The following is a 72,089-nucleotide window of genomic DNA, read 5'->3' as shown; positions in this document are numbered from 1 at the left end:
TTTTACACCTTTTCAGGCTCTTCATGTTTTTGAACACCGCTTCATGCTCCTCCGATATTTCAGACCGTTTCATGCTCATCTCATTTTTGACACCTTTTGAAGCTCTTCATATTTTTCACACGTTTTGAAGCTCGGCATATTTTTCACACCTTTTCAGTCTCTGCATGTTTTTGAACACCGCTTCATGCTGCTCCTATTTTTCACACCGTTTCATACTCCTCATATTTTTGACACGTTTTGAAGCTCTTCATATTTGTCACACCTTTTCAGGCTCTTCATGTTTTTGAACAACACTTCATGCTCCTCGTATTTTTCAGACCTTTTCATGCTCCTCATATTTTTGACACCTTTTGAAGCTCTTCCTTTTTTTCACACCTTTTCATGCTCCTCATATTTTTCACACCTTTTGAAGCTCTTTATATTTGTCACAACTCTTCAGGCTCTTCATGTTTTTCAACACCGCTTCATGCTCCTCGTATTTTTCAGACCGTTTCATGCTCCTCATATTTTTCACACATCTTGAAGCTCTTTATATTTGTCACACCTTTTCAGGCTCTTCATGTTTTTTAACACCGCTTCATGCTCCTCCTATTTTTGAGATCGTTTCAAGCTCCTCATATTTTTAACACCTTTTGAAGCTCTTCATATTTTTCACACCTTCTCAGGCGCTTCATGTATTTGAGCACAGATTCATGCGCCTCCTATCTTTCAGACCGTTTCATGCTCCTCATATTTTTGACACCTTTTGAGTCTCTTCATTTTTTTCACACCTTTTCAGGCTCTTCATGTTTTTCAACACCGTTTCATGCTCCTCCTATTTTTGAGACCGTTTCATGCTCCTCATATTTTTGACACCTTTTGAAGCTCTTCATATTTTTCACACCTTTTCATGCTCTTCATGTTTTTCACACCGTTTCATGCTCCTCCTATTTTTCAGACCGTTACATGCTCCTCATATTTTTCACACGTTTTGAAGCTCTTTATATTTGTCACACCTTTTCAGGCTCTTCTTGTTTTTGAACACCGCTTCATGCTCCTCCTATATTTCAGACTGTGTCATGCACGTCTTATTATTGACACCTTTTGAAGCTCTTCATATTTTTCACACCTTTTCAGGCTCTCCATGTTTTTCATCAGCAATTCATGCTCCTCCTATATTTGAGGCCGTTTCATGCTCCTCATATTTTTGACACCTTTTGAAGCTCTTCATATTTTTCACACCTTTTCAGGCTCATCATGTTTTTGCACACCGCTTCATGATTCTCATATTTTTCACATCGTTTCATGCTTCTCATATTTTTCACACCTTTTGATGCTCTTCATATATTTCACACCTTTTCAGGCTCTTTATGTTTTTGAACAGCACTTCATGCTCCTCGTATGTTTCAGACCGTTTCATGCTCCTCATATTTTTGACACATTTTGGTTCTCTCATATTTTTCACACCTTTTCAGACGCTTCATGCTTTTCAAAACCGCTTCATGCTCCTCCTATTTTTCAGACCAGTTCATGCTCCTCATATTTTTCACATCTTTTGATGCTCTTCATATTTTTCACACCTTTTCAGGCTCTTCTTTTTTTTAAACATCACTTCTTGCTCCTCCTATTTTTCAGACCGTTTCATGCTCCTCATATTTTTGACACATTTTGAAGATCTTCCTATTTCTCACACCTTTTCAGGCTCTTCATGTTTTTCAACACCGCTTCATGCGCCTCCTATCTTTCAGAACATTTCATGCTCATCTCATTTTTGACACCTTTTGAAGCTCTTCATATATTTCACACCTTTTGAAGCTCTTCATAATTTTCACACGTTTTCAGTCTCTTCATGTTTTTCAACAAGATTTCATGCTCCTCCTGTTTTTCAGACCATTTCAAGGTCTTCATATATTTCACACCATTTGAAGCTCTTCATATTTTTCACACCTTTTCAGGCTCTTCATGTTTTTCAACACCGCTTCATGCCCCTCCTATCTTTCAGACCATTTCATGCTCATCTCATTTTTGACATCTTTTGAAGCTCTTCGTATATTTCACACCTTTTGAAGCTCTTCATAATTTTCACACGTTTTCAGGCTCTTCATGTTTTCAACACGGCTTCATGATCCTCCTATTTTTCATACCGTTCATGCTCCTCATATTTTTGACACCTTTTGAAGTTCTTCCTATTTTTCACAACTCTTCATGCTCTTCCTGTTTTTCGACACCGCTTCATGCACCTCCTATTTCACAGCCTGTTTCATGCTCCTCATAATTTTGACAACTTTTGAAGCTCTTCATATTTTTCACACCTTTTCCCACTCTTCATGTTTGTTAAAACCGTTTCTTGCTCCTCCTATTTTTCAGACCGTTTCATGCTCCTCATATTTTTGACACCTTATGAAGCTCTTCATATTTTTCACTCCTTTTCAGATCTTCACGTTTTTCAACACCACTTCATGCTCCTTCTATTTTTCAGACCGTTTCATGCTCCTCATATTTTTGACACTTTTTGAAGCTCTTCATATTCTTCACAGCTTTTCATGCTCTTCATGTTTTTCAACACCGCTTCATGCTCCTCCTATTTTTCAGACCGTTTCATGCTCCTCATATTTTTGACACCTTTTGAAGCTCTTCATATTTTTCACACCTTTTTAGGCTCTACACATTTTTCAACACCACTTCATGCTCCTCCTATTTTTCAGACAGTTTCATGCTCCTAATATTTTTGACACCTTATGAAGCTCTTCATATTTTTCACACCTTTTCAGACTCTTCATGCTTTTCAAAACCGCTTCATGCTCCTCCTATTTTTCAGAACGGTTCATGCTCCTCATATTTTTCACATCTTTTGATGCTCTTCATATTTTTCACACCTTTTCAGGCTCTTCATGTTTTTAAACATCACTTCTTGCTCCTCCTATTTTTCAGACCGTTTCATGCTCCTCATATTTTTGACACATTTTGAAGATCTTCATATTTCTCACACCTTTTCAGGCTCTTCATGTTTTTCAACACCGCTTCATGCCCCTCCTATCTTCAGACCATTTCATGCTCATCTCATTTTTGACACCTTTTGAAGGTCTTCATATATTTCACACCTTTTGAAGCTCTTCATAATTTTCACACGTTTTCAGGCTCTTCATGTTTTTCAACACGGCTTCATGATCCTCCTATTTTTGACACCTTTTGAAGTTCTTCCTATTTTTCACAACTCTTCATGCTCTTCATGTTTTTCGACACCGCTTCATGCTCCTCCTATTTTTCCGCCTGTTTCATGCTCTTCATATTTTTGACACCTTTTGAAGCTCTTCATAATTTTGACACCTTTTCCCGCTCTTCATGTTTGTTAAAACCGTTTCTTGCTCCTCCTATTTTTCAGACCGATTCATGCTCCTCATATTTTTGACACGTTTTGAAGCTCTTCATATTCTTCACAGCTTTTCATGCTCTTCATGTTTTTCAACACCGCTTCATGCTCCTCCTATTTTTCAGACCGTTTCATGGTCCTCATACTTTTGACACCATTTGAAGCTCTTCATATATTTCACACCTTTTCAGGCTCTTCATGTTTTTCAATACCACTTCATGCTCCTCCTATTTTTCAGAGCGTTTCATGCTCCTCATATTTTTGACACCTTTTGAAGTTCCTCATATTTTTCACACCATATCAGGCTCTTCATGTTTTTGAATACCGTTTCATGCTCCTCCTATTTTTCAGACCGTTTCATGCTCCTCATATTTTTCACACCTTTTGAAGCTCTTCATATATTTCACACTTTTGAAGCTCTTCATATTTTTCACACCATTTCAGTCTCTTCATGTTTTTCAACACCAATTCATGTTCCTCCTAATATTCAGACCGTTTCATGCTCATTTCATTTTTGACACATTTTGAAGCTCTTCATATTTTTCACACCTTTTGAAGCTCTTCATATTTTTCACACCTTTTCAGACTCTTCTTGTTTTTCAACACCGCTTCATTCTCCTCCTATTTTTCAGACCGTCTCATGCTCCTCATATTTTTCACACCTTTTGAAGCTCTTCATATTTTGCACACCTTTTCAGGCTCTTCATGTTTTTCAACACCACTTCATTCTCCTTCTATTTTTCAGACCGTTTCATGCTCCTCATATTTTTGACACCTTTTCAATCTCTTCATATACTGCACATTTTTTCAGGCTCTTCATGTTTTTCACCAACAATTCATGCTCCTCCTATTTTTTAGGCCATTTCATGCTCATCTCATTTTTGACACCGTTTGAAGCTCTTCATATTTTTCACACCTTTTGAAGCTCTTCATATTTTTCACACCTTTTGAAGCTCTTCATATTTTTCACACGTTTTCAGGCTCTTCATGTTTTCAACACCGCTTCATGCACCTCCTATTTTTCAGACCGTTTCATGCCCCTCATATTTTTCACACCTTTTGAAGATCTTCATATATTTCACACCTTTTCAGGCTCTTCATGTTTTTGAACAAAACTTCATGCTTCTCCTATTTTTCAGACCGTTTCATGCTCCTCATGTACTTCACACCTTTTGAAGGTCTTCATATTTTTCACACCTTTTCAGGCTCTTCATGTTTTTCAACACCGCTTCACGCTCCTCCTATTTTTCAGACCGTTCATTCTCCTCATAAGTTTGAAACATTTTGAAGCTCTTCTTATTTTTCACACGTTTTCAGGCTCTTCATGGTTTTCAAGACCGCTTCATGCTCCTCCTAATTTTTCAGACCGTTTCATGCTCTTCATATTTTTCACAGCTTTTGAAGCTTTTACTATTTTTCACACCTTTTCAGGCTCTTCATGTTTTTGAACACCGCTTCATCCTCCTGCTATTTTTCAGACCGTTTCATGCTCCTCATATATTTGAAAACTTTTGAAGCTCTTCATATTTTTCACACCTTTTCAGGCTCTTCATATTTTTGAACACCGCTTCATGGTCCTCCTATTTTTCAGACCGTTTCATGCTCCTCATATTTTTGACAGCTTTTGAAGCTCTTCATATTTTTCTCACCTTTTCAGGCTCTTCATGTTTTTGAACAGCGATTCATGCTCCTCCTATTTTTCAGACCGCTTCATGCTCCTCCTATTTTTCAGACCGTTTCATGCTCCTCATATTTCTGACAATTTTGGAAGCTCTTCATATTTTTCACACCTTTTCAGGCTCTTCATGTTTTTGAACACCGCTTCATGCTCCTCCTATTTTTCAGACCGATCCATGCTCCTCATATTTTTGAAACCTTTTGAAGCTCTTCATATTTGTCACACCTTTTCAGGCTCTTCATGTTTTTGAACAACACTTCATGCTCCTCGTATTTTTCAGACCTTTTCATGCTCCTCATATTTTTGACACCTTTTGAAGCTCTTCCTTTTTTTCACACCTTTTCATGCTCTTCATGTTTTTCACACCGTTTCATGCTCCTCCTATTTTTCAGACCGTTTCATGCTCCTCGTATTTTTCACACCTTTTGAAGCTCTTTATATTTGTCACAACTTTTCAGGCTCTTCATGTTTTTCAACACCGCTTCATGCTCCTCGCGTTTTTCAGACCGTTTCATGCTCCTCATATTTTTCACACATCTTGAAGCTCTTTATATTTGTCACACCTTTTCAGGCTCTTCATGTTTTTTAACACCGCTTCATGCTCCTCCTATTTTTGAGATCGTTTCAAGCTCCTCATATTTTTAACACCTTTTGAAGCTCTTCATATTTTTCACACCTTCTCAGGCGCTTCATGTATTTGAGCACAGATTCATGCACCTCCTATTTTTCAGACCGTTTCATGCTCCTCATATTTTTGACACCTTTTGAGTCTCTTCATTTTTTTCACACCTTTTCAGGCTCTTCATGTTTTTCAACACCGCTTCATGCTCCTCCTATTTTTGAGACCGTTTCATGCTCCTCATATTTTTGACACATTTTGAAGATCTTCATATTTCTCACACCTTTTCAGGCTCTTCATGTTTTTCAACACTGCTTCATGCCCCTCCTATCTTTCAGACCATTTCATGCTCATCTCATTTTTGACACCTTTTGAAGCTCTTCATATATTTCACACCTTTTGAAGCTCTTCATAATTTTCACACGTTTTCAGGCTCTTCATGTTTTTCAACACGGCTTCATGATCCTCCTATTTTTGACACCTTTTGAAGTTCTTCCTATTTTTCACAACTCTTCATGCTCTTCATGTTTTTCGACACCGCTTCATGCTCCTCCTATTTTTCCGCCTGTTTCATGCTCTTCATATTTTTGACACCTTTTGAAGCTCTTCATAATTTTGACACCTTTTCCCGCTCTTCATGTTTGTTAAAACCGTTTCTTGCTCCTCCTATTTTTCAGACCGATTCATGCTCCTCATATTTTTGACACGTTTTGAAGCTCTTCATATTCTTCACAGCTTTTCATGCTCTTCATGTTTTTCAACACCGCTTCATGCTCCTCCTATTTTTCAGACCGTTTCATGGTCCTCATACTTTTGACACCATTTGAAGCTCTTCATATATTTCACACCTTTTCAGGCTCTTCATGTTTTTCAATACCACTTCATGCTCCTCCTATTTTTCAGAGCGTTTCATGCTCCTCATATTTTTGACACCTTTTGAAGTTCCTCATATTTTTCACACCATATCAGGCTCTTCATGTTTTTGAATACCGTTTCATGCTCCTCCTATTTTTCAGACCGTTTCATGCTCCTCATATTTTTCACACCTTTTGAAGCTCTTCATATATTTCACACTTTAGAAGCTCTTCATATTTTTCACACCATTTCAGTCTCTTCATGTTTTTCAACACCAATTCATGTTCCTCCTAATATTCAGACCGTTTCATGCTCATTTCATTTTTGACACATTTTGAAGCTCTTCATATTTTTCACACCTTTTGAAGCTCTTCATATTTTTCACACCTTTTCAGACTCTTCTTGTTTTTCAACACCGCTTCATTCTCCTCCTATTTTTCAGACCGTCTCATGCTCCTCATATTTTTCACACCTTTTGAAGCTCTTCATATTTTGCACACCTTTTCAGGCTCTTCATGTTTTTCAACACCACTTCATTCTCCTTCTATTTTTCAGACCGTTTCATGCTCCTCATATTTTTGACACCTTTTCAATCTCTTCATATACTGCACATTTTTTCAGGCTCTTCATGTTTTTCACCAACAATTCATGCTCCTCCTATTTTTTAGGCCATTTCATGCTCATCTCATTTTTGACACCGTTTGAAGCTCTTCATATTTTTCACACCTTTTGAAGCTCTTCATATTTTTCACACCTTTTGAAGCTCTTCATATTTTTCACACGTTTTCAGGCTCTTCATGTTTTCAACACCGCTTCATGCACCTCCTATTTTTCAGACCGTTTCATGCCCCTCATATTTTTCACACCTTTTGAAGATCTTCATATATTTCACACCTTTTCAGGCTCTTCATGTTTTTGAACAAAACTTCATGCTTCTCCTATTTTTCAGACCGTTTCATGCTCCTCATGTACTTCACACCTTTTGAAGGTCTTCATATTTTTCACACCTTTTCAGGCTCTTCATGTTTTTCAACACCGCTTCACGCTCCTCCTATTTTTCAGACCGTTCATTCTCCTCATAAGTTTGAAACATTTTGAAGCTCTTCTTATTTTTCACACGTTTTCAGGCTCTTCATGGTTTTCAAGACCGCTTCATGCTCCTCCTAATTTTTCAGACCGTTTCATGCTCTTCATATTTTTCACAGCTTTTGAAGCTTTTACTATTTTTCACACCTTTTCAGGCTCTTCATGTTTTTGAACACCGCTTCATCCTCCTGCTATTTTTCAGACCGTTTCATGCTCCTCATATATTTGAAAACTTTTGAAGCTCTTCATATTTTTCACACCTTTTCAGGCTCTTCATATTTTTGAACACCGCTTCATGGTCCTCCTATTTTTCAGACCGTTTCATGCTCCTCATATTTTTGACAGCTTTTGAAGCTCTTCATATTTTTCTCACCTTTTCAGGCTCTTCATGTTTTTGAACAGCGATTCATGCTCCTCCTATTTTTCAGACCGCTTCATGCTCCTCCTATTTTTCAGACCGTTTCATGCTCCTCATATTTCTGACAATTTTGGAAGCTCTTCATATTTTTCACACCTTTTCAGGCTCTTCATGTTTTTGAACACCGCTTCATGCTCCTCCTATTTTTCAGACCGATCCATGCTCCTCATATTTTTGAAACCTTTTGAAGCTCTTCATATTTGTCACACCTTTTCAGGCTCTTCATGTTTTTGAACAACACTTCATGCTCCTCGTATTTTTCAGACCTTTTCATGCTCCTCATATTTTTGACACCTTTTGAAGCTCTTCCTTTTTTTCACACCTTTTCATGCTCTTCATGTTTTTCACACCGTTTCATGCTCCTCCTATTTTTCAGACCGTTTCATGCTCCTCGTATTTTTCACACCTTTTGAAGCTCTTTATATTTGTCACAACTTTTCAGGCTCTTCATGTTTTTCAACACCGCTTCATGCTCCTCGCGTTTTTCAGACCGTTTCATGCTCCTCATATTTTTCACACATCTTGAAGCTCTTTATATTTGTCACACCTTTTCAGGCTCTTCATGTTTTTTAACATCGCTTCAGGCTCCTCCTATTTTTGAGATCGTTTCAAGCTCCTCATATTTTTAACACCTTTTGAAGCTCTTCATATTTTTCACACCTTCTCAGGCGCTTCATGTATTTGAGCACAGATTCATGCGCCCCCTATTTTTCAGACCGTTTCATGCTCCTCATATTTTTGACACCTTTTGAGTCTCTTCATTTTTTTCACACCTTTTCAGGCTCTTCATGTTTTTCAACACCGCTTCATGCTCCTCCTATTTTTGAGACCGTTTCATGCTCCTCATATTTTTGACACCTTTTGAAGCTCTTCATATTTTTCACACCTTTTCATGCTCTTCATGTTTTTCACACCGTTTCATGCTCCTCCTATTTTTCAGACCGTTACATGCTCCTCATATTTTTCACACGTTTTGAAGCTCTTTATATTTGTCACACCTTTTCAGGCTCTTCTTGTTTTTGAACACCGCTTCATGCTCCTCCTATATTTCAGACCGTTTCATGCTCCTCCTATTTTTCAGACTGTGTCATGCACGTCTTATTATTGACACCTTTTGAAGCTTTTCATATTTTTCACACCTTTTCAGGCTCTTCATGTTTTTCAACACCGCTTCATGCTCCTCCTATTTTTCAGACCGTTTCATGCTCCTCATGTATTTCACATCTTTTGAAGCTCTTCTTATTTTCCATACCTTTTAAGGCTCTTCATGTTTTTCAAAACCGCTTCATTCTCCTCCTATTTTTCAGACCGTTTCATGCTCCTCATATTTTGAAACCTTTTGAAGCTCTTCATATTTTTCACACCTTTTCAGGCTCTCCATGTTTTTCATCAGCAATTCATGCTCCTCCTATATTTGAGGCCGTTTCATGCTCCTCATATTTTTGACACCTTTTGAAGCTCTTCATATTTTTCACACCTTTTCAGGCTCATCATGTTTTTGCACACCGCTTCATGATTCTCATATTTTTCACATCGTTTCATGCTTCTCATATTTTTCACACCTTTTGATGCTCTTCATATATTTCACACCTTTTCAGGCTCTTTATGTTTTTGAACAGCACTTCATGCTCCTCGTATGTTTCAGACCGTTTCATGCTCCTCATATTTTTGACACATTTTGGTTCTCTCATATTTTTCACACCTTTTCAGATGCTTCATGCTTTTCAAAACCGCTTCATGCTCCTCTTATTTTTCAGACCAGTTCATGCTCCTCATATTTTTCACATCTTTTGATGCTCTTCATATTTTTCACACCTTTTCAGGCTCTTCTTTTTTTTAAACATCACTTCTTGCTCCTCCTATTTTTCAGACCGTTTCATGCTCCTCATATTTTTGACACATTTTGAAGATCTTCCTATTTCTCACACCTTTTCAGGCTCTTCATGTTTTTCAACACCGCTTCATGCGCCTCCTATCTTTCAGAACATTTCATGCTCATCTCATTTTTGACACCTTTTGAAGCTCTTCATATATTTCACACCTTTTGAAGCTCTTCATAATTTTCACACGTTTTCAGGCTCTTCATGTTTTTCAACAAGATTTCATGCTCCTCCTGTTTTTCAGACCATTTCAAGGTCTTCATATATTTCACACCATTTGAAGCTCTTCATATTTTTCACACCTTTTCAGGCTCTTCATGTTTTTCAACACCGCTTCATGCCCCTCCTATCTTTCAGACCATTTCATGCTCATCTCATTTTTGACATCTTTTGAAGCTCTTCGTATATTTCACACCTTTTGAAGCTCTTCATATTTTTCACACCTTTTCAGGCTCTTCATGATTTTGAACACCGCTTCATGATCCTCCTATTTTACAGACCGTTTCATGCTCTTCATATTTTTGACCCCTTTTGAAGCTCTTCATATTTTTCACATCTTTTCAGGCTCATCATATTTTTCAACACCATTTCATGCTGCTTCTATTTTTCAGGCCGTTTCATGCTCCTCATATTTTTCATACCTTTTGAAGCTCTTCATATTTTTCACAACTTTTCAGGCTCTTCATGTTTTTCAACACCATTTCATGCCACATCTATATTTCAGACAGTTTCATGCTCCTCATATTTTTCACACCTTTTGAAGCTCTTCATATTTTTCACAACTTTTCAGGCTCTTCATGTTTATGAACACCACTTCATGCTCCTCCTATTTTTCAGAGAGTTTCATGCTCCTCATGTATTTCACACCTTTTGAAGCTCTTCATATTTTTCACACCTTTTCAGGCTCTTCATGTTTTTCAACACCACTTCATGCTCCTGCTTTTTTGCAGACCGTTTCATGCTCCTCACAAATTTGACATCTTTTGAAGCTCTTCATATTTCTCACACCTTTTCAGACTCTTCATGTTTTTGAACACCACTTCATGCTCCTCCTATTTTTCAGACAATTTCATGCTCCTCATATTTTTCACACCTTTTCAGGCTCTTCATGTTTTTGAACAACGCTTCATGCTCCTCCTATTTTTCAGACCGTTTCATGCTCCTCATATTTTTCACACCTTTTGAAGCTCTTCATATTTTTCACAACTTTTCAGGCTCTTCATGTTTTTGAACACCTCATGCTCCTCCTATTTTTCAGACAATTTCATGCTCCTCATATTTTTCACACCTTTTCAGGCTCTTCATGTTTTGAACACAGCTTCATGCTCCTCCTATTCTTCAGACCGTTTCATGCTCCTCATATTTTTGACACCTTTTGAAACTCTTCATATTTTTCACACCTTTTCAGGCTCTTCATGTTTTTCAACACCGCTTCATGCTCCTCCTTTTTTCTGACTGTTTCATGCTCCTCATGTAATTCACACCTTTTGAAGCTCTTCATATATTTCACACCTTTTCAGGCTTTTCATTTTTTTCAACACCACTTCATGCTCCTCCTATTTAAGACCGTTTCATGCTCCTCATATTTTTGACACCTTTAGAAGCTCTTCATATTTTTCACACCTTTTCAGGCTCTTCATGTTTTTCAACACCGTTTCATGATCCTCCTATTTTACAGACCATTTCATGCTCTTCATATTTTTGACCCCTTTTGAAGCTCTTCATATTTTTCACAACTTTTCAGGCTCTTCATGTTTTTGAACACCACTTCATGCTGCTTCTATTTTTCAGGCCGTTTCCTGCTCCTCATATTTTACATACCTTTTGAAGCTCTTCATATTTTTCACACCTTTTCAGGCTCTTCATGTTTTTCAACACCATTTCATGCCGCATGTATTTTTCAGACCGTTTCATGCTCCTCATATTTTTCACACCTTTTGAAGCTCTTCATATTTTTCACAACTTTTCAGGCTCTTCATGTTTTTGAACACCACTTCATGCTCCTCCTATTTTTCAGAGAGTTTCATGCTCCTCATGTATTTCACACCTTTTGAAGCTCTTCATATTTATCACACCTTTTCAGGCTCTTCATGTTTTTCCACACCGTTTCATGCAGCTTCTATATTTCAGGCCGTTTCATGCTACTCATATTTTTCACACCTTTTGAAGCTCTTCATATTTTTCACACCTTTTCAGGCTCTTCATGTTTTTCCACACCACTTCATGCTTCTCCTATTTTTCAGCGCGTTTCATGCTCCTCATGTATTTCACCCCTTTTGAAGCTCTTCATATTTTTCACAACTTTTCAGGCTATTTATGATTTTCAACACCGCTTCATGCTCCTCCTATTTTTCAGACCTTTTCATGCTCATCTCATTTTGACACCTTTAGAAGCTCTTCATATTTTTCACACCTTTTCAGGCTCTTCATGTTTTTCAACACCGCTTCATGCTTCTCCTCTTTTTCAGACCGTTTCATGATCCTCATATTTTTGACACGTTTTGAAGCTCTTCATATTTTTCACACCTTTTCATGTTCTTCATGTTTTTCAACACAGCTTCATGCTCCCCCTATATTTCAGACCGTTTAATGCTCATCTCATTTTTGACACCTTTTGAAGCTCTTCATATTTATCACATCTTTTGAAGCTCTTCATATTTTTTACACCTTTTCAGGCTCTTCATGTTTTTGAACACCGCTTCATGCTCCTCCGATATTTCAGACCGTTTCATGCTCATCTCATTTTTGACACCTTTTGAAGCTCTTCATATTTTTCACACGTTTTGAAGCTCGGCATATTTTTCACACCTTTTCAGTCTCTGCATGTTTTTGAACACCGCTTCATGCTGCTCCTATTTTTCACACCGTTTCATACTCCTCATATTTTTGACACGTTTTGAAGCTCTTCATATTTGTCACACCTTTTCAGGCTCTTCATGTTTTTGAACAACACTTCATGCTCCTCGTATTTTTCAGACCTTTTCATGCTCCTCATATTTTTGACACCTTTTGAAGCTCTTCCTTTTTTTCACACCTTTTCATGCTCCTCATATTTTTCACACCTTTTGAAGCTCTTTATATTTGTCACAACTCTTCAGGCTCTTCATGTTTTTCAACACCGCTTCATGCTCCTCGTATTTTTCAGACCGTTTCATGCTCCTCATATTTTTCACACATCTTGAAGCTCTTTATATTTGTCACACCTTTTCAGGCTCTTCATGTTTTTTAACACCGCTTCATGCTCCTCCTATTTTTGAGATCGTTTCAAGCTCCTCATATTTTTAACACCTTTTGAAGCTCTTCATATTTTTCACACCTTCTCAGGCGCTTCATGTATTTGAGCACAGATTCATGCGCCTCCTATCTTTCAGACCGTTTCATGCTCCTCATATTTTTGACACCTTTTGAGTCTCTTCATTTTTTTCACACCTTTTCAGGCTCTTCATGTTTTTCAACACCGTTTCATGCTCCTCCTATTTTTGAGACCGTTTCATGCTCCTCATATTTTTGACACCTTTTGAAGCTCTTCATATTTTTCACACCTTTTCATGCTCTTCATGTTTTTCACACCGTTTCATGCTCCTCCTATTTTTCAGACCGTTACATGCTCCTCATATTTTTCACACGTTTTGAAGCTCTTTATATTTGTCACACCTTTTCAGGCTCTTCTTGTTTTTGAACACCGCTTCATGCTCCTCCTATATTTCAGACTGTGTCATGCACGTCTTATTATTGACACCTTTTGAAGCTCTTCATATTTTTCACACCTTTTCAGGCTCTCCATGTTTTTCATCAGCAATTCATGCTCCTCCTATATTTGAGGCCGTTTCATGCTCCTCATATTTTTGACACCTTTTGAAGCTCTTCATATTTTTCACACCTTTTCAGGCTCATCATGTTTTTGCACACCGCTTCATGATTCTCATATTTTTCACATCGTTTCATGCTTCTCATATTTTTCACACCTTTTGATGCTCTTCATATATTTCACACCTTTTCAGGCTCTTTATGTTTTTGAACAGCACTTCATGCTCCTCGTATGTTTCAGACCGTTTCATGCTCCTCATATTTTTGACACATTTTGGTTCTCTCATATTTTTCACACCTTTTCAGACGCTTCATGCTTTTCAAAACCGCTTCATGCTCCTCCTATTTTTCAGACCAGTTCATGCTCCTCATATTTTTCACATCTTTTGATGCTCTTCATATTTTTCACACCTTTTCAGGCTCTTCTTTTTTTTAAACATCACTTCTTGCTCCTCCTATTTTTCAGACCGTTTCATGCTCCTCATATTTTTGACACATTTTGAAGATCTTCCTATTTCTCACACCTTTTCAGGCTCTTCATGTTTTTCAACACCGCTTCATGCGCCTCCTATCTTTCAGAACATTTCATGCTCATCTCATTTTTGACACCTTTTGAAGCTCTTCATATATTTCACACCTTTTGAAGCTCTTCATAATTTTCACACGTTTTCAGTCTCTTCATGTTTTTCAACAAGATTTCATGCTCCTCCTGTTTTTCAGACCATTTCAAGGTCTTCATATATTTCACACCATTTGAAGCTCTTCATATTTTTCACACCTTTTCAGGCTCTTCATGTTTTTCAACACCGCTTCATGCCCCTCCTATCTTTCAGACCATTTCATGCTCATCTCATTTTTGACATCTTTTGAAGCTCTTCGTATATTTCACACCTTTTGAAGCTCTTCATAATTTTCACACGTTTTCAGGCTCTTCATGTTTTCAACACGGCTTCATGATCCTCCTATTTTTCATACCGTTCATGCTCCTCATATTTTTGACACCTTTTGAAGTTCTTCCTATTTTTCACAACTCTTCATGCTCTTCCTGTTTTTCGACACCGCTTCATGCACCTCCTATTTCACAGCCTGTTTCATGCTCCTCATAATTTTGACAACTTTTGAAGCTCTTCATATTTTTCACACCTTTTCCCACTCTTCATGTTTGTTAAAACCGTTTCTTGCTCCTCCTATTTTTCAGACCGTTTCATGCTCCTCATATTTTTGACACCTTATGAAGCTCTTCATATTTTTCACTCCTTTTCAGATCTTCACGTTTTTCAACACCACTTCATGCTCCTTCTATTTTTCAGACCGTTTCATGCTCCTCATATTTTTGACACTTTTTGAAGCTCTTCATATTCTTCACAGCTTTTCATGCTCTTCATGTTTTTCAACACCGCTTCATGCTCCTCCTATTTTTCAGACCGTTTCATGCTCCTCATATTTTTGACACCTTTTGAAGCTCTTCATATTTTTCACACCTTTTTAGGCTCTACACATTTTTCAACACCACTTCATGCTCCTCCTATTTTTCAGACAGTTTCATGCTCCTAATATTTTTGACACCTTATGAAGCTCTTCATATTTTTCACACCTTTTCAGACTCTTCATGCTTTTCAAAACCGCTTCATGCTCCTCCTATTTTTCAGAACGGTTCATGCTCCTCATATTTTTCACATCTTTTGATGCTCTTCATATTTTTCACACCTTTTCAGGCTCTTCATGTTTTTAAACATCACTTCTTGCTCCTCCTATTTTTCAGACCGTTTCATGCTCCTCATATTTTTGACACATTTTGAAGATCTTCATATTTCTCACACCTTTTCAGGCTCTTCATGTTTTTCAACACCGCTTCATGCCCCTCCTATCTTCAGACCATTTCATGCTCATCTCATTTTTGACACCTTTTGAAGGTCTTCATATATTTCACACCTTTTGAAGCTCTTCATAATTTTCACACGTTTTCAGGCTCTTCATGTTTTTCAACACGGCTTCATGATCCTCCTATTTTTGACACCTTTTGAAGTTCTTCCTATTTTTCACAACTCTTCATGCTCTTCATGTTTTTCGACACCGCTTCATGCTCCTCCTATTTTTCCGCCTGTTTCATGCTCTTCATATTTTTGACACCTTTTGAAGCTCTTCATAATTTTGACACCTTTTCCCGCTCTTCATGTTTGTTAAAACCGTTTCTTGCTCCTCCTATTTTTCAGACCGATTCATGCTCCTCATATTTTTGACACGTTTTGAAGCTCTTCATATTCTTCACAGCTTTTCATGCTCTTCATGTTTTTCAACACCGCTTCATGCTCCTCCTATTTTTCAGACCGTTTCATGGTCCTCATACTTTTGACACCATTTGAAGCTCTTCATATATTTCACACCTTTTCAGGCTCTTCATGTTTTTCAATACCACTTCATGCTCCTCCTATTTTTCAGAGCGTTTCATGCTCCTCATATTTTTGACACCTTTTGAAGTTCCTCATATTTTTCACACCATATCAGGCTCTTCATGTTTTTGAATACCGTTTCATGCTCCTCCTATATTTGAGGCCGTTTCATGCTCCTCATATTTTTCACACCTTTTGAAGCTCTTCATATATTTCACACTTTTGAAGCTCTTCATATTTTTCACACCATTTCAGTCTCTTCATGTTTTTCAACACCAATTCATTTCCTCCTAATATTCAGACCGTTTCATGCTCATTTCATTTTTGACACATTTTGAAGCTCTTCATATTTTTCACACCTTTTGAAGCTCTTCATATTTTTCACACCTTTTCAGACTCTTCTTGTTTTTCAACACCGCTTCATTCTCCTCCTATTTTTCAGACCGTCTCTTGCTCCTCATATTTTTCACACCTTTTGAAGCTCTTCATATTTTGCACACCTTTTCAGGCTCTTCATGTTTTTCAACACCACTTCATTCTCCTTCTATTTTTCAGACCGTTTCATGCTCCTCATATTTTTGACACCTTTTCAATCTCTTCATATACTGCACATTTTTTCAGGCTCTTCATGTTTTTCACCAACAATTCATGCTCCTCCTATTTTTTAGGCCATTTCATGCTCATCTCATTTTTGACACCGTTTGAAGCTCTTCATATTTTTCACACCTTTTGAAGCTCTTCATATTTTTCACACCTTTTGAAGCTCTTCATATTTTTCACACGTTTTCAGGCTCTTCATGTTTTCAACACCGCTTCATGCACCTCCTATTTTTCAGACCGTTTCATGCCCCTCATATTTTTCACACCTTTTGAAGATCTTCATATATTTCACACCTTTTCAGGCTCTTCATGTTTTTGAACAAAACTTCATGCTTCTCCTATTTTTCAGACCGTTTCATGCTCCTCATGTACTTCACACCTTTTGAAGGTCTTCATATTTTTCACACCTTTTCAGGCTCTTCATGTTTTTCAACACCGCTTCACGCTCCTCCTATTTTTCAGACCGTTCATTCTCCTCATAAGTTTGAAACATTTTGAAGCTCTTCTTATTTTTCACACGTTTTCAGGCTCTTCATGGTTTTCAAGACCGCTTCATGCTCCTCCTAATTTTTCAGACCGTTTCATGCTCTTCATATTTTTCACAGCTTTTGAAGCTTTTACTATTTTTCACACCTTTTCAGGCTCTTCATGTTTTTGAACACCGCTTCATCCTCCTGCTATTTTTCAGACCGTTTCATGCTCCTCATATATTTGAAAACTTTTGAAGCTCTTCATATTTTTCACACCTTTTCAGGCTCTTCATATTTTTGAACACCGCTTCATGGTCCTCCTATTTTTCAGACCGTTTCATGCTCCTCATATTTTTGACAGCTTTTGAAGCTCTTCATATTTTTCTCACCTTTTCAGGCTCTTCATGTTTTTGAACAGCGATTCATGCTCCTCCTATTTTTCAGACCGCTTCATGCTCCTCCTATTTTTCAGACCGTTTCATGCTCCTCATATTTCTGACAATTTTGGAAGCTCTTCATATTTTTCACACCTTTTCAGGCTCTTCATGTTTTTGAACACCGCTTCATGCTCCTCCTATTTTTCAGACCGATCCATGCTCCTCATATTTTTGAAACCTTTTGAAGCTCTTCATATTTGTCACACCTTTTCAGGCTCTTCATGTTTTTGAACAACACTTCATGCTCCTCGTATTTTTCAGACCTTTTCATGCTCCTCATATTTTTGACACCTTTTGAAGCTCTTCCTTTTTTTCACACCTTTTCATGCTCTTCATGTTTTTCACACCGTTTCATGCTCCTCCTATTTTTCAGACCGTTTCATGCTCCTCGTATTTTTCACACCTTTTGAAGCTCTTTATATTTGTCACAACTTTTCAGGCTCTTCATGTTTTTCAACACCGCTTCATGCTCCTCTCGTTTTTCAGACCGTTTCATGCTCCTCATATTTTTCACACATCTTGAAGCTCTTTATATTTGTCACACCTTTTCAGGCTCTTCATGTTTTTTAACACCGCTTCATGCTCCTCCTATTTTTGAGATCGTTTCAAGCTCCTCATATTTTTAACACCTTTTGAAGCTCTTCATATTTTTCACACCTTCTCAGGCGCTTCATGTATTTGAGCACAGATTCATGCGCCTCCTATTTTTCAGACCGTTTCATGCTCCTCATATTTTTGACACCTTTTGAGTCTCTTCATTTTTTTCACACCTTTTCAGGCTCTTCATGTTTTTCAACACCGCTTCATGCTCCTCCTATTTTTGAGACCGTTTCATGCTCCTCATATTTTTGACACATTTTGAAGATCTTCATATTTCTCACACCTTTTCAGGCTCTTCATGTTTTTCAACACTGCTTCATGCCCCTCCTATCTTTCAGACCATTTCATGCTCATCTCATTTTTGACACCTTTTGAAGCTCTTCATATATTTCACACCTTTTGAAGCTCTTCATAATTTTCACACGTTTTCAGGCTCTTCATGTTTTTCAACACGGCTTCATGATCCTCCTATTTTTGACACCTTTTGAAGTTCTTCCTATTTTTCACAACTCTTCATGCTCTTCATGTTTTTCGACACCGCTTCATGCTCCTCCTATTTTTCCGCCTGTTTCATGCTCTTCATATTTTTGACACCTTTTGAAGCTCTTCATAATTTTGACACCTTTTCCCGCTCTTCATGTTTGTTAAAACCGTTTCTTGCTCCTCCTATTTTTCAGACCAATTCATGCTCCTCATATTTTTGACACGTTTTGAAGCTCTTCATATTCTTCACAGCTTTTCATGCTCTTCATGTTTTTCAACACCGCTTCATGCTCCTCCTATTTTTCAGACCGTTTCATGGTCCTCATACTTTTGACACCATTTGAAGCTCTTCATATATTTCACACCTTTTCAGGCTCTTCATGTTTTTCAATACCACTTCATGCTCCTCCTATTTTTCAGAGCGTTTCATGCTCCTCATATTTTTGACACCTTTTGAAGTTCCTCATATTTTTCACACCATATCAGGCTCTTCATGTTTTTGAATACCGTTTCATGCTCCTCCTATTTTTCAGACCGTTTCATGCTCCTCATATTTTTGACACCTTTTGAAGCTCTTCATATATTTCACACTTTTGAAGCTCTTCATATTTTTCACACCATTTCAGTCTCTTCATGTTTTTCAACACCAATTCATGTTCCTCCTAATATTCAGACCGTTTCATGCTCATTTCATTTTTGACACATTTTGAAGCTCTTCATATTTTTCACACCTTTTGAAGCTCTTCATATTTTTCACACCTTTTCAGACTCTTCTTGTTTTTCAACACCGCTTCATTCTCCTCCTATTTTTCAGACCGTCTCATGCTCCTCATATTTTTCACACCTTTTGAAGCTCTTCATATTTTGCACACCTTTTCAGGCTCTTCATGTTTTTCAACACCACTTCATTCTCCTTCTATTTTTCAGACCGTTTCATGCTCCTCATATTTTTGACACCTTTTCAATCTCTTCATATACTACACATTTTTTCAGGCTCTTCATGTTTTTCACCAACAATTCATGCTCCTCCTATTTTTTAGGCCATTTCATGCTCATCTCATTTTTGACACCGTTTGAAGCTCTTCATATTTTTCACACCTTTTGAAGCTCTTCATATTTTTCACACCTTTTGAAGCTCTTCATATTTTTCACACGTTTTCAGGCTCTTCATGTTTTCAACACCGCTTCATGCACCTCCTATTTTTCAGACCGTTTCATGCCCCTCATATTTTTCACACCTTTTGAAGGTCTTCATATTTTTCACACCTTTTCAGGCTCTTCATGTTTTTCAACACCGCTTCACGCTCCTCCTATTTTTCAGACCGTTCATTCTCCTCATAAGTTTGAAACATTTTGAAGCTCTTCTTATTTTTCACACGTTTTCAGGCTCTTCATGGTTTTCAAGACCGCTTCATGCTCCTCCTAATTTTTCAGACCGTTTCATGCTCTTCATATTTTTCACAGCTTTTGAAGCTTTTACTATTTTTCACACCTTTTCAGGCTCTTCATGTTTTTGAACACCGCTTCATCCTCCTGCTATTTTTCAGACCGTTTCATGCTCCTCATATATTTGAAAACTTTTGAAGCTCTTCATATTTTTCACACCTTTTCAGGCTCTTCATATTTTTGAACACCGCTTCATGGTCCTCCTATTTTTCAGACCGTTTCATGCTCCTCATATTTTTGACAGCTTTTGAAGCTCTTCATATTTTTCTCACCTTTTCAGGCTCTTCATGTTTTTGAACAGCGATTCATGCTCCTCCTATTTTTCAGACCGCTTCATGCTCCTCCTATTTTTCAGACCGTTTCATGCTCCTCATATTTCTGACAATTTTGGAAGCTCTTCATATTTTTCACACCTTTTCAGGCTCTTCATGTTTTTGAACACCGCTTCATGCTCCTCCTATTTTTCAGACCGATCCATGCTCCTCATATTTTTGAAACCTTTTGAAGCTCTTCATATTTGTCACACCTTTTCAGGCTCTTCATGTTTTTGAACAACACTTCATGCTCCTCGTATTTTTCAGACCTTTTCATGCTCCTCATATTTTTGACACCTTTTGAAGCTCTTCCTTTTTTTCACACCTTTTCATGCTCTTCATGTTTTTCACACCGTTTCATGCTCCTCCTATTTTTCAGACCGTTTCATGCTCCTCGTATTTTTCACACCTTTTGAAGCTCTTTATATTTGTCACAACTTTTCAGGCTCTTCATGTTTTTCAACACCGCTTCATGCTCCTCGCGTTTTTCAGACCGTTTCATGCTCCTCATATTTTTCACACATCTTGAAGCTCTTTATATTTGTCACACCTTTTCAGGCTCTTCATGTTTTTTAACACCGCTTCATGCTCCTCCTATTTTTGAGATCGTTTCAAGCTCCTCATATTTTTAACACCTTTTGAAGCTCTTCATATTTTTCACACCTTCTCAGGCGCTTCATGTATTTGAGCACAGATTCATGCGCCCCCTATTTTTCAGACCGTTTCATGCTCCTCATATTTTTGACACCTTTTGAGTCTCTTCATTTTTTTCACACCTTTTCAGGCTCTTCATGTTTTTCAACACCGCTTCATGCTCCTCCTATTTTTGAGACCGTTTCATGCTCCTCATATTTTTGACACCTTTTGAAGCTCTTCATATTTTTCACACCTTTTCATGCTCTTCATGTTTTTCACACCGTTTCATGCTCCTCCTATTTTTCAGACCGTTACATGCTCCTCATATTTTTCACACGTTTTGAAGCTCTTTATATTTGTCACACCTTTTCAGGCTCTTCTTGTTTTTGAACACCGCTTCATGCTCCTCCTATATTTCAGACCGTTTCATGCTCCTCCTATTTTTCAGACTGTGTCATGCACGTCTTATTATTGACACCCTTTGAAGCTTTTCATATTTTTCACACCTTTTCAGGCTCTTCATGTTTTTCAACACCGCTTCATGCTCCTCCTATTTTTCAGACCGTTTCATGCTCCCCATGTCTTTCACATCTTTTGAAGCTCTTCTTATTTTCCATACCTTTTAAGGCTCTTCATGTTTTTCAAAACCGCTTCATTCTCCTCCTATTTTTCAGACCGTTTCATGCTCCTCATATTTTTGAAACCTTTTGAAGCTCTTCATATTTTTCACACCTTTTCAGGCTCTCCATGTTTTTCATCAGCAATTCATGCTCCTCCTATATTTGAGGCCGTTTCATGCTCCTCATATTTTTGACACCTTTTGAAGCTCCTCATATTTTTCACACCTTTTCAGGCTCATCATGTTTTTGCACACCGCTTCATGATCCTCATATTTTTCACATCGTTTCATGCTCCTCATATTTTTCACACCTTTTGATGCTCTTCATATATTTCACACCTTTTCAGGCTCTTTATGTTTTTGAACACCACTTCATGCTCCTCGTATGTTTCAGACCGTTTCATGCTCCTCATATTTTTGACACGTTTTGGGGCTCTCATATTTTTCACACCTTTTCAGACTCTTCATGCTTTTCAAAACCGCTTCATGCTCCTCCTATTTTTCAGACCAGTTCATGCTCCTCATATTTTTCACATCTTTTGATGCTCTTCATATTTTTCACACCTTTTCAGGCTCTTCTTTTTTTTAAACATCACTTCTTGCTCCTCCTATTTTTCAGACCGTTTCATGCTCCTCATATTTTTGACACATTTTGAAGATCTTCCTATTTCTCACACCTTTTCATGCTCTTCATGTTTTTCAACACCGCTTCATGCCCCTCCTATCTTTCAGACCATTTCATGCTCATCTCATTTTTGACACCTTTTGAAGCTCTTCATATATTTCACACCTTTTGAAGCTCTTCATAATTTTCACACGTTTTCAGGCTCTTCATGTTTTTCAACACGGCTTCATGATCCTCCTATTTTTCATACCGTTCATGCTCCTCATATTTTTGACACCTTTTGAAGTTCTTCCTATTTTCACAACTCTTCATGCTCTTCATGTTTTTCGACACCGCTTCATGCTCCTCCTATTTTTCCGCCTGTTTCATGCTCTTCATATTTTTGACACCTTTTGAAGCTCTTCATAATTTTGACACCTTTTCCCGCTCTTCATGTTTGTTATAACCGTTTCTTGCTCCTCCTATTTTTCAGACCATTTCATGCTCCTCATATTATTGAGACCTTATGAAGCTCTTCATATTTTTCACTCCTTTTCAGATCTTCATGTTTTTCAACACCACTTCATGCTCCTTCTATTTTTCAGACCGATTCATGCTCCTCATATTTTTGACACGTTTTGAAGCTCTTCATATTCTTCACAGCTTTTCATGCTCTTCATGTTTTTCAACACCGCTTCATGCTCCTCCTATTTTTCAGACCGTTTCATGGTCCTCATACTTTTGACACCATTTGAAGCTCTTCATATATTTCACACCTTTTCAGGCTCTTCATGTTTTTCAATACCGTTTCATGCTCCTCCTATTTTTCAGACCGTTTCATGCTCCTCGTATTTTTGACACCTTTTGAACCTCTTCATATATTTCACACTTTTGAAGCTCTTCATATTTTTCACACCTTTTCAGTCTCTTCATGTTTTTCAACGCCAATTCATGTTCCTCCTAATATTCAGACCGTTTCATGCTCATTTCATTTTTGACACATTTTGAAGCTCTTCATATTTTTCACACCTTTTGAAGCTCTTCATATTTTTCACACCATTTGAAGCTCTTCATATTTTTCACACCTTTTCAGACTCTGCTTGTTTTTCAACACCGCTTCATTCTCCTCCTATTTTTCAGAACGTCTCATGCTCCTCATATTTTTCACACCTTTTGAAGCTCTTCATATTTTGCACACCTTTTCAGGCTCTTCATGTTTTTCAACACCACTTCATTCTCCTTCTATTTTTCAGACCGTTTCATGCTCCTCATATTTTTGACACCTTTTCAATCTCTTCATATACTGCACATTTTTTCAGGCTCTTCATGTTTTTCACCAACAATTCATGCTCCTCCTATTTTTTAGGCCATTTCATGCTCATCTCATTTTTGACACCGTTTGAAGCTCTTCATATTTTTGACACTTTTTGAAGCTCTTCATATGTTTCACACCTTTTGAAGCTCTTCATGTTTTTTAACACCGTTTCATGCTCCTCCTATTTTTCAGACCGTTTCATGCTACTCATATGTTTCACACCTTTTGAAGCTCTTCATGTTTTTTAACACCCTTTCATGCTCCTGATATATTTCAGACAGTTTCATGCTCCTCAAATTTTGACACCTTTAGAAGCTCTTCATATTTTTCACACCTTTTCAGGGTCTTCATGTCTTTCAACACCGCTTCATGCTCCTCCTATTTTTCAGACCGATTAAATCTCCTCATATTTTTGACCCATTTTGAAGCTCTCCATATTTTTCACACCTTTTCAGGCTCTCCATGTTTTTCATCAGCAATTCATGCTCCTCCTATATTTGAGGCCGTTTCATGCTCCTCATATTTTTGACACCTTTTGAGGCTCTTCATATTTTTCACACCTTTTCAGGCTCATCATGTTTTTGCACACCGCTTCATGATCCTCATATTTTTCACATCGTTTCATGCTCCTCATATTTTTCACACCTTTTGATGCTCTTCATATACATCACACCTTTTCAGGCTCTTTATGTTTTTGAACACCACTTCATGCTCCTCGTATGTTTCAGACCGTTTCATGCTCCTCATATTTTTGACACGTTTTGGGGCTCTCATATTTTTCACACCTTTTCAGACTCTTCATGCTTTTCAAAACCGCTTCATGCTCCTCCTATTTTTCAGACCAGTTCATGCTCCTCATATTTTTCACATCTTTTGATGCTCTTCATATTTTTCACACCTTTTCAGGCTCTTCTTTTTTTTAAACATCACTTCTTGCTCCTCCTATTTTTCAGACCGTTTCATGCTCCTCATATTTTTGACACATTTTGAAGATCTTCCTATTTCTCACACCTTTTCATGCTCTTCATGTTTTTCAACACCGCTTCATGCCCCTCCTATCTTTCAGACCATTTCATGCTCATCTCATTTTTGACACCTTTTGAAGCTCTTCATATATTTCACACCTTTTGAAGCTCTTCATAATTTTCACACGTTTTCAGGCTCTTCATGTTTTTCAACACGGCTTCATGATCCTCCTATTTTTCATACCGTTCATGCTCCTCATATTTTTGACACCTTTTGAAGTTCTTCCTATTTTTCACAACTCTTCATGCTCTTCATGTTTTTCGACACCGCTTCATGCTCCTCCTATTTTTCCGCCTGTTTCATGCTCTTCATATTTTTGACACCTTTTGAAGCTCTTCATAATTTTGACACCTTTTCCCGCTCTTCATGTTTGTTAAAACCGTTTCTTGCTCCTCCTATTTTTCAGACCATTTCATGCTCCTCATATTATTGAGACCTTATGAAGCTCTTCATATTTTTCACTCCTTTTCAGATCTTCATGTTTTTCAACACCACTTCATGCTCCTTCTATTTTTCAGACCGATTCATGCTCCTCATATTTTTGACACTTTTTGAAGCTCTTCATATTCTTCACAGCTTTTCATGCTCTTCATGTTTTTCAACACCGCTTCATGCTCCTCCTATTTTTCAGACCGTTTCATGGTCCTCATACTTTTGACACCATTTGAAGCTCTTCATATATTTCACACCTTTTCAGGCTCTTCATGTTTTTCAATACCACTTCATGCTCCTCCTATTTTTCAGAGCGTTTCATGCTCCTCATATTTTTGACACCTTTTGAAGTTCCTCATATTTTTCACACCATATCAGGCTCTTCATGTTTTTGAATACCGTTTCATGCTCCTCCTATTTTTCAGACCGTTTCATGCTCCTCGTATTTTTGACACCTTTTGAAGCTCTTCATATATTTCACACTTTTGAAGCTCTTCATATTTTTCACACCTTTTCAGTCTCTTCATGTTTTTCAACGCCAATTCATGTTCCTCCTAATATTCAGACCGTTTCATGCTCATTTCATTTTTGACACATTTTGAAGCTCTTCATATTTTTCACACCTTTTGAAGCTCTTCATATTTTTCACACCATTTGAAGCTCTTCATATTTTTCACACCTTTTCAGACTCTTCTTGTTTTTCAACACCGCTTCATTCTCCTCCTATTTTTCAGACCGTCTCATGCTCCTCATATTTTTCACACCTTTTGAAGCTCTTCATATTTTGCACACCTTTTCAGGCTCTTCATGTTTTTCAACACCACTTCATTCTCCTTCTATTTTTCAGACCGTTTCATGCTCCTCATATTTTTGACACCTTTTCAATCTCTTCATATACTGCACATTTTTTCAGGCTCTTCATGTTTTTCACCAACAATTCATGCTCCTCCTATTTTTTAGGCCATTTCATGCTCATCTCATTTTTGACACCGTTTGAAGCTCTTCATATTTTTGACACTTTTTGAAGCTCTTCATATGTTTCACACCTTTTGAAGCTCTTCATGTTTTTTAACACCGTTTCATGCTCCTCCTATTTTTCAGACCGTTTCATGCTCCTCATATGTTTCACACCTTTTGAAGCTCTTCATGTTTTTTAACACCTTTTCATGCTCCTGATATATTTCAGACAGTTTCATGCTCCTCATATTTTGACACATTTAGAAGCTCTTCATATTTTTCACACCTTTTCAGGGTCTTCATGTCTTTCAACACCGCTTCATGCTCCTCCTATTTTTCAGACCGATTAATTCTCCTCATATTTTTGACCCATTTTGAAGCTCTTCATATTTTTCACACCTTTTCAGGCTCTTCATGTTTCTCAAAACCAATTCATGCTCCTCCTATTTTTCAGACTGTTTCATGCTCCTCATAATTTTGACATCTTTTGAAGCGCTTCATATTTTTCACACCTTTTCAAGCTCTTCATGTTCTTCCACACCGCTTCATTCTCCTCCTATTTTTCAGACCGTTTCTTGCTCTTCATATTTTTGACACTTTTTAAGCTCTTCATATTTTTCACACCTTTTCTGGCTCTTCATGTTTTTCAACACTGCTTCATGCTCTTCCTATTCTTCAGAACTTTTCATGCTCCTTAAATTTTTGACACCTTTTGAAGCTCTTCATATTTCTCACACCTTTTCAGACTCTTCATGTTTTTCAACACCGCTTCATGCTCCTCCTATTTTTCAGACCGTTTCATGCTTTTCATATTTTTCACAACTTTTGAAGCTCTTCATATTTTTCACACCTTTTAAACTCTTCATGTTTTTGAACACCGCTTCACACTCCTCCTATTTTTCATACCGTTTCATGCTCCTCAAATTTTTGACAGCTTTTGAAGCTCTTCATATACTTTCCACCTTTTCAGGCTCTTCATTTTTGTGAACTCCGCTTCATGCTCCTCCTTTTCTTCAGACCGTTTCATGCTCATCTCATTTTTGACATCTTTTGAAGCTCTTCATATTTTTCACACCTTTTGAATCTCTTCATATTTTTCATATTTTTGAAGCTCTTCATATTTTTCACACGTTTTCAGGCTCTTCATGTTTTTCAATACCACTTCATGCTCCTCCTATTTTTCAGACCCTTTCATGCTAAACTAAATTTGACACCTTATGAAGCTCTTCATGTTTTTCACACCTTTTCATGCTCTTTATGTTTTTGAACACAGGTTCATGCTCCTCCTATTTTTCAACCCGATTCATGCTCCTCCTATTTTTTACACCTTTTGAAGCTCTTCATATTTTTCACAATTTTTCAGTCTCTCATTTTTTTGAACACCGCTTCATGCTCCTCCTATTTTTTAGACCGTTTCATGCTCTTCATATTTTTGACCCCTTTTGAAGCTCTTCATATTTTTCACACCTTTTCAGGCTCTTCATGTTTTTCAGCACCGTTTCATGCTGCTTCTATTTTTCAGGCCGTTTCATGCTCCTCATATTTTTCATACCTTTTGAAGCTCTTCATTTTTTTCACAACTTTTCAGGCTCTTCATGTTTTTCAACACCATTTCATGCCGCATCTATTTTTCAGACCGTTTCATGCTCCTCATATTTTTCACACCTTTTGAAGGTCTTCATATTTTTCACAACTTTTCAGGCTCTTCATGTTTTTGAACACCACTTCATGCTCCTCCTATTTTTCAGACAATTTCATGCTCCTCATGTATTTCACACCATTTGAAGCTCTTCATATTTTTCACACCTTTTCAGGCTCTTCATGTTTTTCCACACCACTTCATGCTCCTCCTATATTTCAGACAATTTCATGCTCCTCATATTTTTCACACCTTTTCAGGCTCCTCATATTTTTGAACAGAGCTTCATGCTCCTCCCATTTTTCAGACCGTTTCATGCTCCTCATATTATTGACACCTTTTGAATCTCTTCATATTTTTCACACCTTTTCAGGCTCTTCATGTTTTTCAACACCGCCTTATGCTCCTCCTTTTTTTCAGACTGTTTCATTCTCCTCATGTAATTCACACCTTTTGAAGCTCTTTATATTTTTCACACCTTTTCAGGCGCTTCATGTTTTTCAACACCACTTCATGCTCCTCCTATTTTTCAGACGGTTTCATGCTCCTAATATTTCTGTCACGTTTTGAAGCTCTTCATATTTTTCACACCTTTTCAGGCTCTTCATGTTTTTCAACACCGCCTTATGCTCCTCCTTTTTTTCAGACTGTTTCATTCTCCTCATGTAATTCACACCTTTTGAAACTCTTCATATTTTTCACACCTTTTCAGGTTCTCCATGTTTTTCCACACCACTTCATGCTTCTCGTATTTTTCAGACCGTTTCATGCTCCTCATTAATTTCACACCATTTGTAGCTCTTCATATTTTTCAAACGTTTGCAGGCTGTTCATTTTTTTCAACACCGCTTCTTGCTCCTCCTATTTTTCAGACCGTTTCATGCTCCTCATATTTTTGACACGTTTTGAAGCTCTTCATATTTTTCACACATTTTCAGGCTCTTCATGATTTTGAACACCGCTTCATGATCCTCCTATTTTACAGACCGTTTCATGCTCTTCATATTTTTGACCCCTTTTGAAGCTCTATATATTTTTCACACCTTTTCAGGCTCATCATATTTTTCAACACCATTTCATGCTGCTTCTATTTTTCAGGCCGTTTCATGCTCCTCATATTTTTCATACCTTTTGAAGCTCTTCATATTTTTCACAACTTTTCAGGCTCTTCATGTTTTTCAACACCATTTCATGCCACATCTATTTTTCAGACCGTTTCATGCTCCTCATATTTTTCACACCTTTTGAAGCTTTCATATTTTTCACAACTTTTCAGGCTCTTCATGTTTTTGAACACCACTTCATGCTCCTCCTATTTTTCAGAGAGTTTCATGCTCCTCATGTATTTCACACCTTTTGAAGCTCTTCATATTTTTCACACCTTTTCAGGCTCTTCATGTTTTTCAACACCACTTCATGCTCCTGCTTTTTTGCAGACCGTTTCATGCTCCTCACAAATTTGACATCTTTTGAAGCTCTTCATATTTCTCACACCTTTTCAGGCTCTTCATGTTTTTGAACACCACTTCATGCTCCTCCTATTTTTCAGACAATTTCATGCTCCTCATATTTTTCACACCTTTTCAGGCTCTTCATGTTTTTGAACAACGCTTCATGCTCCTCCTATTTTTCAGACCGTTTCATGCTCCTCGTATTTTTGACACCTTTTGAAGCTCTTCATATTTTTCACAACTTTTCAGGCTCTTCATGTTTTTGAACACCACTTCATGCTCCTCCTACTTTTCAGACAATTTCATGCTCCTCATATTTTTCACACCTTTTCAGGCTCTTCATGTTTTTGAACACAGCTTCATGCTCCTCCCATTTTTCAGACCGTTTCATGCTCGTCATATTATTGACACCTGTTGAATCTCTTCATATTTTTCACACCTTTTCAGGCTCTTCATGTTTTTCAACACCGCTTCATGCTCCTCCTTTTTTCTGACTGTTTCATGCTCCTCATGTAATTCACACCTTTTGAAGCTCTTCATATATTTCACACCTTTTCAGGCTTTTCATTTTTTTCAACACCACTTCATGCTCCTCCTATTTAAGACCGTTTCATGCTCCTCATATTTTTGACACCTTTAGAAGCTCTTCATATTTTTCACACCTTTTCAGGCTCTTCATGTTTTTCCACACCACTTCATGCTTCTCCTATTTTTCAGCCCGTTTCATGCTCCTCATGTATTTCACCCCTTTTGAAGCTCTTCATATTTTTCACACCTTTTCAGGCTCTTCATGATTTTCCACACCACTTCATGCTTCTATTTTTCAGCTCGTTTCGTGCTCCTCATGTATTTCACACCTTTTGAAGCTCTTCATATTTTTCACACCTTTTCACTCTCTTCATGTTTTTCAACACCATTTCATGCCGCATCTATTTTTCAGACCGTTTCATGCTCCTCATATTTTTCACATTTTTTGAAGCTCTTCATATTTTTCACAACTTTTCAAGCTCTTCATGTTTTTGAACACCACTTCATGCTCCATCTATTTTTCAGAGAGTTTAATGCTCCTCATGAATTTCACACCTTTGGAAGCTCTTCATATTTTTCACACCTTTTCAGGCTCTTCACGTTTTTCCACACCACTTCATGGTTCTCCTATTTTTCAGACCGTTTCATGCTCCTCATGAATTTCACACCTTTTGAAGCTATTCATATTTTTCACAATTTTTCAAGCTCTTCATGTTCCTGATCACCGTTTCATGCTCCTCCTATCTTTCAGACCGTTTCATGCTTCTTATACTTTTGACACCATTTGAAGCTCTTCATATTTTTCACAACTTTTCAGGTACTTCATGTTTTTGAACACCGCTCATGATCCTCCAAATTTTCAGACCGTTTCATGCTCTTCATATTTTTGACACCTTTTGAAGCTTTTCATATTTTTCACACCTTTTCAGGCTCTTCATGTTTTTCCACACCACTTCATGCTTCTCCTATTTTTCAGACCGTTTCATGCTCCTCATGAATTTCACACCTTTTGAAGCTCTTCATATTTTTCACAACTTTTCAGGCTATTTATGATTTTCAACACCGCTTCATGCTCCTCCTATTTTTCAGACCTTTTCATGCTCATCTCATTTTGACACCTTTAGAAGCTCTTCATATTTTTCACACCTTTTCAGGCTCTTCATGTTTTTCCACACCACTTCATGCTTCTCCTATTTTTCAGACCGTTTCATGCTCCTCATGAATTTCACACCTTTTGAAGCTCTTCATATTTTTCACACCTTTTCATGTTCTTCATGTTTTTCAACACAGCTTCATGCTCCTCCTATATTTCAGACCGTTTAATGCTCATCTCATTTTTGACACCATTTGAAGCTCTTCATATTTTTCACAACTTTTCAGGTACTTCATGTTTTTGAACACCGCTCATGATCCTCCAAATTTTCAGACCGTTTCATGCTCTTCATATTTTTGACACCATTTGAAGCTTTTCATATTTTTCACACCTTTTCAGGCTCTTCATGTTTTTCCACACCACTTCATGCTTCTCCTATTTTTCAGACCGTTTCATGCTCCTCATGAATTTCACACCTTTTGAAGCTCTTCATATTTTTCACACCTTTTCAGGCTCTTCATGTTTTTGAACACCGCTTCATGCTCCTCCTATATTTCAGACCGTTTCATGCTCATCTCATTTTTGACACCTTTTGAAGCTCTTCATATTTTTCACACGTTTTGAAGCTCGGCATATTTTTCACACCTTTTCAGTCTCTGCATGTTTTTGAACACCGCTTCATGCTGCTCCTATTTTTCAGACGGTTTCATGCTCCTCATGTATTTCACACCTTTTGAAGCTCTTCGTATTTGTCACACCTTTTCAGGCTCCTCATGTTTTACAACACCGCTTCATGCTCCTCCTATTTTTCAGACCGTTTCATGCTCCTCATATTTTTGACACCTTTTGAAGCTCTTCATATTTTTCACGTTATTGAAGCTCTTCATATTTTTCACACGTTTTCAGGCTCTTCATGTTTTTCAACACCGCTTCATGCTCCTCCTACTTTTCAGACCATTTCATGCTCCTCATGTATTTCACACCTTTTGAAGTTCTTCATATTTTGCACAGCTTTTCAGGCTCTTCATGTTTTTCACAACCACTTCATGCTCCTCCTATTTTTCAGACCGTTTCATGCACATCTCATTTTTGACACGTTTTGAAGCTCTTCATATTTTTCACACCTATTCAGACTCTTCATGTTTTTCAACACGGCTTCATGATCCTCCTATTTTTCAGACCGTTTCATACTCCTCATATTTTTGACATTTTTTGAGGCTCTTCATTTTTTCACACGTTTTCAGCCTCTTCATGTTTTTGAACAACGTTTCATGCTCCTCCTATTTTTCAGACCGCTTCATGCTCCTAATATTTTTGACACCTTTTAAAGCTCTTCATAATTTTCACACCTTTTCAGGCTCTTCATGTTTTGAACTCCGTTTCATGCTCCTCCTATTTTTCAGACCGTTTCATGCTCCTCAAATTTTTGACACATTTTGAAGCTCTTCATATATTTCACACCTTTTCAGGGTCTCCATGTTTATGAACACCGCTTCATGCTCCTCCTATTTTTCAGACCATTACATGCTCCTCATATTTTGACACCCTTTGAAGCTCTTCATATTTTTCACACCTTTTCAAGCTGTTCATGTTTTTCCACAACCCTTCATGCTGCTCCAATATTTCAGACCGTTTCATGCTCCTCATATATTTCACACCTTTTGAAGCTCTTCATATTTTTCAAACCTTTTCAGGCTCTTCATGTTTTTCAACACCACTTCATGCTCCTGCTTTTTTGCAGACCGTTTCATGCTCCTCATATTTTTGATACCTTTTGAAGCTCTTCATATTTCTCACACCTTTTCAGGCTCTTCATGTTTTTCAACTCCGCTTCCTGCTCCTACTATTTTTCAGACCGTTTCATGCTCATCTCATGTTTGACAACTTGTGAAGCTCTTCATTATTTCACACCTTTTGAAGCTCTTCATATTTTTCACACGTTTTCAGGCTCTTCATGTTTTTCAACACCGCTTCATGATCCTCCTATTTTTCAGACCGTTTCATGCTCCTCATGTTTTTGACACATTTTGAAGCTCTTCATATTTTTCACACCGTTTCATGCTCTTCATGTTTTTCAACAACGCTTCATGCTCCTATTATTTTTCAGACTGTTTCATGCTCCTCATATATTTGACACCTTTTAAAGCTCTTCATATATTTCAAAACATTTCAGGCTCTTCACGTTTTTCAACACCACTTCATGCTCCTCCTCTTTTTCAGACTGTTCATGCTCATCTAAATTTTGACACCTTTTGTAGCTCTTCATATTTTTCACACCTTCTGAAGCTCTTCATATTTTTCACACCTTTTCAGGCTCTTCATGTTTTTGAACACCGTTTCATACTCCCCTATTTTTCAGACAGTTTCATGCTCCTCATATTTTTGACACCTTTTGAAGCTCTTCATATTTTTCAAACCTTTTCCGGCTCTTCATGATTTTCAAAACCGCTTCATGCTCCCCCTATTTTTCACACCGTTTCATGCTCATCTCTTTTTTGACACCTTTTGAAGCTCTTCATATGTTTCACACCTTTTCAGGCTCTTCATGTTTTTGATCACCGTTTTATGCTGCTCTTATTTTTGAGACCGTTTCTTGCTCCTAATATTTTTGACACCTTTTGAAGCTCTTCATATTTTTCACACCTTTTCAAGCTCTTCATTTTTTTCACACCTTTTCAGGCTCTTCATATTTTTCACTCCTTTTTAAGCTCTTCATATTTTTCACACCTTTTCAGGCTCTTCATGTTTTTAACACCACTTCATGCTCCTCCTATTTTTCACACCGTTTCATACTCCTCATATTTTTGACACGTTTTGAGGCTCTTCATATATTTCACACATTTTGAAGCTCTTCATATTTTTCACTTTTTTGCAGCTCTTCATATTTTTCACACCTTTTCAGGCTCTTCATGTTTTTCAACACCACTTCATGGTCCTCCTATTTTTCAGACCGTTTCGTGCTCCTCATAATTTTCACACCATTTGAAGCTCTTCATATATTTCACACCTTTTCAGGCTATTCATGTTTTTCAACACCACTTCATGCTTCTCCTAATTTTCAGACCGTTTCATGGTCCTCATGTATTTCACACCTTTTGAAGCTCTTCATATATTTCACACCTTTTCAGGCACTTCATGTTTTTGATCACCATTTCATGCTCCTCCTATTTTTCAGACCGTTTCTTGCTCCTCATATTTTTGACACTTTTTGAAGCTCTTCATATTTTTCACACCTTTTCAGGTTCTTCATGTTTTTGAACACCGCTTCATGATCCTCTTATTTTTTCAGACCGTTTCATGCTCCTCATATTTTTGACACCTTTTGAAGCTCTTCATATTTTTCACACCTTTTCAGGCTCTTCATGTTTTTCAACACCACTTCATGCTCCTCCTATTTTTCAGACTGTTTCATGCTCCTCATGTATTTCACACCTTTTGAAGCTCTTCATATTTTTCACACGTTTTCAGGCTCTTCTTGTTTTTGAACACAGCTTCATGCTCCTCCTATTTTTCAGCCCGTTTCATGCTCCTCATGTATTTCACACCTTTTGAAACTCTTCATATTTTTCACCCCTTTTCAGGCTCTTCATGTTTTTAATCACCGTTTCATGCTCCTCCTATTTTTCAGACCGTTTAATGCTCCTCATATGTTTCACACCTTTTTAAGCTCTTCATGTTTTTTAACAACTTTTCACGCTCCTCCTATTTTTCAGACCGTTTTATGCTCCTCATATATTTGACACCTTTTGCAGCTCTTCATAGTTTCCACACCTTTTTCAGGCTCTTCATGTTTTTCTACACCGCTTAATGCTCCCCCTATTTTTCAGACCGTTCATGCCTCTCATATTTTTGAAACCTTTTGAAGCTCTTCATATTTTTCACACCTTTTCAGGCTCTTCATTTTTTTCAACACCATTTCATGCTCCTCCTTTTTTTCAAACTCTTTTATGCTCCTCATATATTTGACACCTTTTGAAGCTCTTCATATTATTCACACCTTTTCAGGCTTATCATGTTTTTCAACACTGCTTCATTCTCCTCCTTTATTTCAGACTGTTTCATGCTCCTCATCTTTTTGACATCCTTTGAAGCTCTTCATATTTTTCACACCTTTTCAGGCTTTTCATGTATTTCAACACCGTCTCATGCGCCTCCTATTTTTCAGACCGTTTCATGCTCCTCATATGTTTCACACCTTTTTCAGGCTCTTCATGTTTTTCAACACCACTTCATGCTCCTCCTATTTTTCAGACCGTTTCATGCTCATCATATTTTTGACACAGCTTGAAGCTCTTCCTAAGTTTCACACCTTTTGAGGCTCTTCATGTTTTTGAAAACAGTTTCTTGCTCCTCATATTTTTCAGACCGTTTCTTGCTCCTCATATTTTTGACACCTTTGAGGCTCTTCATATATTTCACACCTTTTCAGGCTCTTCAAGTTTTTGAACACCGATTCATGCACCTCCTGTTTTTCAGACCGTTTCATGCTCCTCATATTTTTGACACATTTTGAACCTCTTCATATTTTTCACACCTTTACAGGCTCTTTATGTTTTCAACACCGCTTCATGCTCCTACTATTTTTCAGACGGTTTCATGCTCCTCATATATTTGACACCTTTTGAAGCTCTTCATGTTATTCACACCTTTTCAGGCTCTTCATGTTTTTCAACACCGCTTCATGCTCCTCCTTTTTTTCAGACCGTTTCATGCTCCTCATATTTTTGACGCCTTTTGAAGCTCTTCATATTTTTCACACTTCTCCAGGCTCTTTATGTTTTTGAACACCGTTTCATGCTCCTCCTGTTTCTCAGACCGTTTCATGCTGCTCATATTTTTGACACCTTTTGAAGTTCTTCATATTTTTCACACCTTTTCAGGCTCTTCACGTTTTTCAACACCACTTCATGCTCCTCCTATTTTTCAGGCCTTTTCATGCTCCTTATATTTTTACACCTTTTGAAGTTCTTCATATTTTTCACACCTTACAGGCTCTTCATGGTTTTCAACACCACTTCATGCTCCTCCTATTTTTCAGACCGTTTCATGCTCCTCATATATTTGACACCTTTTGAAGCTCTTCAGATTTTTCACACCTTTTCAGGCTCTTCATATTTTTCAACACCGCTTCATGCTCCCCCTATATTTCAGACCGTTCATGCCTCTCATATTTTTGAAACCTTTTGAAGGTCTTCATATTTTTCACACCTTTTCAGGCTCTTCATGTTTTTCAACACCATTTCATGCTCCTCCTTTTTTTCAAACCGTTTTATGCTCCTCATATATTTGACACCTGTTGAAGCTCTTCATAATTTCCACACCTTTTCAGGCACTTCATGTTTTTGAACACCGATTCATGCTCCTCCTATTTTTCAGATCGTTTCATGCTCCTCATATTTTTGACACCTTTTGAAGCTCTCCATATTTTTCACAGCTTTCCAGGCTCTTCATATTTTTGAACACCGATTAATGCTCCTCCTATTTTTCAGTCCGTGTCATGCTCCTCAGATTTTTGACAACTTTTGAAGCTCTCCATAGATTTCACACCTTTTCAGGCTCTTCATATTTTTCAACACAACTTCATGCTCCTCCTTTATTTGAGACCGTTTCATGCTCCTCATGTTTTTGACACCTTTTGAAGCTCTCCATAGATTTCACACCTTTTCAGACTCTTCATGTGTTTCTACACCACTTCATGCTCCTCCTATTTTTCAGAGCTTTTCATGCTCCTCATATTTTTGTCACCTTTTGAAGCTCTTCATATTTTTCACACCTTTTCAGGCTTTTCATGTTTTTCAACACCGCTTCATGCTCCTACTATTTTTCAGACCTTTTCATTCTCCTCATATGTTTCACACCTTTTTAAGCTCTTCATGTTTTTACACCTTTTCACGCTCCTCCTATATTTCAGACCGTTTCAAGCTCCTCATATTTTTGACACCTTTTGAAGCTCTTCATATTTTTCACATTTTTTCAGGGTCTTCATGTTATTCTAAACCACTTCATGCTCCTCCTATTTTTCAGACCATTTCATTCTCCTCATATGTTTCACAACTTTTTCAGGCTCTTCATGTTTCTCAACACCACTTCATGCTCCTCCTATTTTTCAGACCGTTTCATGCTCCTCATTTTTTTGACACCTTTTGATATTCTTCATATTTTTCACACCTTTTCAGGCTTTTCATGTTTTTCAACACTGTTTCATTCTCCTCCTTTATTTCAGACCGTTTCATGCTCCTCATCTTTTTGACACCTTTTGAAGCTCTTTATATTTTTCACACCTTTTCAGGCTTTTCATGTTTTTCTACACCGCTTCATTCTCTTCCTATTTTTCAGACATTTTCATGCTCCTCATATGTTTGACATCCTTTGAAGCTGTTCATATTTTTCACACCTTTTCAGGCTTTTCATTTATTTCAACACCGTCTCATGTGCCTCCTATTTTTCAGACCGTTTCATGCTCCTCATATGTTTCACACAATTTTCAGGCTCTTCATGTTTTTCAACACCACTTCATGCTCCTCCTATTTATCAGACCGTTTCATGCTCATCATATTTTTGACACAGTTTGAAGCTCTTCATACTTTTCACACCTTTTGAGGCTCTTCATGTTTTTGAAAACTGTTTCTTGCTCCTCATATTTTTCAGACCGTTTCATGGTCGTCATATTTTTGACACCTTTTGAAGGTCTTCATATTTTTCGCACCTTTTCAGGCTCTTCATTTTTTTGAACACCACTTCATGCTTCTCCAATTTTTCAGACCGTTTCATGCTCCTCATATATTTGATACCTTTTGAAGCTCTTCATATTTTTCACATCTTTTCAGGCTCTTCATATTTTTCAACCCGCTTAAGCTCCTCCTATTTTTCAGACCGTTTCTTGCTCCTCATATTTTTGACACCTTTGAGCCTCTTCATATATTTCACACCTTTTCAGGCTCTTCATGTTTTGAACACCGCTTCATGCTCCTCCTATTTTTCAGACCGTTTCATGCTCCTCCTATTTTTCAGAAGGTTTCATGCTCCTCATATTTTTGACACCTTTTGAAGCTCTTCATATTTTTCACACCTTTTCAGGCTCTTCATGTTTTCAACACCGCTTCATGCTCCTACTATTTTTCAGAAGGTTTCATGCTCCTTATATTTTTGACACCTTTTGAAGCTCTTCATATTATTCACACCTTTTCAGGCTCTTCAGGTTTTTCAACACCGCTTCATGCTCCTCCTTTTTTTCAGACCGTTTCATGCTCCTCATATTTTTGACACTTTTTGAAGCTCTTCATATTTTTCACACTTCTCCAGGCTCTTCATGTTTTTGAACACCGTTTCATGTTCCTCCTGTTTTTCAGGCTGTTTCATGCTGCTCATATTTTTGACACCTTTTGAAGTTCTTCATATTTTTCACACCTTTTCAGGCTCTTCACGTTTTTCAACACCACTTCATGCTCCTCCTATTTTTCAGGCCGTTTCATGCTCCTTATATTTTTGACACCTTTTGAAGTTCTTCATATTTTTCACACCTTACAGGCTCTTCATGGTTTTCAACACCACTTCATGCTCCTCCTATTTTTCAGACCGTTTCATGCTCCTCATATATTTGACACCTTTTGAAGCTCTTCAGATTTTTCACACCTTTTCAGGCTCTTCATATTTTTCAACACCGCTTCATGCTCCTCCTATTTTTCAGACCGTTTCATGCTCCTCATCTTTTTGACACGTTTTGAAACTCTTCATATTTATCACACCTATTCAAGCTCTTCGTGTTTTTCCACACCACTTCATGCTCCTCCTTTTTCTCAGACCGTTTTATGCTCCTCATATATTTGACACCTTTTGAAGCTCTTCATAATTTCCACACCTTTTCAGGCTCTTCATGTTTTTGAACACCGTTTCATGCTCCTCTTATTTTTTTTTTATTGTTATTTTTTTTTTAATTTTTTTTTATTATTTTTATTTTTTTTTCCAGTGGGTTTTGTCATACCTTGATATGTATCAGCCATGGATTTACATGTATTCCCAGTCCCGATTCCCCCTTCCACCTCCCTCTCCACCCGATTCCTCTGGGTCTTCCCAGTGCACCAAGCCGGAGCACTTGTCTCGTGCATCCTACCTGGGCTGGTGATCTGTTTCACCATAGATAGCATACATGCTGTTCTTTTGAAATATCCCACCCTCACATTCTCCCACAAAGTTTAAAAGTCTGTTCTGTATTTCTGTGTCTCTTTTTCTGTTCTGCATATAGGGTTATCGTTGTCACCTTTCTAAATTCCATATACATGTGTCAGTATGCTGTAATGTTCTTTATCTTTCTGGCTTACTTCACTCTGTATAATGGGCTCCAGCTTCATCCATCTCATTAGGACTGATTCAAATGAATTCTTTTTAATGGCTGAGTAATATTCCATGGTGTATATGTACCACAGCTTTCTTATCCATTCATCTGCTGACGGGAATCTAGGTTGCTTCCATGTCCTGGCTATTATAAACAGTGCTGCGATGAACATTGGGGTGCACGTGTCTCTTTCAGACGAACCTATGGACACCTTATCTTTGACAAAGGAGGCAAGGATATGCAATGGAAAAAAGACAACCTCTTTAACAAGTGGTGCTGGGAAAACTGGTCAACCACTTGTAAAAGAATGAAAATAGAACACTTTCTAACACCATACACAAAAATAAACTCAAAATGGATTAAAGATCTAAATGTAAGACCAGAAACTATAAAACTCCTAGAGGAGAAGATAGGCAAAACACTCTCCGACATAAATCAAAGCAAGATCCTCTATGACCCACCTCCCAGAATATTGGAAATAAAAGCAAAACTAAACAAATGGGACCTAATGAAACTTAAAAGCTTTTGCACTACAAAGGAAACTATAAGTAAGGTGAAAAGACAGCCCTCAGATTGGGAGAAAATAATAGCAAATGAAGAAACAGACAAAGGATTAATCTCAAAAATATACAAGCAAATCCTGCAGCTCAATTCCAGAAAAATAAATGACCCAATAAAAAATGAGCCAAAGAACTAAACAGACATTTCTCCAAAGAAGACATACAGATGGATAACAAACACATGAAAAGATGCTCAACATCACTCATTATTAGAGAAATGCAAATCAAAACCACAATGAGGTACCATTACATGCCAGTCAGGATGGCTGCTATCCAAAAGTCTACAAGCAATAAATGCTGGAGAGGGAGTGGAGAAAAGGGAACCCTCTTATACTGTTGGTGGGAATGCACACTAGTACAGCCGCTATGGAAAACGGTGTAGAGATTTCCTAAAAAACTGGAAATAGAACTGCCATATGACCCAGCAATTCCACTTCTGGGCATACACACTGAGGAAACCAGATCCTCTTATTTTTCAGACCGTTTCAAACTCCTCATATTTTTTACACCTTTTGAAGCTCTTCATATATTTCACACCTTTTCAGGCTCTTCATGTTTTTCAACACCGCTTCATGCTCCTCCTATTTTTCAGACCGTTTCATGGTCCTCATATTTTTGACACCTTTTGAAGCTCTTCATATTTTTCACACCTTTTCAGGCTCTTCATGTTTTTGAACACCGTTTCATGCTCCTCCTATTTTTCAGACCGTTTCATGCTCCTCATGTTTTTGAGACGTTTTGAAGCTCTGCATATTTTTCATACCTTTCAGGCTCTTCATGTTTTTGAAACACCGTTACATGCTCCTCCTATTTTTCATACCATATCATGGTCGTCATTTTTTTGACACATTTTGAAGCTCTTCATATTTTTCACACCTTTTCAGGCTTTTCATGTTTTACAACACCGCATCATGCTCCTCCTATATTTCAAACTGTTTCATGCTCCTCATATTTTTGACACCTTTTGAAGCTCTTCATATATTTCACACCTTTTCAGACTCTTCATGATTTCAACATCACTTCATGCTCCTCCTATATTTCAGACCGTTTCATGCTCATCTCATTTTGGACACCTTTTGAAACTCTTCATATTTTTCACACCTTTTAAAGCTCTTCATATTTTTCACACGTTTTCAGGCTCTTCATGTTTTTCAACACCACTTCATGCTCCTCCTATTTATCAGACCGTTTCATGCTCCTCCTATTTTTCAGACCGTTTCATGCTCCTCATATTTTTGACACCTTTTGAAGCTCTTCATTTTTTTCACACCTTTTCAGGCTCTTCATGATTTTCAACACCGCTTCATGATCCTCCTATTTATCAGACCATTTAATGCTCCTCATGTTTTTGACACCTTTTGAAGCTCTTCATATTTTCCCAACTTTTCAGGCTCTTCATGTTTTTCAACACCACTTCATACTCCTCTTATTTTTCAGACCTTTTCATGCTCCTTATATTTTTGACACATTTTGAAGCTCTTCATATTTTTCACACGTTTTCAGACTCTTCATGTTTTTGATCACCGTTTCATGCTCCTCCTATTTTTCAGACCGTTTCATGCTCCTCATATTTTTGACACCTTTTGAAGCTCTTCACATTTATCACACCTTTTCAGGCTCTTCATGTTTTTCAACACCGCTTCATGATCCTCTTATATTTCAGACAGTTTCATGCTCCTCATATTTTTGACACCTTTTGAAGCTTTTCACATTTTTCACACCTTTTCCGGCTCTTCATTTTTTTCAACACCGCTTCATGCTCCTCCTATTTTTCAGATCGTTTCAGGCTCCGCATATTTTTTACTCCTTTTGAAGCTCTTCATATTTTTCACACGTTTTCAGGCCCTTCATGTTTTTGAACACCGCTTCATGCTCCTCCTATTTTTCAGACGTTTTCATGCTGCTCGTATTTTTCAGACCGTTTCATGGTCCTCATATTTTTGACACCTTTTGAAGCTCTTCATATTTATCACACCTTTTGAAGCTCTTCTTATATTTCACACCTTTTCAGGCTCTTCATGTTTTTGAACAAAACTTCATGCTTCTCCTATTTGTCAGACCGTTTAATGCTCCTCATGTCTTTCACACTTTTTGAAGCTCTTCATATTTTTCACAACTTTTCAGGCTCTTCATGTTTTTGAACACCGCTTCATCCTCCTCCTATTTTTCAGACCGTTTCATGCTCATCTCACTTGTGACACCTTTTGAAGCTCTTCATGTTTTTCACACCTTTTCAGGCTCTTCATGTTTTTCAACACCGCTTCATGCTCCTCCTTTTTTTCAGACCGTTTCATGCTCCTCATATTTTTGACACTTTTTGAAGCTCTTCATATTTTTCACACTTCTCCAGGCTCTTCATGTTTTTGAACACCGTTTCATGTTCCTCCTGTTTTTCAGGCTGTTTCATGCTGCTCATATTTTTGACACCTTTTGAAGTTCTTCATATTTTTCACACCTTTTCAGGCTCTTCACGTTTTTCAACACCACTTCATGCTCCTCCTATTTTTCAGGCCGTTTCATGCTCCTTATATTTTTGACACCTTTTGAAGTTCTTCATATTTTTCACACCTTACAGGCTCTTCATGGTTTTCAACACCACTTCATGCTCCTCCTATTTTTCAGACCGTTTCATGCTCCTCATATATTTGACACCTTTTGAAGCTCTTCAGATTTTTCACACCTTTTCAGGCTCTTCATATTTTTCAACACCGCTTCATGCTCCTCCTATTTTTCAGACCGTTTCATGCTCCTCATCTTTTTGACACGTTTTGAAACTCTTCATATTTATCACACCTATTCAAGCTCTTCGTGTTTTTCCACACCACTTCATGCTCCTCCTTTTTCTCAGACCGTTTTATGCTCCTCATATATTTGACACCTTTTGAAGCTCTTCATAATTTCCACACCTTTTCAGGCTCTTCATGTTTTTGAACACCGTTTCATGCTCCTCTTATTTTTTTTTTATTGTTATTTTTTTTTTAATTTTTTTTTATTATTTTTATTTTTTTTTCCAGTGGGTTTTGTCATACCTTGATATGTATCAGCCATGGATTTACATGTATTCCCAGTCCCGATTCCCCCTTCCACCTCCCTCTCCACCCGATTCCTCTGGGTCTTCCCAGTGCACCAAGCCGGAGCACTTGTCTCGTGCATCCTACCTGGGCTGGTGATCTGTTTCACCATAGATAGCATACATGCTGTTCTTTTGAAATATCCCACCCTCACATTCTCCCACAAAGTTTAAAAGTCTGTTCTGTATTTCTGTGTCTCTTTTTCTGTTCTGCATATAGGGTTATCGTTGTCACCTTTCTAAATTCCATATACATGTGTCAGTATGCTGTAATGTTCTTTATCTTTCTGGCTTACTTCACTCTGTATAATGGGCTCCAGCTTCATCCATCTCATTAGGACTGATTCAAATGAATTCTTTTTAATGGCTGAGTAATATTCCATGGTGTATATGTACCACAGCTTTCTTATCCATTCATCTGCTGACGGGAATCTAGGTTGCTTCCATGTCCTGGCTATTATAAACAGTGCTGCGATGAACATTGGGGTGCACGTGTCTCTTTCAGACGAACCTATGGACACCTTATCTTTGACAAAGGAGGCAAGGATATGCAATGGAAAAAAGACAACCTCTTTAACAAGTGGTGCTGGGAAAACTGGTCAACCACTTGTAAAAGAATGAAAATAGAACACTTTCTAACACCATACACAAAAATAAACTCAAAATGGATTAAAGATCTAAATGTAAGACCAGAAACTATAAAACTCCTAGAGGAGAAGATAGGCAAAACACTCTCCGACATAAATCAAAGCAAGATCCTCTATGACCCACCTCCCAGAATATTGGAAATAAAAGCAAAACTAAACAAATGGGACCTAATGAAACTTAAAAGCTTTTGCACTACAAAGGAAACTATAAGTAAGGTGAAAAGACAGCCCTCAGATTGGGAGAAAATAATAGCAAATGAAGAAACAGACAAAGGATTAATCTCAAAAATATACAAGCAAATCCTGCAGCTCAATTCCAGAAAAATAAATGACCCAATAAAAAATGAGCCAAAGAACTAAACAGACATTTCTCCAAAGAAGACATACAGATGGATAACAAACACATGAAAAGATGCTCAACATCACTCATTATTAGAGAAATGCAAATCAAAACCACAATGAGGTACCATTACATGCCAGTCAGGATGGCTGCTATCCAAAAGTCTACAAGCAATAAATGCTGGAGAGGGAGTGGAGAAAAGGGAACCCTCTTATACTGTTGGTGGGAATGCACACTAGTACAGCCGCTATGGAAAACGGTGTAGAGATTTCCTAAAAAACTGGAAATAGAACTGCCATATGACCCAGCAATTCCACTTCTGGGCATACACACTGAGGAAACCAGATCCTCTTATTTTTCAGACCGTTTCAAACTCCTCATATTTTTTACACCTTTTGAAGCTCTTCATATATTTCACACCTTTTCAGGCTCTTCATGTTTTTCAACACCGCTTCATGCTCCTCCTATTTTTCAGACCGTTTCATGGTCCTCATATTTTTGACACCTTTTGAAGCTCTTCATATTTTTCACACCTTTTCAGGCTCTTCATGTTTTTGAACACCGTTTCATGCTCCTCCTATTTTTCAGACCGTTTCATGCTCCTCATGTTTTTGAGACGTTTTGAAGCTCTGCATATTTTTCATACCTTTCAGGCTCTTCATGTTTTTGAAACACCGTTACATGCTCCTCCTATTTTTCATACCATATCATGGTCGTCATTTTTTTGACACATTTTGAAGCTCTTCATATTTTTCACACCTTTTCAGGCTTTTCATGTTTTACAACACCGCATCATGCTCCTCCTATATTTCAAACTGTTTCATGCTCCTCATATTTTTGACACCTTTTGAAGCTCTTCATATATTTCACACCTTTTCAGACTCTTCATGATTTCAACATCACTTCATGCTCCTCCTATATTTCAGACCGTTTCATGCTCATCTCATTTTGGACACCTTTTGAAACTCTTCATATTTTTCACACCTTTTAAAGCTCTTCATATTTTTCACACGTTTTCAGGCTCTTCATGTTTTTCAACACCACTTCATGCTCCTCCTATTTATCAGACCGTTTCATGCTCCTCCTATTTTTCAGACCGTTTCATGCTCCTCATATTTTTGACACCTTTTGAAGCTCTTCATTTTTTTCACACCTTTTCAGGCTCTTCATGATTTTCAACACCGCTTCATGATCCTCCTATTTATCAGACCATTTAATGCTCCTCATGTTTTTGACACCTTTTGAAGCTCTTCATATTTTCCCAACTTTTCAGGCTCTTCATGTTTTTCAACACCACTTCATACTCCTCTTATTTTTCAGACCTTTTCATGCTCCTTATATTTTTGACACATTTTGAAGCTCTTCATATTTTTCACACGTTTTCAGACTCTTCATGTTTTTGATCACCGTTTCATGCTCCTCCTATTTTTCAGACCGTTTCATGCTCCTCATATTTTTGACACCTTTTGAAGCTCTTCACATTTATCACACCTTTTCAGGCTCTTCATGTTTTTCAACACCGCTTCATGATCCTCTTATATTTCAGACAGTTTCATGCTCCTCATATTTTTGACACCTTTTGAAGCTTTTCACATTTTTCACACCTTTTCCGGCTCTTCATTTTTTTCAACACCGCTTCATGCTCCTCCTATTTTTCAGATCGTTTCAGGCTCCGCATATTTTTTACTCCTTTTGAAGCTCTTCATATTTTTCACACGTTTTCAGGCCCTTCATGTTTTTGAACACCGCTTCATGCTCCTCCTATTTTTCAGACGTTTTCATGCTGCTCGTATTTTTCAGACCGTTTCATGGTCCTCATATTTTTGACACCTTTTGAAGCTCTTCATATTTATCACACCTTTTGAAGCTCTTCTTATATTTCACACCTTTTCAGGCTCTTCATGTTTTTGAACAAAACTTCATGCTTCTCCTATTTGTCAGACCGTTTAATGCTCCTCATGTCTTTCACACTTTTTGAAGCTCTTCATATTTTTCACAACTTTTCAGGCTCTTCATGTTTTTGAACACCGCTTCATCCTCCTCCTATTTTTCAGACCGTTTCATGCTCATCTCACTTGTGACACCTTTTGAAGCTCTTCATGTTTTTCACACCTTTTCAGGCTCTTCATGTTTTTCAACACCGCTACATGATCCTCCTATTTTTCAGACCGTTTCCTGCTCCTCCAATTTTTAACATATTTTGAAGCTCTTCATAGATTTCACAACTTTTCAGGGTTTTCATGTTTTTGAACACCGTTTCATGATCCTCATATTTTTCAGACCGTTTCATGCTCCTCGTATTTTTGACACCTTGTGAAGCTCTTCATATTTTTCAAAGCTTTTCATGCTGTTCATGTTTTTCAACACCCTTTCATGCTCCTCCTATTTTTGAGACCGTTTCATGCTCCTCGTATTTCTGACACCTTGTGAGGATCTTCATATTTTTCACACCTTTTCAGGCGCTTCCTGTTTTTCAACACCGCTTCATGATCCTCCTATTTTTCAGACCCTTTCATGCTCCTCATATTTTTGACACCTTTTGAAGCTCTTCATATTTTTCACACCTTTTCAGGCTCTTCATGTTTTGGAACTCCTTTTCAGGCTCCTCTTCTTGTTCAGACCATTTCATGCTCCTCATATTTTTTACACATTTTGAAGCTCTTCATATATTTCACACCTTTTCAGGCTTTTCATGTTTTTGAACACCGCTTCATGCTCCTCCTATTTTTCAGACCATTTTATGCACCTCGTATTTTTCACACCTTTTGAAGCTCTTCATATTTTTCACACTTCTCCACGCTCTTCATGTTTTTGAACACCGTTTCATGCTCCTCCTGTTTTTCAGACCGTTTCATGCTGCTCATATTTTTGACACCTTTTGAAGTTCTTCATATTTTTCACACCTTTTCAGGCTCTTCACGTTTTTCAACACCACTTCATGCTCCTCCTATTTTTCAGGCCGTTTCATGCTCCTTATATTTTTGACACCTTTTGAAGTTCTTCATATTTTTCACACCTTACAGGCTCTTCATGGTTTTCAACACCACTTCATGCTCCTCCTTTTTTTCAGACCGTTTTATGCTCCTCATATATTTGACACCTTTTGAAGCTCTTCATAATTTCCACACCTTTTCAGGCTCTTCATGTTTTTCTACACCGCTTCATGCTCCCCCTATATTTCAGACCGTTCATGCCTCTCATATTTTTGAAACCTTTTGAAGCTCTTCATATTTTTCACACCTTTTCAGGCTCTTCATGTTTTTCAACACCATTTCATGCTCCTCCTTTTTTTCAAACCGTTTTATGCTTGTCATATATTTGACACCTTTTGAAGCTCTTCATAATTTCCACACCTTTTCAGGCTCTTCATGTTTTTGAACACCGTTTCATGCTCCTCTTATTTTTTTTTTTATTGTTATTTTTTTTAATTTTTTTTTATTATTTTAATTTTTTTTTCCAGTGGGTTTTGTCATACCTTGATATGAATCAGCCATGGATTTTCATGTATTCCCAGTCCCGATTCCCCCTCCCACCTCCCTCTCCACCCGATTCCTCTGGGTCTTCCCAGTGCACCAAGCCGGAGCACTTGTCTCGTGCATCCTACCTGGGCTGGTGATCTGTTTTTCCATAGATAGCATACATGCTGTTCTTTTGAAATATCCCACCCTCACATTCTCCCACAAAGTTTAAAAGTCTGTTCTGTATTTCTGTGTCTCTTTTTCTGTTCTGCATATAGGGTTATCGTTGTCACCTTTCTAAATTCCATATACATGTGTCAGTATGCTGTAATGTTCTTTATCTTTCTGGCTTACTTCACTCTGTATAATGGGCTCCAGCTTCATCCATCTCATTAGGACTGATTCAAATGAATTCTTTTTAATGGCTGAGTAATATTCCATGGTGTATATGTGCCACAGCTTTCTTATCCATTCATCTGCTGACGGGAATCTAGGTTGCTTCCATGTCCTGGCTATTATAAACAGTGCTGCGATGAACATTGGGGTGCACGTGTCTCTTTCAGAAGAACCTATGGACACCTTATCTTTGACAAAGGAGGCAAGGATATACAATGGAAAAAAGACAACCTCTTTAACAAGTGGTGCTGGGAAAACTGGTCAACCACTTGTAAAAGAATGAAAATAGAACACTTTCTAACACCATACACAAAAATAAACTCAAAATGGATTAAAGATCTAAATGTAAGACCAGAAACTATAAAACTCCTAGAGGAGAAGATAGGCAAAACACTCTCCGACATAAATCAAAGCAAGATCCTCTATGACCCACCTCCCAGAATATTGGAAATAAAAGCAAAACTAAACAAATGGGACCTAATGAAACTTAAAAGCTTTTGCACTACAAAGGAAACTATAAGTAAGGTGAAAAGACAGCCCTCAGATTGGGAGAAAATAATAGCAAATGAAGAAACAGACAAAGGATTAATCTCAAAAATATACAAGCAAATCCTGCAGCTCAATTCCAGAAAAATAAATGACCCAATAAAAAATGAGCCAAAGAACTAAACAGACATTTCTCCAAAGAAGACATACAGATGGATAACAAACACATGAAAAGATGCTCAACATCACTCATTATTAGAGAAATGCAAATCAAAACCACAATGAGGTACCATTACATGCCAGTCAGGATGGCTGCTATCCAAAAGTCTACAAGCAATAAATGCTGGAGAGGGAGTGGAGAAAAGGGAACCCTCTTATACTGTTGGTGAGAATGCACACTAGTACAGCCGCTATGGAAAACGGTGTAGAGATTTCTTAAAAAACTGGAAATAGAACTGCCATATGACCCAGCAATTCCACTTCTGGGCATACACACTGAGGAAACCAGATCCTCTTATTTTTCAGACCGTTTCAAACTCCTCATATTTTTTACACCTTTTGAAGCTCTTCATATATTTCACACCTTTTCAGGCTCTTCATGTTTTTCAACACCGCTTCATGCTCCTCCTATTTTTCAGACCGTTTCATGGTCCTCATATTTTTGACACCTTTTGAAGCTCTTCATATTTTTCACACCTTTCCGTGCTCTTCATGTTTTTCAACACGCTTTCATGCTCCTCCGATTATTCAGATCGTTTCATGCTCCTCATATTTTTGACACATTTTGAAGCTCTTCATATTTTCGACACCTTTCAGGTTCTTCATGTTTTTCAACACCGTTTCGTGCTCCTCCTATTTTTCAAACCGTTTCATGCTCCTCATATTTTTGACACATTTTGAAGCTCTTCATATTTTCGACACCTTTCAGGTTCTTCATGTTTTTCAACACCGTTTCATGCTCCTCCTATTTGTCAAACCGTTTCATGTTCCTCCTATTTTTCAGACCGTTTCATGCTCCTCATATTTTTGACAACTTTTGAAGCTCTTCATGTTTTTCACACCCTTTCATGGTCTTCATATTTTTCAACACGGTTTCATGCTCCTCCTAATTTTCAGATCGTTTCATGTTCCTCATATTTTTGACACCTTTTGAAGCTCTTCTTATTCTTCACACTTTTTCAGGCTCTTCATGATTTTCAACACCGATTCATGCTCCTCCTATTTTTCAGACAGTTTCATGCTCCTCATATTTTTGACACCTTTTGAAGCTCTTCATATTTTCACACCTTTCCATGCTCCTCATGTTTTTCAACACCGAATCATGCCTCTCCTATATTTCAGACCGTTTCATGCTCCTCATATATTTGACAACTTTTGAAGCTCTTCATATTTTTCACAACTTTTCAGGCTCTTCATGTTTTTGAACTCCGCTTCATGCTCCTCCTATTTTTCAGACCGGTTCATGCTCATCTCATTTTTGACACATTTTGAACTTCTTCATATTTTTGACACCTTTAAAGCTCTTCATATTTTTCACAACTTTTCAGTCTCTGCATTTTTTTTAACACCGCTTCATGCTCCTCCTATTTTTCAGACCGTTTCATGCTTCTCATGTATTTCACACCTTTTGAAGTTCTTCATATTTTTCACACCTTTTCAGGCTCTTCATGATTTTGAACACCGCTTCATGCTCCTCCTATTTTTCCGACCGTTTCATGCTCCTCATGTATTTCACACCTTTTGAAGCTCTTCATATTTTTCACAACTTTTCAGGCTCTTCATGTTTTTGAACACCGCTTCATGCTCCTCCTATTTTTCAGACCGTTTCATGCTCATCTCACTTGTGACACCTTTTGAACCTCTTCATGTTTTTCACACCTTTGCAGGCTCTTCATGTTTTTGAACTCCGCTTCATGCTCCTCCTATTTTTCAGACCGTTTCATGCTCATCTCATTTTTGACACATTTTGAACTTCTTCATATTTTTCACACCTTTAAAGCTCTTCATATTTTTCACAACTTTTCAGTCTCTGCATTTTTTTGAACACCGCTTCATGCTTCTCTTATTTTTCAGACCGTTTCATGCTTCTCATGTATTTCACACCTTTTGAAGCTCTTCATATATTTCACACCTTTTCAGGCTCTTCATGTTTTTGAACACTGCTTCATGCTCCTCCTATTTTTCAGACCGTTTCATGCTCCTCATGTATTTCACACCTTTTGAAGCTCTTCATATTTTTCACAACTTTTCAGGCTCTTCATGTTTTGGAACTCCTTTTCAGGCTCCTCCTCTTGTTCAGACCATTTCATGCTCCTCATATTTTTGACACCATTTGAAGCTCTTCATATTTATCACACCTTTTGAAGCTCTTCTTATATTTCACACCTTTTCAGGCTCTTCATGTTTTTGAACAAAACTTCATGCTTCTCCTATTTGTCAGACCGTTTAATGCTCCTCATGTATTTCACACCTTTTGAAGCTCTTCGTATTTTTCACAACTTTTCAGGCTCTTCATGTTTTTGAACACCGCTTCATGCTCCTCCTATTTTTCAGACCGTTTCATGCTCATCTCACTTGTGACACTTTTGAAGCTCTTCATGTTTTTCACACCTTTTCAGGCTCTTCATGTTTTGGAACTCCTTTTCAGGCTCCTCCTCTTGTTCAGACCATTTCATGCTCCTCATATTTTTGACACATTTTGAAGCTCTTCATATTTTTCACACCTTTTCAGGCGCTTCCTGTTTTTCAACACTGCTTCATGCTCCTCCTATTTTTCAGACCGTTTCATGCTCCTCATATTTTTGACACCTTTTGAAGCTCTTCATATTTTTCACAAATTTTCAGGCTCTATATGGTTTTCAACACCATTTCATGCTCCTCCATTTTTTCAGACCGTTTCATGCTCCTCCTATTTTTCAGACGGTTTCATACAATTCATATTTTTGACACCTTTTGAAGCTCTTCATATATTGCACACCTTTTCAGGCTCTTCATGTTTTTGAACACCTTTTCATGCTCCTCATATTTTTCAGACCATTTCATGCTCTTCATATTTTTCACACTTTTTGAAGCTCTTCATATTTTTCACACCTTTTAATGCTCTTCATATTTTTCAACACCATTTCATGCTCCTCCTATTTTTCGGACCGTTTAATGCTCCCCATAATTTTGACAGCTTTTGAAGCGCTTCATAATTGTCACACCTTTTCAGGCTCTTCAAGATTTTTAAATCTGCTTCATCCTCCTCCTATATTTCTGACCATGTCATGCTCCTCATATTTTTGACACCTTTTGAAGCTCTTCATATTTTTCACACCGTTTCATGCTCCTCATATTTTTCAGACCGTTTCATTCTCCTCATATTTTTGACTCCTTTTGAAGCTCTTCATATTTTTCACACCTTTTCAGGCTCTTCATGTTTTTCAACACCGCTTCATGCACCTCCTATTTTTCTGACCGTTTCATGCTCCTCGTATTTCTGACACCTTCTGAAGCTCTTCATATTTTTCAAAGCTTTTCATGCTGTTCATGTTTTTCAACACCCTTTCATGCTCCTCCTGTTTTTGAGACCGTTTCATGCTCCTCGTATTTCTGACACCTTGTGAAAATCTTCATATTTTTCACACCTTTTCAGGCGCTTCCTGTTTTTCAACACCGCTTCATGCTCCTCCTATTTTTCAGAGCGTTTCATGCTCTTCATATTTTTGACACCTTTTGAAGCTCTTCATATTTTTCACACCTTTTCAGGCTCTTCATGTTTTTGAACTCCTTTTCAGGCTCCTCCTCTTGTTCTGACCATTTCATGCTCCTCATATTTGTGACACCTTTTGAAGCTCTTCATATTTTTCACAAGTTTTCACGCTCTTCATGTTTTTCTTCACCGCTTCATGCTCCTTCTATATTTCAGCCCGTTTCATGCTCCTCATATTTTGATACCTTTTGAAGCTCTTCATATTTTTCACACCTTTTCACTCTATTCATGTTTGTTAAAACCTTTTCTTGCTCCTCCTATTTTTCAGACCTTTTCTTGCTCCTCATATTTTTGACACCTTTTGAAGCTCTTCATATTCTTCTCACCTTTTGAGTCTCTTCATGTTTTTCAACACCGCTTCATGCTCCTCCTATTTTTCAGACGGTTTCATGCTCCTCATATTTTTAACACCTTTTGAAGCTCTTCATATTTTCCACTCATTTTCAGGCTCTTCACGTTTTCAACACTGCTTCATGCTCCTCCTATTTTTCAGACCGTTTCATACTCCTCATATTTTTGACACCTTTGAAGGTCATCATATTTTTCACACGTTTTCATGCTCTTCATGTTTTTCTTCACCGCTTCATGCTCCTCCTATATTTCAGCCCGTTTCTTGCTCCTCATATTTTGATACCTTTTGAAGCTCTTCATATTTTTCACACCTTCACGCTCTTCATGTTTGTTAAAACCCTTTCTTGCTCCTCCTATTTTTCAGACCATTTCATGCTCCTCATATTTTTGACACCTTATGAATCCCTTCATATTTTTCACATCTTTTCAGACTCTTCATGTTTTTCAACACCACTTCATGCTCCTCCTACTTTTCAGACCAATTCCTGCTCCTCATATTTTTGACACCTTTTGAAGCTCTTCTTATTTTTCACACTTTTTCAGGCTCTTCATGTTTTTCAAACCGCTTCATGCTCCTCGTATTTTTCAGACCGTTTCATGCTTCTCCTATTTTTCAGACCGTTTCATGCTCCTCATATTTTTGACGCCTTTTGAAGCTCTTCATATTTTTCACACCTTTTCAGGCTCTTCATGTTTTTCAGCACCACTTCATGCTCCTCCTATTTTTCAGACCCTTTCATGCTCCTCATATTTTTGACACCTTTTGAAGCTCTTCATATTTTTCACACCTTTTCACGCTCTTCATGTTTTTCAACATCGCTTGCTGCTCCTCCTCTTTTTCAGAGCGTTTCATGCTCCTCATAATTTTGACACCTTTGAAGCTCTTCATATTTTTCACACCTTTTCAGGCTCTTCATGTTTTTCAACACCACTTCAAGCTCCTTCTATTTTTCAGACCGTTTCTTGCTCCTCATATTTTTGACACCTTTGAGGCTCTTCATATATTTCACACTTTTTCAGGCTCTTCATGTTTTTCAACACCACTTCAAGCTCCTTCTATTTTTCAGACCGTTTCTTGCTCCTCATATTTTTGACACCTTTGAGGCTCTTCATATATTTCACACTGTTTCAGGCTCTTTATGTTTTTCAACACTGCTTCATGCTCCTCCTAATTTTCAGACCGTTTCATTCTCCTCATATTTTTGACACCTTTTGAAGCTCTTCATATTTTTCACACTTTTTCAGGCTCTTCATGTTTTTCAAACCGCTTCATGCTCCTCCTATTTTTCAGACCGTTTCATGCTTCTCCTATTTTTCAGACCGTTTCATGTTCCTCATATTTTTGACGCCTTTTGAAGCTCTTCCTATTTTTCACACCTTTTCAGGCTCTTCATGTTTTTCAGCACCACTTCATGCTCCTCCTATTTTTCAGACCGTTTCATGCTCCTCATATTTTTGACACTTTTTGAAGCTCTTCATATTTTTCACACCTTTTCAGGCTCTTCATGTTTTTCAACACCGCTTCATGCTTCTCCTATTTTTCAGACCGTTTAATGCTCCTCATATTTTTGACACTTTTTGAAGCTCTTCATATTTTTCACACTTCTCCAGGCTCTTCATTTTTTTGAACACGGCTTCATGCTCCTCCTATTTTTCAGACCTTTCCATGCTCCTCATGTTTTTGACACCTTTTGAAGCACTTCATATTTTTCACACCTTTTCAGGCTCTTCATGTTTTTCAACAACGCTTCATGCTCCTCCTATTTTTCAGACCGTTTCATGCTCCTCATATGTTTCACACCTTTTAAAGCTCTTCATATTTTTTTTAACACCTTTTCGCGCTCCTCCTATATTTCAGACCGTTTCAAGCTCCTCATGTTTTTGACACCTTTTGAAGCTCTTCATATTTTTCACACTTTTTCAGGCTCTTCATATTTTTCAAACCGCTTCATGCTCCTCCTATTTTTCAGACCGTTTCATGCTTCTCCTATTTTTCAGACCGTTTCATGCTCCTCATATTTTTGACGCCTTTTGAAGCTCTTCATATTTTTCACACCTTTTCAGGCTATTCATGTTTTTCAGCAACACTTCATGCTCCTCCTATTTTTCAGACCGTTTCATGCTCCTCATATTCTTGACACCTTTTGAAGCTCTTCATATTTTTCACACCTTTTCAGGCTCTTCATGTTTTTCAACACCACTTCATGCTCCTCCTATTTTTCAGACCCTTTCATGCTCCTCATATTTGTGACACCTTTTGAAGCTCTTCATATTTTTCACACCTTTTCACGCTCTTCATGTTTTTCAACATCGCTTGCTGTTCCTCCTCTTTTTCAGAGCGTTTCATGCTCCTCATAATTTTGACACCTTTGAAGCTCTTCATATTTTTCACACCTTTTCAGGCTCTTCATGTTTTTCAACACCACTTCAAGCTCCTTCTATTTTTCAGACCGTTTCTTGCTCCTCATATTTTTGACACCTTTGAGGCTCTTCATATATTTCACACTTTTTCAGGCTCTTCATGTTTTTCAACACCACTTCAAGCTCCTTCTATTTTTCAGACCGTTTCTTGCTCCTCATATTTTTGACACCTTTGAGGCTCTTCATATATTTCACACTGTTTCAGGCTCTTTATGTTTTTCAACACTGCTTCATGCTCCTCCTATTTTTCAGACCGTTTCATGCTTCTCCTATTTTTCAGACCGTTTAATGCTCCTCATATTTTTGACACTTTTTGAAGCTCTTCATATTTTTCACACTTCTCCAGGCTCTTCATTTTTTTGAACACCGCTTCAAGCTCCTCCTATTTTTCAGACCTTTTCATGCTCCTCATGTTTTTGACACTTTTTGAAGCACTTCATATTTTTCACACCTTTTCAGGCTCTTCATGTTTTTCAACAACGCTTCATGCTCCTCCTATTTTTCAGACCGTTTCATGCTCCTCATACTTTTCACACCTTTTGAAGCTCTTCATATTTTTTAACACCTTTTCACGCTCCTCCTATATTTCAGACCGTTTCAAGCTCCTCATATTTTTGACACTTTTTGTAGCTCTTCATATTTTTCACACCTTTTCAGTGTCTTCATGTTTTTCTACACCACTTCATGCTCCTCCTATTTTTCAGACCGTTTTATTCTACTCATATGTTTCACACCTTTTTCAAGCTCTTCATGTTTTTCAACACCACTTCATGCTCCTCCGGTTTTTCAGACCGTTTAATTCTCCTCATATATTTGACAACATTTGAAGCTTTTCATATTTTTCACACCTTTTCAGGCTCTTCATTTTTTTTAACACCTTTTCATGCTCCTCCTATATTTCAGGCCGTTTCATGCACCTTATATTTTTGACACCTTTTGAAGCTCTTCATACTTTTCACACCTTTTCAGGCTCTTCATATTTTTCAACACCGCTTCATGCTCCTCCTATTTTTCAGACCGTATCATGCTCCTCATATGTTTCACACCTTTTCAGGCTCTTCATGTTTTTCAACACCGCTTCATGCTCCTCCTATTTTTCAAACCGTTTCATGCTCCTCATATTTTTGACACCTTTTGAATCTCTTCATATTTTTCACACCTTTTCAGACTCTTCATGTTTTTCAACATCGCTTGCTGCTCCTCATCTTTTTCAGACCGTTTCATGCTCCTCTTAGTTTTGACAACTTTGAAGCTCTTCATATTTTTTACACCTTTTCAGGCTCCTTATATTTTTCTTCACCACTTCATGCTTCTCCTATTTTTCAGACCGTTTCATGCTCCTCATATTTTTGACACTTTTTGAAGCTCTTCATATTTTTGACACCTTTTCAGGCTCTTCATGTTTTTCAACAACACTTCTTGCTCCTCCTATTTTTCAGACCGTTTCATGCTCCTCATATTTTTGACACTTTTTGAAGCTCTTCATATTTTTGACACCTTTTCAGGCTCCTCATATTTTTCTTCACCACTTCATGCTTCTCCTATTTTTCAGACCGTTTCATGCTCCTCATATTTTTGACACTTTTTGAAGCTCTTCATATTTTTGACACCTTTTCAGGCTCTTCATGTTTTTCAACAACGCTTCATGCTCCTCCTATTTTTCAGACTGTTTCATGCTCCTCATATGTTTCACACCTTTTGAAGCTCTTCTTATTTTTTTAACACCTTTTCACGCTCCTCCTATATTTCAGACCGTTTCAAGCTCCTCATATTTTTGACACTTTTTGTAGCTTTTCATATTTTTCACACCTTTTCAGGGTCTTCATGTTTTTCTACACCACTTCATGCTGCTCCTATTTTTCAGACCGTTTTATTCTACTCATATGTTTCACACCTTTTTCAAGCTCTTCATGTTTTTCACCACCACTTCATGCTCCTCCTAATTATCAGACCGTTTCATTCTCCTCATATTTTTGACACCATTTGAAGCTTTTCATATTTTTCACACCTTTTCAGGCTCTTCATGTTTTTTAACACCTTTTCATGCTCCTGCTATATTTCAGACCGTTTCATGCTCCTTATATTTTTGACACCTTTTGAAGCTCTTCATATTTTTCATACGTTTTCAGGCTCTTCATATTTTTCAACACCGCTTCATGCTCCTCCTATTTTTCAGACCGTATCATGCTCCTCATATGTTTCACACCTTTGTCAGGCTCTTCATGTTTTTCAACAACACTTCATGCTCCTCCTATGTTTCAGACCGTTTCATGCTCCTCATATTTTTGACACAGTTTGAAGCTCTTCATATTGCTCACACCTTTTGAGGCTCTTCATGTTTTTGAAAACAGTCTCTTGCTCCTCATATTTTTCAGACCGTTTCACCCTCTATATATTTGACACCTTTTTGAAGCTCTTCATATTTTTCACACCTTTTGAGGCTCTTCATGTTTTTGAAAACAGTTTCTTGCTCCTCATATTTTTCAGACCGTTTCACACTTTATATATTTGACACCTTTTTGAAGCTCTTCATATTTTTTACACCTTTTCTGGCTCTTCATGTTTTTCAACACCACTTCAAGCTCCTTCTATTTTTCAGACCGTTTCTTGCTCCTCATATTTTTGACACCTTTGAGGCTCTTCATATATTTCACACTGTTTCAGGCTCTTTATGTTTTGCAACACCGCTTCATGCTCCTCCTAATTTTCAGACCGTTTCATTCTCCTCATATTTTTGACACATTTTGAAGCTCTTCATATTTTTCACACTTTTTCAGGATCTTCATGTTTTTCAAACCGCTTCATCCTCCTCCTATTTTTCAGACCGTTTCATGCTTCTCCTCTTTTTCAGAGCGTTTCATGCTCCTCTTAATTTTGACACCTTTGAAGCTCTTCATATTTTTCACACCTTTTCAGGCTATTCATGTTTTTCAGCACCACTTCATGCTCCTCCTATTTTTCAGACCGTTTCATGCTCTTCATATTCTTGACACTTTTTGAAGCTCTTCATATTTTTCACACATTTTCACGCTCTTCATGTTTTTCAACATCGCTTGCTGCTCCTCCTCTTTTTCAGAGCGTTTCATGCTCCTCTTAATTTTGACACCTTTGAAGCTCTTCATATTTTTCACACCTTTTCAGGCTCTTCATGTTTTTCAACACCACTTCAAGCTCCTTCTATTTTTCAGACCGTTTCTTGCTCCTCATATTTTTGACACCTTTGAGGCTCTTCATATATTTCACACTTTTTCAGGCTCTTCATGTTTTTCAACACCGCTTCATGCTTCTCCTATTTTTCAGACCGTTTCATGCTCCTCATATTTTTGACACCTTTTGAAGCTCTTCATATTTTTCACACCTTTTCCGTCTATTCATGTTTTTCAATACCGCTCATGATCCTCCTATTTTTCAGACCGTTTCATACTCCTCATGTATTTCATACCTTTTGAAGCTCTTCATATTTTCACACCTATTAAGGCTCTTCATGTTTTTGAACACCGCTTCATGCTCCTCCTTTTTTCAGACCGTTTCATTCTCCTCATATATTTCACACCTTTTGAAGCTCTTCATATTTCTCAAAGATTTTGAAGCTCTTCATATTTTTCACACCTTTTCAGGCTCTTCATGTTTTTCAACACCGTTTCATGCTTCTCCTATTTTTCAAACCGTTTCATGTTCCTCATAATTTTGACACCTTTTGAAGATCTTCATAATTTTCACACATTTTCAGGCTCTTCATGTGTTTGAACACCGCTTCATTTTCCTCCTATTTTTCAGACCGTTTCATGCTCCTCATATTTTTGACACCTTTTGAAGCTCTTCATATTTCTCACAACTTTTCAGGCTCTTCATGTCTTTCAACACCGCTTCATGCTCCTCCTATTTTTCAGACGGGTTCATGCTCATCTCATTTTTGACATCCTTTGAAGTTTTTCATATTTTTCACACCTTTTCAGGCTCTTCATGTTTTTGAACACAGGTTGATGCTCCTCCTATTTTTCAGAACGTTTCATGCTCCTCATATTTTTGACACCTTTTGAAGCTCTTCATATTTTTCACACCTTTTCAGGCTCTTCATGTTTTTCGACACAGCTTCATGCTCCTCCTATTTTTCAGACGGGTTCATGCTCATCTCATTTTTGACATCCTTTGAAGTTTTTCATATTTTTCACACCATTTCAGGCTCTTCATGTTTCTGAACAGCGCTTCATGCTACTCCTATTTTTCAGACCGTTTCATGCTCCTCATATTTTTGACACCTTTAGAAGCTCTTCATATTTTTCACACCTTTTCAGGCTCTTCATGTTTTTCGACACAGCTTCATGCTCCTCCTATTTTTGAGACCGTTTCATTCTCCTCATATTTTTGACACCTTTTCAGGCTCTTCATGTTTTTGAACACCGCTTCATGCTACTCCTATTTTTCAGACCGTTTCATGCTCCTCATATTTTGACACCTTTAGAAGCTCTTCATATTTTTCACACCTTTTCAGTCTCTTCTTTTTTTTCAACACCACTTCATGCTCCTATTTTTCAGACCGTTTCATGCTCATCTCAATTTTGACACATTTTGTAGCTCTTCATATTTTTCACACATTTTCAGGCTCTTCATGTTTTTGAAAACCGCTTCATGCTCCTCCTATTTTTCGAGAGTTTCATGCTCCTCATGTATTTCACACCTTTTGAAGCTCTTCATATTTTTCACACCATTTCAGGCTCTTCATGTTTTTGATCACCGTTTCATGCTCCTCCTATTTTTCAGACCGTTTCATGCTCCTCATATGTATGACACCTTTTGAAGTTCTGCATATTTTTCACACCTTTTCATGCTCTTCATGTTTCTGAAAACCGCTTCATGATCCTCCTATTTTTCAGACCGTTTCATTCTCCTCATATATTTCACACCTTTTGAAGTTCCTCATATTTTTCACACCTTTTCATGCTCTTCATGTTTCTGAAAACCGCTTCATGATCCTCCTATTTTTCAGACCGTTTAATTCTCCTCATATATTTCACAGCTTTTGAAGATCTTCATATTTTTCACACCTTTTCAGGCTCTTCATGTTTTTGAACACTGCTTCATGCTCCTCGTATTTTTCAGATCGTTTCATGCTCCTCATATTTTTGACACTTTTTGAGCTCTTCATATTTTTCACACCTTTTCAGGCTCTTCATGTTTTTGAACACCGCTTCATGATCCTCCTGATTTTCAGACCGTTTCATGCTCTTCATATTTTTGAAACATTTTGAAGCTCTTCATATTTTTCACACCTTTTCAGGCTCTTCATGTTTTTCACCACCACTTCATGCTCCTCCTATTTTTCAGACCGTTTCATGCTCATTTCATTTTTGTCACCTTTGAAGCTCTTCATATTTTTCACACCTTTTGAAGCTCTTCATATTTTTCACACGTTTTCAGGCTCTTCATGTTTTTCAAAACCGTTTCATGCTGCTTCTATTTTTCAGACCGTTTCATGCTCCGCATATTTTTGACACCTTTTGAAGCTCTTCATATTTTTCACACCTTTTCAGGCTCTTCATGTTTTTGAACACCACTGCATGCTCCTCCTATTTTTCAGACCGTTTCATGCTCCTCATATTTTTGACACCTTTTGAAGCTCTTCATATTTTTCACAACTTTTCAGGCTCTTCATGTTTTTCAACACCGCTTCATGCACGTCCTATTTTTCAGACCGTTTCATGCTCATCTCATTTTTGACACCTTTTGAAGTTTTTCATATTTTTCACAACTTTTCAGGCTCTTCATGTTTTTGAACACCGCTTCATGCTCCTCCTATTTTTCAGACCGTTTCATGCTCATCTCATTTTTGACATCTTTTGAAGCTCTTCATATTTTTCACACCTTTTCAGGCTCTTCATGTTTTTGAACACTTCTTCATGCTCTTCCTCTTTTTCAGACCGTTTCATGCTCCTCATATTTTTGACACTTTTTGAAGCTCTTCATATTTTTCACTCATTTTCAGGCTCTTCATGTTTTTCAACACCACTTCATGCTCCTCCTATTTTTGAGACCGTTTGATGCTCCTCATATTTTTGACTCCTTTAGAAACTCTTCATATTTTTCACACCTTTTCAGGCTCTTCATGTTTTTTATCACTGCTTCATGCTCGTCCTATTTTTCAGAAGGTTTCATGCTCCTCATATTTTTGACACCTTTTGAAGCTCTTCATATTTTTCACACCTTTTCAGGCTTTTCATGTTTTTGAACACCGCTTCATGTTCCTCCTATTTTTCAGACCGTTTCATGCTCCTCATATTTTTGACACCTTTTGAAGCTCTTCATTTATTTCACACCTTTTCAGGCTCTTCATATTTTTGAACACCGCTTCATGCTCCTCCTATTTTTCAGATTGTTTCATGCTCCTTATATTTTTGACACCTTTTGAAGCTCTTCGTATTTTTCACACCTTTTCAGGCTCTTCATGTTTTTCAACACCGCTTCATGCTCGACGTATTTTGCCGACCGTTTCATGCTCCTCATATTTTTGACACCTTTTGAAGCTCTTCATTTATTTCACACCTTTTCAGGCTTTTCATGTTTTTGAACACCGCTTCATGCTCCTCCTATTTTTCAGACCGTTTCATGCTCTTCATATATTTGACACCTTTTGAAGCTCTTCATATTTTTCACATTTCTGAAGCTCTTCATATTTTTCACACCTTTTCAGGCTCTTCATGTTTTTGAACACCACTACATGCTCCTCCTATTTTTTAGACAGTTTCATGCTCCTCATATTTTTCACACCTTTTGAAGCTCTTCATTTTATTTGCACATTTTCAGGCTCTTCATGTATTTGAACACCGTTTCATGCTCCTCCTATTTTTCAGACCATTTCATGCTCTTCATATATTTGACACCTTTTGAAGCTCTTCATATTTTTCACATTTCTGAAGCTCTTCATATTTTTCACACCTTTTCAGGCTCTTCATGTTTTTCAACACGGCTTCATGCTCCTCCTATTTTTCAGACCGTTTCATGCTCCTCATATTTTTGACACCTTTTGAAGCTCTTCATATTTCTCACAGCTTTTCAGGCTCTTCATGTTTTTCAACACCACTTCATGCTCCTCCTATTTTTCACACCGTTTCGTTCTCCTCATATTTTTGACACCTTTTGAAGCTCTTCATATATTTCACACCTTTTCAGGCTCTTCATTTTTTTCAACACCACTACATGCTCCTCCTATTTTTCACATCGTTTCATGCTCATCTCATTTTTGACACATTTGAAGCTCTTCATATTTTTCACACCTTTTGAAGCTCTTCATATTTTTCACACGTTTTCAGGCTCTTCATGTTTTTCAACACCGCTTCATGCTCCTCCTATTTTTCAGACCGTTTCATGCTCCTCTTATTTTTGACACTTTTTGAAGCTGTTCATATTTTTCACACCTTTTCAGGCTCTTCATGTTTTTCAACACCGTTTCATGCTCCTCCTATTTTCAGACCGTTTCATACTCCTCATATTTTTGACACCTTTTGAAGGTCTTCATATATTTCACACCTTTTCAGGCTCTTTTTTTTTTTCTGCTCCACTTCATGCTCTTCTCTTATTTTTCAGACCGTTTCATGCTCATCTCATTTTTGACACATTTGAAGCTCTTCATATTTTTCACACCTTTTGAAGCTCTTCATTTTTTTCACACCTTTTGAAGCTCTTCATATTTTTCACACCTTTTCAGGCTCTTCATGTTTTTCAACACCACTTCATGCTCCTCCAATTTTTCAGACCCTTTCATGCTAATCTAATTTTTGACACCTTTTGAAGCTCTCATATTTTTCACACATTTTGAAGCTCTTCTTATTTTTCACAACTTTTCAGGCTGTGCATGTTTTTGAACATCGCTTATGCTCGTCCTATTTTTCAGCCCGTTTCATGCTCCTCATATTTTTGACACCTTTTGAAGCTCTTCATATTTTTCACACCTTTTCAGGCTCTTCATGTTTTTCAACACCGCTTCATGAACCTCCTATTTTTCGGACCGATTCATGCACCTCATATTTTTGACACCTTTTGAAGCTTTTCATATTTTTCACACCTTTTCAGGCTCTTCATGGTTTTCAACACCACTTCATGTTCCTCGTATTTTTCAGACCGTTTCATGCTCCTCATATTTTTGACAACTTTTGAAGCTCTGCATATTTTTCACACCTTTTGAGGCTCTTCATGATTTTCAACACCGCTTCATGGTCCTCCCATGTTTCAGAACGTTTCATGCTCCTCATGTATTTCACACCTTTTGAAGCTCTTCAAATTTTTCACAGCTTTTCAGGCTCTTCATGTTTTTGAACACCGCTTCATGCTCCTCCTATTTTTCAGACCGTTTCATGCTCCTCATATTTTTGACACGTTTTGAAGCTCTTCATATCTTTCATACCTTTTCAGACTCTTCATGTTTTTGAACACCGCTTCATGCTCCTCCTGTTTTTCAGAATGTTTCCTGTTCCTCCTTTTTTTCAGATCATTTCATGCTCCTCATATTTTTGACACCTTTTGAAGCTCTTCATTTTTTTCACACCTTTTGAAGCTCTTCATATTTTTCACACCTTTTCAGGCTCTTCATGTTTTTCAACACCACTTCATGCTCCTCCAATTTTTCAGACCCTTTCATGCTAATCTAATTTTTGACACCTTTTGAAGCTCTCATATTTTTCACACATTTTGAAGCTCTTCTTATTTTTTGAACATCGCTTATGCTCGTCCTATTTTTCAGCCCGTTTCATGCTCCTCATATTTTTGACACCTTTTGAAGCTCTTCATATTTTTCACACCTTTTCAGGCTCTTCATGTTCTTCAACACCGCTTCATGCTCCTCCTATTTTTCAGACCTTTTCATGCTCCTCATATTTTTGACTCCTTGTGAAGCTCTTCATATTTTTCACACATTTTCATGCTCTTCATATTTTTCAACACCGTGTCATGCTCCTCCTATTTAACAGACCTTTTCATGCTCCTCATATTTTTCACACCTTTAAAGCTCTTCATATTTTCCTCACATTTTAAGGCTCTTCATGTTTTTCAACACCGTGTCATGCTCCTCCTATTTTTCAGACGGTATCATGCTCTTCATAATTTTCACACCTTTAAAGCTCTTCATATTTTTCACAGCTTTTCATACTCTTCATGTTTTTCAACACCGCGTCATGCCCCTCCTATTTTCAGACCGTTTCATGCTCCTCATATTTTTGACGTCTTTTGAAGCTGTTCACATTTTTCACACCTTTTAATGCTCTTCATGTTTTTCAACACTACTGCATCTCCTCTTATTTTTCAGACCGTTTCAAGCTCCTCATATTTGAGAAATTTTGAAGCTCTTTATATATTTCACACATTTTCAGGCACTTCATATTTTTCAAAACCGCTTCATGCTCCTCCTATTTTTCAGAACGTTTCATGCTCCTCATATTTTTGACACCTTTTGAAGCTCTTCATATATTTCATACCTTTTCAGGCTCTTCATGTTTTTGAACACCGCTTCATTCTCCTCCTTTTTGCAGACCTTTTCATGCTCCTCATATTTTTGACACCTTTTGATGATCCTCATATTTTTGACACCTTTTCAGTCTCTTTTTTTTTTTCAACACCACTTCATGCTCCTCCCATTTTTCAAACCGTTTCATGCTCATCTCATTTTTGACACTTTTTGAAGCTTTTCATATTTTTCACATCTTTTGAAGCTTTTCATATTTTTCACACCTTTTCAGGCTCTTCTTGCTTTTCAACACCGCTTCATGCTCCTAATATTTTTCAGACCGTTGCTTGCACCTCATATATTTCACACCTTTTGAAACTCTTCATATTTTTCACATCTTTTCAGGCTCTTCATGTTTTTCAACACTGCTCCATGCTCCTCCTATTTTTCAGACCGTTTCATGCTCCTCATATTTTTCACACCTATTGAAGCTCTTCATATTTTTCACAACTTTTCAGGCTCTTCATGTTTTTGAACACCGCTTCATGCCCCTCCTATTTTTCAGACCGTTTCATGCTCCTCATATTTTTAACACCTTTTGAAGCTCTTCATATTTTTCACACCTTTTCAGGCTTTTCATGTATTAGAACACGCTTCATGCTTCTCCTTGTTTTCAGACCGTTTTTTGCTCCTCATATTTTTGACACCTTTTGAAGCTATTCATATTTTTCACACGTTTTCAGCTCTTCATGTTTTTCAATACCGCATCATGCTCCTCCTATTTTTCAGACCGTTTCATGCTCTTCATATTTTTCACACCTATTGAAGCTCTTCATATTTTTCACAACATTTCAGGCTCTTCATGTTTTTGAACACCGCTTCATGCTCCTCCTAATGTTCAGAGAGTTTCATGCTCCTCATATATTTCACACCTTTTGAAGCTCTTCATATTTTTCACACCTTTTCAGACTCTTCATTTTTTTCCACACCACTTCATGCTTCTCCTATTTTTCAGCCCGTTTCATGCTCCTCATATTTTTGACACGTTTTGAAGCTCTTCATATTTTTCACAACATTTCAGGCTCTTCATGTTTTTGAACACCACTACATGCTCCTCCTATTTTTTAGACAATTTCATGCTCCTCATATTTTTCACACCTTTTGAAGCTCTTTATTTTATTCGCACATTTTCAGTCTCTTCATGTATTTGAACACCGTTTCATGCTCCTCCTATTTTTTAGACCGTTTCATGCTCTTCATATATTTGACACCTTTTGAAGCTCTTCATAGTTTTCACATTTGTGAAGCTCTTCATATTTTTCACACCTTTTCAGGCTCTTCATGTTTTTGAACACCACTACATGCTCCTCCTATTTTTTAGACAGTTTCATGCTCCTCATATTTTTCACACCTTTTGAAGCTCTTCATTTTATTCGCACATTTTCAGGCTCTTCATGTATTTGAACACCATTTCATGCTCCTCCTATTTTTCAGACCATTTCATGCTCTTCATATATTTGACACCTTTTGAAGCTCTTCATATTTTTCACATTTCTGAAGCTCTTCATATTTTTCACACCTTTTCAGGCTCTTCATGTTTTTCAACACGGCTTCATGCTCCTCCTATTTTTCAGACCGTTTCATGCTCCTCATATTTTTGACACCTTTTGAAGCTCTTCATATTTCTCACAGCTTTTCAGGCTCTTCATGTTTTTCAACACCACTTCATGCTCCTACTATTTTTCACACCGTTTCGTTCTCGTCATATTTTTGACACCTTTTGAAGCTCTTCATATATTTCACACCTTTTCAGGCTCTTCATTTTTTTCAACACCACTACATGCTCCTCCTATTTTTCACATCGTTTCATGCTCATCTCATTTTTGACACATTTGAAGCTCTTCATATTTTTCACACCTTTTGAAGCTCTTCATATTTTTCACACGTTTTCAGGCTCTTCATGTTTTTCAACACCGCTTCATGCTCCTCCTATTTTTCAGACCGTTTCATGCTCCTCATATTTTTGACACTTTTTGAAGCTGTTCATATTTTTCACACCTTTTCAGGCTCTTCATGTTTTTCAACACCGTTTCATGCTCCTCCTATTTTTCAGACCGTTTCATACTCCTCATATTTTTGACACCTTTTGAAGGTCTTCATATATTTCACACCTTTTCAGGCTCTTCTTTTTTTTCTGCTCCACTTCATGCTCTTCTCTTATTTTTCAGACCGTTTCATGCTCATCTCATTTTTGACACATTTGAAGCTCTTCATATTTTTCACACCTTTTGAAGCTCTTCATTTTTTTCACACCTTTTGAAGCTCTTCATATTTTTCACACCTTTTCAGGCTCTTCATGTTTTTCAACACCACTTCATGCTCCTCCTATTTTTCAGACCCTTTCATGCTAATCTAATTTTTGACACCTTTTGAAGCTCTCATATTTTTCACACATTTTGAAGCTCTTCTTATTTTTCACACCTTTTCAGGCTGTGCATGTTTTTGAACATCGCTTATGCTCGTCCTATTTTTCAGACCGTTTCATGCTCCTCATATTTTTGACATCTTTTGAAGCTCTTCATATTTTTCACACCTTTTCAGGCTCTTCATGTTTTTCAACACCGCTTCATGAACCTCCTATTTTTCGGACCGATTCATGCACCTCATATTTTTGACACCTTTTGAAGCTTTTCATATTTTTCACACCTTTTCAGGCTCTTCATGGTTTTCAACACCACTTCATGTTCCTCGTATTTTTCAGACCGTTTCATGCTCCTCATATTTTTCACACCTTTAAAGCTCTTCATATTTTCCTCACATTTTAAGGCTCTTCATGTTTTTCAACACCGTGTCATGCTCCTCCTATTTTTCAGACGGTATCATGCTCTTCATAATTTTCACACCTTTAAAGCTCTTCATATTTTTCACGCCTTTTAAGGCTCGTCATATTTTTGAACACCTCTTCATGCTCCTCCTATTTTTCAGACCGTTTCATGTTCCTGCTATTTTTCAGATCTTTTCATTCTCCTGATATTTTTGACACCTCTTGAAGCTCTTCATATTTTTCACACCTTTTCAGGCTCTTCATGGTTTTCAACACCACTTCATGCTCCTCGTATTTTTCAGACCGTTTCATGCTCCTCATATTTTTGACACCTTTTGAAGCTCTGCATATTTTTCACACCTTTTCAGGCTCTTCATGATTTTCAACACCACTTCATGGTCCTCCCATGTTTCAGAACGTTTCATGCTCCTCATGTATTTCACACCTTTTGAAGCTCTTCAAATTTTTCACACCTTTTCAGGCTCTTCATGTTTTTGAACACCGCTTCATGCTCCTCCTATGTTTCAGACCGTTTCATGCTCCTCATATTTTTGACACCTTTTGAAGCTCTTCATATATTTCATACCTTTTCAGACTCTTCATGTTTTTGAACACCGCTTCATGCTCCTCCTGTTTTTCAGAATGTTTCCTGTTCCTCCTTTTTTTCAGATCATTTCATGCTCCTGTTATTTTTCACACCTTTTTAGGCTCTTCATGTTTTTCAACACCGCTTCATGCTCCTCCTATTTATCAGACCGTGTCATGCTCTTCATAATTTTCACACCTTTAAAGCTCTTCATATTTTTCACGCCTTTTAAGGCTCGTCATATTTTTGAACACCACTTCATGCTCCTCCTATTTTTCAGACCGTTTCATGTTCCTGCTATTTTTCAGATCATTTCATGCTCCTGATATTTTTGACACCTTTTGAAGCTCTTCATATTTTTCACACCTTTTTAGGCTCTTCATGTTTTTCAACACCGTGTCATGCTCCTCCTATTTTTCACACCTTTAATGCTCTTCATATTTTTCACACATTTTAAGGTTCTTCATGTTTTTCAACACCGTGCCATGCTCCTCCTATTTTTCACACCTTTAAAGCTCTTCATATTTTTCACACATTTTAAGGTTCTTCATGTTTTTCAACACCGTGTCATGCTCCTCCTATTTTTCACACCTTTAAAGCTCTTCATATTTTTCACACATTTTAAGGTTCTTCATGTTTTTCAACACCGTGTCATGCTCCTCCTATTTTTCACACCTTTAAAGCTCTTCATATTTTTCACACATTTTAAGGTTCTTCATGTTTTTGAACACCACTTCATGCTCCTCCTATTTTTCAGACCGTTTCATGCTCCTCATATTTTTCACACCTTTTGAAGCTCTTCATATTTTTAACACCTTTTCAGACTCTTCATGTTTTTGAACAGCGCTTCATGCTCCTCCTAATTTTCAGACCTTTTCATACTCCTCCTATTTTTCAGGCAGTTTCATGCTCCTCATATTTTGACACCTTTTGAAGCTCTTCATATTTTTAACACTTTTTCAGGCTGTTCAAGTTTTTGAACACCATTTCATGCTCCTCATATTTTTGACACCTTTTGAAGCTCTTCATATTTTTAACAACTTTTCAGACTCTTCATGTTTTCAAACAGCGCTTCATGCTCCTCCTATTTTTCAGACCTTTTCATACTCCTCCTATTTTTCAAGCAGTTTCATGCTCCTCATATTTTGACACCTTTTGAAGCTCTTCATATTTTTCACGCCTTTTAAGGCTCGTCATATTTTTGAACACCACTTCATGCTCCTCCTATTTTTCAGACCGTTTCATGTTCCTGTTATTTTTCAGATCATTTCATGCTCCTGATATTTTTGACACCTTTTGAAGCTCTTCATATATTTCACAGCTTTTCAGGCTCTTCAAGTTTTTGAACATCGTTTCATGCTCCTCCTATTTTTCAGAACGTTCCATGCTCCTCATATTTTTCACACGTTTTGCAGCTCTTCATATTTTTCACACCTTTTCTGGGTCTTCATATTTTTCAACACCACTTCATGCTTCTCCTATTTTTTAGAATGTTTAATGCTCCTCATAATTTTGACACCTTTTGAAACTCTTCATATTTTTCAAACCTTTTCAGGCTCTTCATGTTTTTCAACACCAATTCATGCTCCTCCTATTTTTCACACCGTTTCATGCTCCTCATATTTTTGACATCTTTTGAAGCTCTTCATATATTTCACACCTTTTCATACTCTTCATGTTTTTCAACAGTGCTTCATGCTCCTCCTATTTTTCAGACCGTTTCCTGCTCCTCATATTTTTGACACCTTTTGAAGCTCTTCATATTTTTCACAGCTTTTCAGGCTCTTCATGTTTTTGAACACCCCTTCATGCTCCTCTTCTTTTTCAGACCGTTTCATACTCCTCATATTTTTGACACCTTTTGAAGCTCTTCATATATTTCACAACTTTTCAGGCTCTTCATGTTTATTAACACCATTTCATGCTCCTCCTGTTTTTCAGCCCATTTCATGCTCATCTCATTTTTGACACCTGTTGAAGCTCTTCATATTTCTCACACCTTTTGAAGCTCTTCATTTATTTCACTCCTTTACAGGCTCTTCATGTTTTTCAACACCGCTTCATGCTCCTCCTATTTTTTAGACCATTTCATGCTCCTCATATATTACACACCTTTTGAAACTCTTCATATTTTTCACACCTTTTCAGGCTCTTCATGTTTTCGAACACGGCTTCATGCTCCTCTTATTTTTTCAGACTGTTTCATGCTCCTCATATTTTTGACACCTTTTGGAGCTCTTCGTATTTTTCACACCTTTTCAGGCTCTTCATGCTTTTCAACACCGCTTCATGCTACTCCTTTATTTCAGACAGTTTCATTCTCCTCCTATTTTTGACACCTTTGAAGCTCTTCATATATTTCACACCTTTTCAAGCTCTTCATGTTTTTGAACACCGATTCATGCTCCTCCTATTTTTCAGACCGTTTCATGCTCCTCCTATTTTTCAGGCCGTTTCATGCTCCTCATATTTTGACACCTTTTGAAGCTCTTCATATTTTTCACGCCTTTTAAGGCTCGTCATATTTTTGAACACCACTTCATGCTCCTCCTGTTTTTCAGACCGTTTCATGTTCCTGCTATTTTTCAGATCATTTCATGCTCCTGATATTTTTGACACCTTTTGAAGCTCTTCATATATTTCACAGCTTTTCAGGCTCTTCAAGTTTTTGAACATCGTTTCATGCTCCTCCTATTTTTCAGAACGTTCCATGCTCCTCATATTTTTCACACGTTTTGCAGCTCTTCATATTTTTCACACCTTTTCTGGGTCTTCATATTTTTCAACACCACTTCATGCTTCTCCTATTTTTTAGAATGTTTAATGCTCCTCATAATTTTGACACCTTTTGAAACTCTTCATATTTTTCAAACCTTTTCAGACTCTTCATGTTTTTCAACAACAATTCATGCTCCTCCTATTTTTCACACCGTTTCATGCTCCTCATATTTTTGACATCTTTTGAAGCTCTTCATATATTTCACACCTTTTCATACTCTTCATGTTTTTCACCAGTGCTTCATTCTCCTCCTATTTTTCAGACCGTTTCATGCTCCTCATATTTTTGACACCTTTTGAAGCTCTTCATATTTTTCACAGCTTTTCATGCTCTTCATGTTTTTGAACACCCCTTCATGCACCTCTTCTTTTTCAGACCGTTTCATACTCCTCATATTTTTGACACCTTTTGAAGCTCTTCATATATTTCACAACTTTTCAGGCTCTTCATGTTTATCAACACCATTTCATGCTCCTCCTGTTTTTCAGCCCATTTCATGCTCATCTCATTTTTGACACCTTTTGAAGCTCTTCATATTTTTCACAGCTTTTCAGGCTCTTCATGTTTTTCAACACCGCTTCATGCTCCTCCTTTATTTCAGACAATTTCATTCTCCTCCTATTTTTGACACCTTTGAAGCTCTTCATATATTTCACACCTTTTCAAGCTCTTCATGTTTCTGAACACCGATTCATGCTCCTCCTATTTTTCAGACCATTTCATGCTCCTCCTATTTTCACGCCGTTTCATGCTCCTCATATTTTGACACATTTTGAAGCTCTTCGTATTTTTCACACATTTTCAGGCTCTTCATGTTTTTGAATACCACTGCATGCTCCTCCTATTTTTCAGACCGTTTCATGCTCCTCATATTTGACAAGTTTTGAAGCTCTTCTTATATTTCACACCTTTTCAGGCACTTCATGTTTTTCAAAACCGCTTCCTTTTCCTCCTATTTTTCAGAACGTTTAATGCTCCTCATATTTTTGATACCTTTTGAAGCTCTTCATATTTTTCACACCTTTTCATGCTCTTCATGTTTTCAACACCGATTCATGCTCCTCCTATTTTTCAGACCGTTTCATGCTCTTCCTATTTTTCAGGCCGTTTCATGCTCCTCATATTTTGACACATTTTGAAGCTCTTCATAGTTTTCACACCTTTTCAGGCTCTTCATGTTTTTGAATTCGGCTTCATGCTCCTCCTATAATTCACACCGTTTCATGCTCCTCATAGTTTTGACACCTTTTGAATATCTTCATATTTTTCACACCTTTTCAGGCTCTTCATGTTTTTGAACACTGCTTCATGCTCCTCCTATTTTTCAGACCGCTTCTTGCTCTTCATATTTTTGACTTCTTTTGAAGCTCTTCATATTTTTCACACCTTTTCAGGCTCTTCATGTTTTTCACACCGCTTCATGCTCCTCCTATATTTCAGACAGTTTCTTGCTCCTCCTATTTTTGACACCTTTTGAAACTCTTCATTTATTTCACTCCTTTACAGGCTCTTCATGTTTTTCAACACCGCTTCAAGCTCCTCCTATTTTTCAGACCGTTTCATGCTCCTCATAGTTTTGACACCTTTGAAGCTCTTCATATTTTTCACACCGTTTCAGGCTTTTCATGTTTTTCAACAGCGCTTCAGGCTCCTCCTATTTTTCAGACCGTTTCATGCTCCTCATATTTTTGACACCTTTTGAAGCTCTTCATATTTTTCACACCTTTTCAGGCTCTTCATGTTTTTCAACACCGCTTCATGCTCCTCCTATTTTCAGACCGTTTCATGCTCCTCATAGTTTTGACACCTTTTGAAGCACTTCATATTTTTCACACCTTTTCAGGCTCTTCATGTTTCTCAACACGGCTTCCTGCTCCTCCTATTTTTCAGACCATTTCATGCTCCTCATAATTTTGACACGTT

Source organism: Dama dama, chromosome 3 (assembly GCF_033118175.1).
Source record: "Dama dama isolate Ldn47 chromosome 3, ASM3311817v1, whole genome shotgun sequence".
Taxonomy (NCBI): domain Eukaryota; kingdom Metazoa; phylum Chordata; class Mammalia; order Artiodactyla; family Cervidae; genus Dama; species Dama dama.
The sequence above is the reverse complement of the archived record's forward strand: the minus strand, read 5'-3'. Positions refer to the sequence as shown.